We start from the raw sequence: 72,089 nt of genomic DNA on the forward strand, positions 1-72,089 counted from the left end.
ATCTCCAAAATGGCTGCCGACAGGACATACTTTCGGCTATTATGCTTGTTAAGGCTCCCATTACTTTGCAGCAACATCAGTATTTGTCACTGCTAGCATGTGTACTTGAACTTGTGTTCCCAATCACATGTTCGGAGAATCTTGTGTAAACGGTTCAAAAACCAAGAGAGGCGAAATGGAGCCAGCAGATTGGTGGAGTTTCAGTGGCCGCCATGTTTAAACCACTAGAAGTACTTGAGTTCCAGCTGAGACTGCTATAAAAACAACTTTTGTAAAGTGTACTAACCCATCAGATGCTCTCCATGTGCTGATAACATGTCACTAATAACCTTTCCATCACAGTGGGAATGTTGCTGCTTTGAAGAAAGACTAGCAAAATCTGCTAGTGCTTATAACTCTCCCCACTACAGGGCAGACACTATTAATGAGCAGTAAAGCTGCCTCTCTGTTGTGTTTTAATTAAAGTCATGCCAGGTCACACTGCACATCAGTGCATGACACTGTTGAACATCACAGTGGAGCCCGCCACTCTCTGCCTGTAGAGGGGGAGGAGAGATAGACAACGCGTGGTAAGTGTTAGGATGGGGAATCTCTTTGGTCCTTCGTCCTCCCAGATCCCCGTCCCAGAGGAGAGCGTGCACCCCTGCCACTCAGCGGAGAACCCCTGCCAGAAGATAGCCGAGTACATGGTCCTGGGTCTGGGCCTGGCTGTCGGACTCGTCGTCGGGATAAACATCAGTTCTCTGGTAAGGAACCCTCACCTCTTCTTGACTCTCTGTAGCTGGTGAGAGGTACCTGTGAGGCACACACTGTTGTTGGCGGAGTCCTCTCTTTCTAGGTGCTGTTGTTAAAAGGCATTGGAAGCCGGTGCAACGTGGACTTTTAGAGTTTTCTGAAGTACCTAAGAAATTGGTGTTCACCTTTTTAACAATCGTGAGGATGTTCCAAAGAATGGGTTCACTAAGCAAAAAACACCTGGCAGGTTGGGGTCTGTGGAAATTATTGTCCCCTCTCAGAAAATGCAAACCTTTTAGTCCAGATCCAAGAGGATCTTCGACTATTTCTGCAGCTCTCTGAGACAACAGTTACCCATACGCAATGGAATATGTTGGTGAGCAGTAGACCAGGGAAATGGCACTGGGTTAAAAGAGAAGAGAGAAGCCCTGGGCCCTGACTTCTGCTGAGGGATAGTCGATATCTAAAGATCCGATAAGGTCTGTTAACATCTTATTAACTTGATGCAGCATCTGATACCTCCCAGTGCAAACAATACTTTCAGAGTATGTACATAACTAGAATCAGATGCACCCCCAAACTTAAACAGGCACACGATCATGGACCCATACGCTCGCAGTCAGATGCTCACCCACCCACCATCTGATGGCCTCATGCCTGTCCGGTTCTCTTAAATCCACCAAAATGGAATGTGTTTAAAAGGCGCAGGTACTAGCTCTGTTTCTGACTCCCTGGGCTCTTGTGATACTCTGAAAACTGAAACTTAAATATTCTCCCTGAAACTAAGGTCACAAGGGTTTGGAATTGACTTACTTTTTCACCTGTTTTGTGAGAACTTCCTTTCTGGTTCAATAATATATTTACATTTATTTTCTTGAACTCCAATATAACAGTACACCAAATATTGACTTACCTAGCTTACAGCTCTACCTTAATACAATACATGCATCACATCGTTGAGCATCATTCCTGTTCCTCAGACCTCTAAAGAAGCTGTGCAAGTAAATGTGACTTTATTCTCCTTTAAGGGTAGCTCTGAAACAGTCCTTTCATAATAGAGCCTGTCACCAAAAATATGACTAGTGTCCTTAGAATAGTTCTCTGTATTTAGTTCAGACTCCTGTTGTTTCCAAAAGTGTGCACAAATAATCTCCAAGGATTTCATGAACTCTGGCAACAGGCTCCTGGCAGCAGCAATGTATTTCGATCACCTAGGAAGCACGCGGATGTTCTTGACCACGAGGAACTTATGTTTGATAACTTCAAAATGGCTGCTGCCACTTGCAAACCGTGCAAGAGTTCTGTGGCTTCATTGTAAATGTGTTTCATTATTGACACTAAGGCACCTCGTACAGTGGATCCCTTGAAGATGCAAGGACACCATCTAAGGGTGCCAACAAGAATTGCCCTGCAAAAACGGTTTTGCATTTAATTCTGCAATTTAATTAACTTCACCAAGGTTGTAAAGTTCACATAATTTGTGGGGGAAAACCCTCGCAGCTCCCCTCACCGAAAGCACCTGCATCCTCCGGAAGATATTTAAGCACCATCAGTAAACATTGACCATAAAACCATAGACAAGAGTGCTCTGCATGTGGGAAAAATGTCTTGTGCAAGACTTTCAATGCCTTTTAGTGAAACAAAGAAGAGGTTCAGTGCTTAATTTGTGCCCTTCAGGCAGCCTGCGCCACCTATTGCCTTTGCCAGCACAGTCAATGACAGTACCAACATAACTCCTACAAGTGTGACAATTTAGACTATTTCAGGCCACACAAAGCTATAATAATGGCCTGAGAGGCGGGTATAATTCAATGTTACTTCGAATTGACTTAATAAACAGGGTAGTTGTGCTCAACTAAAAATTAAACAGAAAGTGCCACCATGTGGTGAATTGTCACAAGAGCCAGTGCCAACAATTAAGTGCAGGTGCCAAACACAAGAAACCACTCTCTGTAGCAGAGACAACATATCAGCTTTCTTTAAAGGGTCATCCAATGAGGAGAAAAACAGTTCTCTTAACTCATTTGTTAGAGCTGGACTTTTAATAGCCCTAATTGTATTCAAATTGCACTTCATTGTGCAGAAGCAGTACCCAAGAGCGTTGTAAATAATTTTGAGGGGTTCTCCAACTGCATGAAGATTGCCTTCTCATCTCTTAGCGATGTGGCCTGCATCAATGAAGGCAATTCATTGACAGTGTTTCAGATGGCGTCCCTATTTTGGAGTGGTGTCTGTTTTGGGGAAAGTGTCTGTGTTTTCTGCAGTGTTGATGTTTCAGAAGGTTTCCATGTTTGGGGTGCTGTCTGTGTTTGGGGTGGTGTTTGTTTGGTGTGGTGCCTGTTCTTTGGGCTGATGTCTGTGTCTGAGGTGTTGTCGGTGTGTTTTGGGCAGTGCCCGTGTTTGGGTGATGTCTCTGGGATGGTGTCCGTGTTGGGCAGTGCCCGTGTGTGGGTAATATCTCTGTTTGGGTTGGTGTCCGTGTTTGGCCAGTGCCTGTGTTTGGGATGGTGTGAATGTGTTTTAGGCAGTGTAGGTGTTTGAGGTGGTGTGTGTCTTTGGGGCAAAGTTTGATGCATTGTCCGTGTTTGGGGCATTGTTTGTATTTGTGGAGGTCTCAGTGTATTTAGATATGTCCTGGTTTGTAGTGGTGTCTGTGTTTGGGACAGTGTCTGTATTTTGGGTGGTATTGGTGTGTTTTGGGTGGTGTTCTGCATTTTGGGCAGTGTATGTGTGATGTTAGTGTTACAGAGGGTGTCTGTGTTTGGAGCAGAATCAGTAATCTGGGAGGTGTCAGTGTTTGGGGTGGGGTCTATGTTTTGGGTGGTGTAGGAATGTTAGTGATGGCGTGTTTCTTTGAGGGCATTGTTGATGTGGTTGGGATGGTGTGTGTGTTTGGGTGGTGTTAGCGTGTTTTGGGCATTGTCTGGGTTTTGGGGTGTGTTTCTGTTCGGGGTGGTGTTTGTGTGTTTTGGGCACTTTCCATGTTTGGGTTTCTATCCTTGTTTGTGGCAGCGCCTTTGTTTAGGAAGGTGTTTCTGGCCAGTGTCTTTGTTTCAGGCAGTGTGGGTGTTTGAGCGGTGTTGGTGTGTTTTGGATGGAGTCCCCGGTGGTGTCTGTGTTTTAGGTGGTGTCTGTGTTTGAAATGGTATTGGGGTGTTTTTGGCAGTGTTGGTGTTTGGGGCGCGGTCAGTATTTTAGGCAGAGTGCATGTTAGGGCCGGAGTTTGTGTTTTTTTATCAGTGTTGTTTTTTTGGGCGGTGTTCAACCAATCAAGTAGTATTTGTGTAGCATGGCTAATCACCCCTGGGGATATCTAGGTGCTGTGGGGCAGGTATCAGTTGAAGAGACTGGTCTTGAATACCTTCTTGAAGGTTCAGCGAGGGTGAAGTGCGGAGGAGGAGGGGAGGGTGTTCCAGGCGTTGGCGGCAAGGTAGAAGAAGGAGCGTCCCCTGGAGCGGATACGTGGTGTCTGAGTGAGGGCAATGTGTGCGGAGCAGGAGGTTTCTGGTTGGCTGGTGGAAGATCAGGCGGTGGTCCGTGTAGTCAGGTCCTTGGTTGCGTAGGGCTTTGCAGGCGTGGGTGAGGAGCTTGAACTGGCATGCATTCTAGACGGGGAGCCAGTGGAGGTCTTCCAGGTGCTGGGTGATGTGTGTCCCCTTGGAGAGGTTGAGGATCAGTCTGGCTGCCGTGTTCTGGATTGTCTGGAGTATTTGTATGAGTTTGGGTGTGTTGCCGTAGTCGAGCCGGCTGGTGATGAGGGCCTGCGTCACAGTTTTCCTTATGCTGATGTGGAGTGTGCTTTGTGCTGTGTCCCTGTATGGAGCAGTGCTTTTGTGTTTGGGGTAGTTATCTCTAACTTCCACACAGCTCCTGCCAGCATCTACTGTATGTGTGTACAGGAGTGCCACTAGAACTATGCAATTCTGCTGCCGCTGCATTTTCTGCATTACTACTGAATTGCCGCATAATCCATCACCTGCTCCATTATCTGCAATTTTTAACTAACAACATTGTTTCTAGGTTAAAAGCATCAACATTTACAAAAAACAAATAGAGCAACAGTATGAATCCTTTGCAAATCTCGACTGGTCACATTTCGGTTTCCGAATTCTATATTTAAGTATTTCACCGATACTATTGGAGTGAAACCTTACCCCAGAGAGGGTTAACGTGTAAAAATCCCTAAATAATGAACTGTTTCTCGACGGCCTTTGGGCTCAGCTCCATCATTGTGTTCTGCTCCTTGCAGGAAGGGCGTGGGGGACCATCTTCTGGAGCAAACTTTACAATATCTTCCTTGTTGTATGTTCACAGTCCGCCAGGGGTTCCAAAGTGGCTGGCCATTGGTCCTCAGGGATGCGGTATCCAGGGAACATTGTGAGCTCATCTGTGGGGAATGTGACGTCACCCTGCATTACTTATGCCCTCTCTGCCCCTACGGATATGCGGTATCCAGGGAACATTGTGAGCTCATCCGTGGGCGCAGTGACGTCACCCTACATTGCTTATGCCCTCTCCGCCCCTCAGGGATGCGGTATCCAGGGAACATTGTGAGCTCATTGCCATCACTGTTAGAGAGTCCCTCGTGGGGCGGGGGTTTCTACAATCCACCACCAATCCGCCCCTCCTGCGGTTACTTTGTGCAGAAATCCGAAGGTGTCTGGAGAGATACGAGAAACAACCTCTGTGGTAGCGCCTCTGCCCCAGCTTCAGTGTGCTTTCAGTTGCTGCAAGAACGTTCATCACGTGTACATGCTGTAGGTGCAGGGCCAGGAGACCTGCTAGTGCTGCCCCTCAAGAGGGGGAGCCCCTCAGCTGACTTTGTAGTGTATTGTAGGACCCACACCCTGTGGCAGTGTTTTTCAACCTTTTGACTTGTGTGGACCCCCATTTTATCATTACTGAAACCTGGGGGCCCCCACCGAGTCATTACAGGAAGCCAGGGACCCCGGACTAAACATTGTCGATGATTTGAATGTGAAACAATTCTAAAAAAAAATACAGAAATAAGCATTCAATCAAACACATACACAAATGATAACACATTTGAGTTAATTTGTAAACAAATATAAACAAAAAAATAAAAATTGTAATTTTAATGGGACGGTTGGAGCTTTTCTAAATTCAGTTGAAGCCACACATCATCTATTCTGTTGGATGCACCTGCTCCCACGAATCAATCTGAGGATACTAGTATAATTTTTAGTCCCCAATTTCAAATTCTTTGACATTTACAGTACATTTTAAAATTTTCAATTGCACATGTAGCCACTTTTCTATATGCATGTTATTAATCTGCTAATAAGCAGTTGCTGACCCCCAGTGGTCCCCGGACCACAGGTTGGGGACCACTGCCATATGTGGATTCCCTAACGGTGATGGGCAGGAAGCATTTGCAGTGCTTAATTTGTAAAAGAATATGTTCTGGGGCCCAATGTTTTGCTCAGAAGTCCATGGCCAGCATGCCGAAAAACCACGGCTGTGTTGTCTTGATTCAACCTTATGCCTAGTTCTTCAATCACCGGGCAATTCCTGCCCCTTCACCTCATTCCAACAGGTTCCAGCTTTTTCCCTTTGTCACGGGTTCTCCATCTTTCTCTTCCTCTTCCTCCCCCTCCCCACCCCTTTGTGTGTTGCTCACTTGTTCTGGGTCAACATCTGATGAGGAAAAATAGTCTCTGGTGCACATAAATGAGTGGCAGTGGGCCTCACCACCAACCACCGGCTCAAATGAAGCACTGACTTGTTGCAGGCCCCACAGTTTTACAGCAGTGTCACTGTTTGCCCTTTGCAGTTGGATTCGCTCTAAGGTATCTTCCCTGTCCTGCAGATGGACGTGAATCTAGCAGTAAATGACTTTTGCTAAAAAACTGTGTCAAGTGTGCATCCTAGTGTTGGAATCTGTGCACATATTGTTTATTAATGCACACTGGGTTACCAAGTTGTGTCATTTAGTTAAAACTTCCTATCTGTGAGACTGCTCGGCAAATGATTGATGAGGCTCGAGCAGTTCTACATGTGCGTTTGTAGGTCATTTTAGTGAACAGAATTGGATGATTTAATTATATATATATATATATATATATATGTTCGATGGCATGTGTAGCTGCAGATACAAATGCTGTGCACAGTCTGCCATCTGGTGTTGGGCTCGGAGTGTTACAAGTTGTTTTTCTTCGAAGAAGTCTTTTTGAGTCACGAGACCGAGGGACTCCTCCCATTTCGACTCCATTGCGCATGGGCGTCGACTCCATCTTAGATTGTTTTTTTTCCGCCATCGGGTTCGGACGTGTTCCTTTTCGCTCCGTGTTTCGGATCGGAAAGTTAGTTAGAATCTCGGAAAAAATCCTCGGTATTGTTTGCGTTCGGTATTGGGTTAGTTAGAACAAATCGACACCGAATTTGGAAGAGCTCCGGTGGCCCTTCGGGGTTTTTTCGATCCCCCGTCGGGGCCTGGTCGGCCCGGCCACGTGCGACTTCAAGGCTGATGGAACGGACCCCATTCCGCTTCTGCCCAAAATGCCATAACAAGTATCCGTATACGGATCAGCATCTGGTCTGTAACTTGTGCTTGTCCCCCGAGCACAAGGAGGATACTTGTGAAGCCTGTCGAGCGTTTCGGTTGAGGAAGACGCTGAGAGACCGAAGAGCCAGGAGACTACAAATGGCGTCCACGCCGACAGGTCAAGAACGTTTCGAGGAGGAAGAAGAAGCTTTCTCCATCCACGAGTCGGATTCTGAAGAACTCAACGCCGAAGAAACACCCCAAACCGTGAGTAAGACGTCGAAAATCAAGACTCACGAGAAGTCCACAAAAGCCCAGGGGACGCCACCGCCAACAGGCCATGGCTTAACCCGAAAACTAGGTGACCGATCCAAGGCACCGAAAAAGGGCATGCTGGTGTCGAAGTCATCCGACTCCGTCGAGATACCGCCACACAGCAACCTCGGAGCCGAGACAGCGGCTCCGAGAAACTTCGGCACAGAAACGGCGGCACCGAAGAATTTCGGCACCGAGACACCACACCAAAAACAAAGAAGGTTTCTTCGGAGCCTAAAAAGACTTCCGAAAAGGTTTCGGTTCCGAAACATCCAGCCTCGGAGCCGAAAACTAGTTCCTATACAGAGGAACAAGGATTAACCTCCCAATTACATAGATTTGGAGAGGAGCTTCAAGCTGTAGAGCCTGACTACACGCAAAGAAGGCTTCATATTCATGAGGACACAGGGAAGATAACCACTCTTCCCCCAATCAAAATAAAAAGGAAACTTGCCTTTCAACAAAAGGACAAGCAACCACAGGCAAAAGTGGCAAGGAAAACAACCCCACCACCGTCTCCACCACCATCAATACATGCATCACCAGCAACAACTCCACCACTGATGCACTCACCAGCTCATACTACAATAAGTCAGGATGATCCCGATGCATGGGACCTTTACGATGCTCCAGTGTCTGACAACAGCCCAGACTCCTATCCTACAAAACCGTCACCACCTGAGGACAGTACATCCTACACACAGGTGGTCGCAAGGGCAGCCGAATTTCACAATGTCACCTTACATTCTGAACCAATTGAGGATGACTTTCTGTTTAACACCCTATCCTCCACCCATAGCCAGTACCGAAGCCTTCCCATGCTCCCAGGAATGCTCAGACATTCAAAACAAATATTTCAGGATCCAGTTAAAGGCAGAGCCATAACTCCAAGGGTGGAGAAAAAGTACAAGCCACCGCCAACAGATCCAATCTATTTTACAACACAACTAACACCAGACTCAGTAGTTGTCGGCGCAGCTCGTAAGAGAGCCAACTCTCATACCTCAGGAGACGCACCACCTCCAGACAAAGAGAGCCGCAAATTTGATGCTGCGGGAAAAAGGGTTGCAGCACAAGCAGCAAATCAATGGCGTATTGCCAATTCACAAGCACTTTTGGCAAGATACGACAGAGCTCATTGGGATGAAATGCAACATTTCATCGAACACTTACCCAAGGAGTTCCAAAAAAGAGCGCAACAGGTAGTAGAAGAGGGACAAAGTATCTCAAATAATCAGATACGGTCTTCCATGGATGCAGCAGATACAGCTGCAAGGACAATAAACACTGCAATCACGATACGAAGGCATGCATGGCTGCGCACTTCAGGGTTCAAGCCGGAAATCCAACAAGCTGTGCTCAATATGCCATTTAATGAACAGCAATTGTTTGGGCCGGAGGTAGACACTGCCATTGAGAAACACAAAAAAGACACCGATACAGCCAAAGCCATGGGCGCACTCTACTCCCCGCAGAGCAGAGGCACATTTCGAAAAACACCTTTTAGGGGAGGGTTTCGAGGTCAACCCACAGAAACCACAACCTCACAAACAAGGCCTACTTACCAGGGTCAATATCAGAGGGGAGGTTTTCGGGGGCAATATAGAGGGGGCCAATTCCCAAGAAATCGAGGAAAATTCCAAGGCCCCAAAACTCCTCAAAATAAACAGTGACTCACAAGTCACACAACCCCATCACATAACACCTGTGGGGGGAAGACTAAGCCAATTTTACAAACTTTGGGAGGAAATAACAACAGACACTTGGGTCTTAGCAATTATCCAGCATGGTTATTGCATAGAATTTCTCCAATTCCTTCCAAACGTCCCACCGAAAACACACAATATGTCAAAACAACATATAGATCTTCTAGGACTAGAAGTTCAAGCATTGCTACAAAAGGACGCAATAGAATTAGTACCAAATCTACAAAAAAACACAGGAGTTTACTCACTGTACTTTCTAATACCCAAAAAGGACAAAACTCTGAGACCAATACTAGATCTCAGAACACTAAATACCTACATCAAATCAGACCACTTTCACATGGTCACGTTACAAGACGTAATCCCACTGCTCAAACAGCAAGATTACATGACAACATTAGACCTAAAAGATGCGTATTTCCATATACCAATACATCCTTCACACAGGAAATACCTAAGGTTCGTATTCCAAGGAATACATTACCAATTCAAAGTGTTGCCATTCGGAATAACAACTGCGCCAAGAGTTTTTACAAAATGCCTGGCAGTAGTAGCTGCACATATCAGAAGGCAGCAAATACATGTGTTCCCGTACTTAGACGACTGGTTAATCAAAACCAACACGCTAAGACAGTGTTCACAGCACACAAAATATGTCATACAGACCCTTCACAGGCTAGGTTTCTCCATCAACTACGCGAAGTCACACCTTTTGCCGTGTCAGACACAGCAATACTTAGGAGCGACAATCAACACAGCAAAAGGGATTGCCACTCCAAGTCCACAAAGGGTTCAAACATTTCACAAGGTAATACAGACCATGTATCCAACACAAAAGATACAAGTCAAAATGGTAATGAAACTCCTAGGCATGATGTCTTCATTCATAGCCATTGTCCCAAACGCAAGATTGCACATGCGGCCCTTACAACAGTGCCTAGCATCACAATGGTCACAAGCACAGGGTCAACTTCTAGATCTGGTGTTGATAGACCGCCAAACATACATCTCGCTTCTATGGTGGAACAGTACAAATTTAAACTGAGGGCGGCCTTTCCAAGACCCAGTGCCACAATACGTCATAACGACGGATGCTTCCATGACAGGGTGGGGAGCACACCTCAATCAACACAGCATCCAAGGACAATGGGACATACATCAGAGGCAGTTTCACATAAATCACTTAGAACTGTTAGCAGTATTTCTAGCGCTGAAAGCATTTCAACCCATAATAACCCAAAAATACATTCTTGTCAAAACAGACAACATGACAACAATGTATTATCTAAACAAACAAGGAGGGACACACTCGACACAGTTGTGCCTCCTAACACAAAAAATATGGCATTGGGCGATTCACAACCGCATTCGCCTAATAGCACAATTTATTCCAGGGATTCAGAACCAGTTGCCAGACAATCTCTCTCGAGATCACCAACAAACCCACGAATGGGAAATTCACCCCCAAATACTAAACAATTACTTTCAAATTTGGGGAACACCTCAAATAGATCTATTTGCAACAAAGGAAAACTCAAAATGCCAAAACTTCCCTTCCAGGTACCCACAAGATCAATCCCAAGGCAATGCTCTATGGATGAACTGGTCAGGGATATTTGCGTACGCTTTTCCCCCTCTCCCTCTCCTTCCATATCTAGTAAACAGGTTGAGTCAAAACAAACTCAAACTCATACTAATAGCACCAACATGGGCAAGGCAACCTTGGTACACAACACTACTAGACCTTTCAGTAGTACCTCATGTCAAACTACCCAACAGACCAGATCTGTTAACACAACACAAACACCAGATCAGGCATCCAAATCCAGCATCGTTGAATCTAGCAATTTGGCTCCTGAAATCCTAGAATTCGGGCACTTAGACCTCACACAGGAATGTATGGAGGTCATAAAACAAGCTAGAAAACCTACCACTAGACACTGCTATGCAAATAAGTGGAAAGGATTTGTTTATTACTGCCATAATAATCAAATTCAACCTTTACACGCATCTGCAAAACAAATAGTAGGATACTTACTACATTTGCAAAAATCTAACCTAGCTTTCTCTTCCATTAAAATACATCTTACGGCAATTTCTGCTTACCTACAAATTATGCACTCAATTTCATTGTTTAGGATACCAGTCATAAAGGCGTTTATGGGAGGCCTAAAGAGAATTATACCACCAAGAACACCACCAGTTCCTTCATGGAACCTCAACATTGTCCTAACACGACTCATGGGTCCACCTTTTGAGCCCATGTACTCTTGTGAAATGCAATACTTAACGTGGAAAGTTGCATTTTTAATTGCCATCACATCTCTAAGAAGAGTGAGTGAAATTCAAGCATTTACCATTCAAGAACCATTTATTCAAATACACAAAAATAAAGTTGTTCTACGGACCAATCCTAAATTTTTACCAAAAGTAATCTCACCGTTCCACTTAAATCAAACGGTAGAATTACCAGTGTTCTTCCCACAGCCAGATTCTGTAGCCGAAAGAGCACTACATACATTAGACATCAAAAGAGCACTAATGTACTACATTGACAGAACAAAACTAATTCGAAAGACAAAACAACTATTTATCGCCTTTCAAAAACCTCATACAGGAAATCCAATTTCAAAACAAGGCATTGCTAGATGGATAGTTAAGTGCATTCAAACCTGCTATCTTAAAGCAAAGATAGAGCTGCCTATTACACCAAGGGCACACTCAACCAGAAAGAAAGGTGCTACTATGGCCTTTCTAGGAAATATTCCAATGAACGAAATATGTAAGGCAGCAACATGGTCTATGCCTCATACATTTACCAAGCACTACTGTGTAGATGTGCTAACTGCACAACAAGCAACAGTAGGTCAAGCTGTATTAAGAACATTATTTCAAACTACTTCAACTCCTACAGGCTGAACCACCGCTTTTGGGGAGATAACTGCTTACTAGTCTATGCACAGCATGTGTATCTGCAGCTACACATGCCACCGAACGGAAAATGTCACTTACCCAGTGTACATCTGTTCGTGGCATTAGTCGCTGCAGATTCACATGCGCCCACCCGCCTCCCCGGGAGCCTGTAGCCGTTTAGAAGTAGATCTTAAACATTTGTACATTTGTAAATATATTACTTGAAACTTTATTATGTACATACGCATTCACTCCATTGCATGGGCACTATTACTAGCATACACAACTCCTACCTCACCCTCTGCGGGGAAAACAATCTAAGATGGAGTCGACGCCCATGCGCAATGGAGTCGAAATGGGAGGAGTCCCTCGGTCTCGTGACTCGAAAAAAGACTTCTTCGAAGAAAAACTACTTGTAACACTCCGAGCCCAACACCAGATGGCGGGATGTGCACAGCATGTGAATCTGCAACGACTAATGCCACGAACAGATGTACACTGGGTAAGTGACATTTTCCATATATATATATATATATACCTAATTGAAACCTTATTGCTTACCTCCTTTGGGTCGAACCATTTAAGCAGAAACACGGTGGCATAGGCAGGGTGCCAGAAGCCCTAATTCAAGCAAAAGAACTGGACCTCAACATACTGTTTCATTCTAAACCACATCCATAATTGTGGTGCAGTGTGCCCCTCATCGCCCTTGGCCCTGGTGCCACTGCACCTGATGCATTCCTGATGGCCACGCCTCTGCACACACATAGGTAAAAAATGCTGAAACCTTAACTGACCCTTTTGAGAGAGGTTGGGTTCATCAGTGGTGTAGTGATACACACCCTGGGAATGATGGTTTCCTTCAAGGGAGGAATCAACAGCGTTTGTCTTGGCAATTCACCATCCCTTGTGCATCTTGGCGTTCTCAGTGTACTCTAACCTGCAAAGAATGGAGCAAAAAGACAATGCGCAGTGCAGTGTGCTTTTCTAGCATCTGCACATGATGCAGAGGGCTTGATTTAGATGTCTGCAGACAGGTTACTTCGTCACAACGGTGACGGATATCCCGTCCGTCAACATATATTATATTTCGGCGGACGGGATATCCGTCATCGTTGTGACAGAGAAACCCATCCGCCAAGATCTAAATCAGGCCCTTGGTTCTTGGCAGATGTAATACCCCGTCACAAACGTGCCGGATATCCCGTCCACTACTCCATCCAATGTATTACGGTTTCCATAGAATATAAGGGGACCGTAATAAGGCGGATGGGATATCCATCACGTTTGTGCTGGAGTATTCCCCTCCGCCAAGAACTAAATCGGGCCCAGAATCTCTGCTCTCTCACCTCTTCACTGATTGTCGTCTTATTGTCTCCAAGGCTAAAGGGCCAAATTTACAACTTGCTTTTTGTAATTGTACATAGTTACCAGTTGCTGACTGCTATGTGTGATACCTTTAAACAGTCCTGGCTTCTTAGGCTCTAGCATATTGCGTTCTGGAACTTGTGCATGTTTTAACATTTTAAGTACGACTGAGTACCCCAATAACTAATGGGTATGTAGCTAAGAAGCCAGGACTGGCTGACGGAATCATGCCTGACATAGGGTGAAATGAAAGCTGTGTTTTTAAACATGACCAAGTGAACTAACCCACAGGTTCCCAACCTTTTGACGTCTGTGGACCCCCACTTTATGATTACTGGAACCCGGGGACCCCCACTTCATCTTAATTTGGTCCAGGGACCCCCACTAAGTCATTAGTGAAAGCAGGGGACCCAATCTGTTAATATTCTTAAATTCTCTAAGCAGTCACTGACCCCGAGAGGAGACTTTGCGGACCCCCAGAGGTCCCCGGACCACAGGTTGGGAACCACTGATCTAACCAATTGTGAACATTCTTAGTGCTTGGTTCACATCTGAAACCCTTTTCACTTTTGTTATGGACGTGGATACTTCATTTGCATCACGCATGACCACAGGCACTGAAAATGCCATTTGTGTGCACTTTCACATAGTGCAAATGTTTTTACTAAGCTTCACTAAGAGTCAAGACAAGTATAGCAGGGACTGCAGCAGTCCAAGCTTCTCTAAGACAACACAAAGTGTATGTGCAGGCGGCTGCAGCAAGGGTGTAAGGTTCCATTACATGCAAGAGTAGCACCACAGCAGGGGCGTGGATTCCGCGGGGGTGTTTGGGGCGTTATACCCCCTAATAAATGTATTTTCTGGTAAATAGCGGGAACAGGTGCTTTCAGTCTGGTATGGTGAGGTGTCTGTCATATTTCATCAGGAAGTTTTACAAACACCTAGAGAAAAAAGAAACCCCCACCCTCTCCATCTCTCAGTTTTGAAAGTCTTCAAGAACGCTAGTTATTTAACAAAAATTGTGATTTTCTCACTTAGTACCACTACAAATCCACATTCCTTTCACTTTTCACTGTCCCTTAAGCCCTTCTCATGTGCCCTGCCTGTGGCATAGTGTATTTTAATATTATATTGTTGGAAAATTTAAAGCTCACATCTCCCTCTTACTGACTAATCTACACCCCGCATAACAAGGCACTGCATGATTTCCTCCCTCAAACAACGGTGCAAGATTCTATCACACACAAACCTGGGCTATCACAGGCAGTGCATGCTTTTTAGCCTCACACAACAGTGCGAGATTCCCTCACACACAAACCTGGCCTATCACAGGCCGTGCATGCTTTTTACCCTCACTCAACGGTGCGAGATTCCCTCACACACAAACCTGGCCTATCACAGGCAGTGGATGCTTTTTAGTCTCACACAACAGTGCGAGATTCCCTCACACACAAACCTGGCCTATCACACGCAGTGTATGCTTTTTACCTCACACACAAACCGGGCCTATCACAGGCAGTGCATGCTTTTTACCCTCACACAACAGTGCGAGATTCCCTCACACACAAACCTGGCCTATCACAAGCAGTGCATGCTTTTTACCCTCACACAACAGTGCAAGATTCCATTACACACAAACCTGGCATATCACAGGCCATGCCTGCTTTTCACCCTCACTCAACGGTGCAAGATTCCCTCACACACAAACCTGGCCTATCACAGGCAGTGCATGCTTTTTACCCAAATCACAACAGTGTGAGATTCCATCACACACAAACCTGGCCTATCACAAGCAGTGCAGGCTTTTTACCTTACACACAAACCAGGCCTATCACAGGCAGTGCATGCTTTTTACCCTCACTCAACGGTGCAAGATTACCTCACACACAAACCTGGCCTATCACAGGCAGTGCATGCTTTTTACCCTCACTCAACGGTGCAAGATTACCTCACACACAAACCTGGCATATCACAACCAGTGCATGCTTTTTACCCTCACACAACAGTGCAAAATTCCATTACACAAAAACCTGTCCTATCACAGACAGGGCATGCTTTTTACCCTCACACAACAGTGCAAGATTCCATCGCACACAAACTTGGCATATCACAGGCAGGCATGCTTTTTACCTTCACACAACAGTTGCTTATCATTCAGCAGCAGTGCAAGCTTCCCTGCGAGTCCTCCTGCGACTGCTCTGACACGGATCCCATGCCGTACGAGCAGTGGAGTAGCGAGGGTCGCAGGGGCCCTTCTGCAAGCAAGGACACTGGACCACCATCACCACTGGATGGGTAGTTACAAACTGTAATAATCAGGTTACAGCGGGCCTGTCGTGCCTCGAGGCCCTGGTGCAACTGCACCTGCTGCACCATTGAGAGCTTCTCTCCCTGCATTCCATGCTGCTGCTCGTTCTTGCTATCATGGACGTCATTTGGGGGTCGCCAGGGTCGAAGTTGCGACCCCTGGCCTCAGAGGTGGCAAAGTCAGCGCCTGGAGGCTGGAACGCAAGGGCAGCTGCTCCTTGTGGACCTGGGTTGCGGCTCCACTTTCCTTGTTGTCGGTCAACGTTTTATTACAATAATAGTGAATAATGTTTTATTATTCACTATTAGTGTGAGCGAGAATGGATTACAGTTAGCTGGAATATGACCCTCACTGTCTTTTAAGGTAGGTAAAAATGCTTTAAAATATATGTTGTGTGCGTGCTTGAGAGTGTTTTTAAGTGATAGTATGTGTGAATGCACGTGACTGTGTGTATGTGTAAACATGCATGCCTGTGTGAATGAAAGGTTAAATGGCATGTGATGTCACTTCCGCTACTCCTGGCTTTTTGTTAAATTGATGTCCGCGCTATCACGCACAATGCTGCCATCCTCTTCCGGAGCAGCTGTCATTTGTCGTGCACCGCCCCCACCCTGAGTCGGTGGGGGTATGAGCTACAGAGGTTGTGACAGTGGCACACCTTAAAGGGTGCAGCACCGGGGCCTTTCACGCCACAGTTTTAGGGTATGCATCGCACTCAGGGTAATACGTCAGGGCAGGGTTCTGCAAAGTCGGTCCTGGAGAGCTTGGTCCATGCCAGATTTTTTGCATATCCACATTTAGAAACAAGATGTTTCAGACATCTTCATTCATCTAAATGTGGATATGGTAAAAACCTGGCATGGACCCGGCTCTCCAGGACTGACTTTGCAGAACCCTGCGTCAGGGTAACGCACCAGCTAACAGTCCGGGCCTCCAGTCAGTGCGGTCCATGCAGGGAAAGACTCAGCAATCAACCAGGCTGGCAATGCCCCCAAACACCCTGTCCAAAGGCGTCCCGGGCCTGAAGATATGCTGTCTCCATCCACCTTGTAAGGCCAGGTGAACCATTATTCTCAGCCTGGGTGAAGGGACGTTTTTCGGTGCCAACCCTTCTATCAATAATGCCACATTTGTTCTAGGAGTGAAGCGCCCTCTGCTGGGAGTGCCACAGATATCAACCTAGTTGCTCCTCTCACAAAAACGCTCATCCCCCATGCTTGTTGCTCACACCACCCTCTCTCTAGCCCCTCTGTAGCACGCATCCTCCTTTGACCTCGCACACCACACCCTCCACATCCCCAGCCATGCCCCTTCTCGGTCTCACATTCCATCTTCTCTCACCCTTCTCTTGCACTGTCCTCTTCCATGCTCCACAATTCACTCTCTCCAGCCTCTTCCCTCCCAGCTGACCAGTTACACATTCCTCTCTTCCTCGTTTACTCTCACAAATTCTCCTCACATGACTTTTAATTGTTCCTTAATAACCGCTTCTCTCCCTGACACCCTCAGCTCTCCCACATAATCTTTCTGAGGTTCCTCACACTACATCCCCTCACAGACCCTCACCTCAGACACCCTCAGCTCTCGCATCCTCCTTTGCCTCCAGAATCCTCCCCTGACATGCTCTTTTCTTGCACGCCCTCTTACTCCTCCCTCACACATTCTTTTTTTCTCTCACCCAACCCTCCCTCACAATCCGTATCATTCTGACACCAGTTTCTCACATGACCTTTGGCACGCTGGGTCTCTCCCAAGCACAGACATAAACCCACATACCGCCTTACCAGTCATACCCTGGGCACCTGCAGAGAGATCATTCAAGTGGCAAACTTTAGTGAGTGCGAGCAGTTGCTCGCTATTCGTGTTCTGTTCCATTCAGAGCTTATTTTTAACGTAAAACGCATCCTTTTACTTATTTTGGATGGAAGGGGGCATTTTTGCATCAGCAAATAGCGCCAACTGCAGAATTTCTCTCCTCGCGTAATTATGCGCAATCTCGTGGAATTGTTAGGTAATTCCACGTGATTACTTTACACTGAATTATGCGAGTTACGCCCACCCCTAATTCTGTTTTATTTCTCTGCCTCCATTATTATCTATGGGAGGGCATTGTAGTACCAGTGATATGCCATATGGGGTGCTAGACTTACTCCAGGCCTGCGTTGGAGTATATTTACTACTGTTTTTGGCTGTTGTAACTTAAGAAGTGTAGTTTGTGAATAGCAATGGGCTTACTTCTCTGTGGCTGGGTGTCTGTCCTCCCTACGCCCCTCTTTAGGACACCCTTGGTGCTGTTCTCGAAACCACTCCCATTTAATAGTAAGAATTCATCTTTTTCTGGCTACTCTCTCTGTTACCGCCCACATTTACTACTAAGCAGTATGCTTACGCGTGTGCAGATCTCTCCACAGAAAAGATGGGCGAGGTGGAGAGTTACACTTGAGTGTTTGTGAATCGCATTTTGTAGTACGTAGTACCATTGTAGCAATACTTTATGTACTACAAAAAGCAGTTTGTGAATCTGACCCATCACCTTTTGGACACTCTCTTAGACCAAAGACCAAGGCCACCTTGAGGCCATTTCTTCCCTACTGCTTGTAGTCCTCTTGTGGTTGGGCCACGCAGCAGCTGCATTCAGTGGCCTCGATGCAGACCCAACCATGAGGGCCTTTGGGAAAAGAGCATATTCCTGCAAGGACATCCAAGGACAGAACATGAGCTGTTCTGGCTGTGGCACAGTCTGAGTATTTGGGTGTAAGGAAGTGAAGCTTGGCCCAATGGTGAATATATTCAGGTGATACTCGGATGTTGACGGCTGGGGAAATATTCTTTTCTGTAGACAAATTATTTTAAATGAAAATGCAGTGCAAACTTTTTCCCCAATATACTACAACTACTGCCACCTAGTGCACCCTGTAACCTGGACCCTTCTCTTTCCAGGTGTGGGGCAGTGTAACCAACTACCTGAAGACCTCCGGCGGAAGTGTTCCCTCACTGGGTAAGGTCACTTCCTTTTTACATCGCTGGATACGAATGTGGCGGTCCCTTCAATTTTCACTGCTTCATAAGTGTGTTGGAGAGCACGCAGGTACTCCCTCATGCGCTGGAGGTGCATAAAGGCTGTATTTACTCCCTCACGCGCTGGAGGTGCATAAAGCCTGTATTTACTCCCTTAAGCGCTGGAGGTGCATAAAGGCTGTATTTACTCCCTCAAGCGCTGGAGGTGCATAAAGGCTGTATTTACTCCCTCAAGCGCTGGAGGTGCATAAAGGCTGTATTTACTCCCTCAAGCACTGAAGGTGCACAAAGTCTGTATTTACTCCCTCAAGCATTGAAGGTGCACAAAGTCTGTATCTACTCCCTCAAATGTTGAAGGTGCACAAAGGCTGTATTTACTCCCTCAAGCGTTCAAATTGCACAAATGCTGTATTTAAAACTCCCTCAAGTGTTGAAGGTGCACAAAGGCTTGTATTTACTCCCTAAAGCTCTGAAGGTGCACAAAGTCTGTATTTACTCCCTCAAATGTTGAAGGTGCACAAAGTCTGTATTTACTCCCTCAAGCGCTGAAGGTGCACAAAGGCTGTTTGTACTCCCTCAAGCGCTGAAGGTACACAAAGGCTGTATTTACTCTCTCAAGCTCTGAAGGTGCACAAAGTCTGTATTTACTCCCTCAAGCGCTGAAGGTGCACAAAGGCTGTAGGTACTCCCACAAGCGCTGAAGGTACACAAAGGCTGTATTTACTCCCTCAATCTCTGAAGGTGCACAAAGTCTGTATTTACTCCCTCAAACGTTCAAGGTGCACAAAGGCTGTATTTACTCCCTCAAGCGCTGAAGGTGCACAAAGGCTGTATTTCCTCCCATGGTTGTTAGGGTAGTACACAGGACTAGAATGAACCCTTAAGTATTGGGACTGTATAAAAAGTAGATGTACCAATCAAATGTTATGGTAGTAAATTGACCACTCAGGCGCTGGGAGAGCACACATGGCCTTTAATTGTTGAGATAACGCGCAGACTTCCTTGCCAAATGCTCGGTGAGCACACATTAATTCTCAGAAGCCCCCCTTAGGCTCCCCTGGCAGCAGTGTTGATGTAAGTACTCATGACCAAGGTTTATGCTCACAGGGCCTTAGATGGCTCTCTCAGCGTTTGGGGACATGGGGTTCTTCACCTTAGTACTCCCTCAAATGACAGCAAGCCAGTAGTGTTTGGTGGGGAAACCTGCTCCTCTCCAGTGGTGTATGAAGAACATTTTGGAAAACAAAACTGGGGCCAAACGATACGATCTACAACCTAATTTTCCAAACATACGGCTCAAAATCCTTCAATTTTACAATTAGTGCTGATGGGGTAACACTTGAAATATGCCAACAGTTTAGGGCATGGGTACTCACAAACTTTTTCTCGGGGGCCAAAATTGCAGTATGGTTTGCGGCCGAGGGCCGCACTGAAGTGACAGCGCTAAACAATGCTGCATTTTGAATCCACACACAGCACCATCTGCACACAGCGCCATCTGCTCTCACCCCTACCCCAGTAACACACACAGCGCCATCTGCTCTCACCCCTACCCCAGTAACACACACAGCGCCATCTGCACACAGCGCCATCTGCACACAGCGCCATCTGCTCTCACCCCTACCCCAGTAACACACACAGCGCCATCTGCTCTCACCCCTACCCCAGTAACACACACAGCGCCGTCTGCACACAGCGCCATCTGCTCTCACACCTACACCAGTAACACACACAGCGCCATCTGCACACAGATAGGAATCTAGATTTTGACACCAATCTCCTGATTTCTTGTTGACAAGAAAAATAATCTAGATTACAATCCTGTTCTATCTATCTATCTATCTATCTATCTATCTATCTATCTATCTATATAGATATATATAGATAGAAAATATTTTTCTGGCTGGAGTAAGGCACTGAAGCTGCTGTTGGTATCTGTAGGGTTGGTACCCTCCTCAGTTTGAGACCTGACTCATCTGCTGTTGTCTGAGAAATGGAGTAACCCCCAGCAACCCTGAGGTCTTTGTTTTGTAAAGCATTGTCAACATGATGCACAAATAGTACTTTGTTGTCAAACAGCATGTAGAGCAGGCATCTCCAACGAGTAGCTTATAAGCTACTGGTAGCTCTCCTGTGTCCAGCCCAACCCACTAAATTAAATGCTGTTGCTTGGATGAATTACCACATGTATTCCAAAATTGAAAAGTGCATATTCAAGATGACAATGTGTGTTTTTTTAGAGCTCATAAGATGATGTTTTGAGGAAAAATTGGCAAATTTCCAAAATATATCTATATTCCAAGTTGCTAAAACCGTTCTTGCATTACTACTGGCAACCCTGCTTGATGCACTGAGATAATTGCTGCTGACACTCTTCTATAGGGTGGCACTAATGTAATGTTGCCCAGACAACAGTAATAATATCAGTGGCTCAGCATTATTTTTTATTGAACATTAGTAGCTATTATTACAGAAAAGGTTGGAGACCCCTGATGTAGAGGCTTTGGACCTCTTGTCAGAAAAGGTGCTTCATAGCCAATTCTTCTTGTGGTCACCCAACAGCCGATGGAAGATATTGTGAATGTTAATGTAGAGGTACAGAAGGAGCATCCTGTAAGACAGCCGCTCGTGCCAGCACTGTCCTGTCATACCTGATGTTTGACTTCCATTACGTTACAGTTTAATGGACATGTAGAAGCTGGTCTTAAAAGCTAGGGCTTCTGCAGGTGATTTCAATATGAACACATTGCAGAGTCTGAGCCAAATAGCTGGGAGGCTTTAGACCAATACTTCAAAAACAGCAGAAAGATTCTTGTCTAGAAATTGTCCTTTTAGTCAAAGACTTTTTGAAGCCTAAAATGATGCACACTGTTTTAAAAGAAGGTGAAGACAAATCACAGTCAGTAAAAAGTCAGGATTGTATAGAATTGATTACACTCTGGCTAGGCGGTGGCCAGACATAGCAGCATCTTGCCCTGTCATTGGCAGAATGATCATTCACCGCCACATCGTCAGAGCTGGGTGAATCTCGCCCAGGTTATATCCTTACCCAATATCAGAATAGATTACAATCCTAGTTGCAAACTCACATGGGTAGTCTATAAATCTATGAATGCCAAGAAAGGGAAGGTATGAGATACTTGGAAGAGGCCCATTACTGATTAGTAACCACTTGTGTGAGAATCAGAATTGTTATTGGTTGAGACAAATACTGTTCATCAACCTTTTCACTCTTTCCATATATCTTTCTTTCAAAAGAATGCTTCGGCGGGCTCGTAGAGTCCAATATTTAAGCTAGTCGACAAGGTATGCTTCGCTGAGATGGTATAAATTTCCAGACCACACCTACTTTACCGCAGTATGAGATAAATCGTCATTCGTCTGCGCTTCCTGTTTCGTTGGGTCCAATGAGAGCAGTGTTTACAGCGTTCACCGGCATTATTTAATAATACTAAGGTCGGATTGCCGTGCTTGGTTGCACCAGGGTTGTTTACTGCAGGTGTGTTGCCCAGTTTGATGTTGCATAAGCACAGGAAACATGATTTACCCTTCTAATCCTTCCCTCTCTTCCTAGATAAAGGAGTCAGCCACAAGGAGGACAAGAAACAATCCCCAAAACCTGTCGACGGTGAAGAAAGAGGCTCCAAGCGCTCAGACCCTCCTGCCAAACGAAGGCCCGTACCCGAGAACCTCGTCTTGCAGGGAAGAATCAGTAGGAGGCAAACAAGAGTACATCAAGACAATGACACAAGCTGCACCCCAGCTCATGGGGCCAAACCTTCAGTGCATGTCCGGGGCACGGATGACGAGAAGGCCAGCAGGTGCCATCTTGTGGGGGGACGTGAAGAACGCCGCAACCTCCGGCGCCGGAACTTCCAGGACAAAGTTGGCCGACACCACTCAGGCTTTTTTTACAAAGAGAGTCACAGAAGAGCTGGGTGTAAATTGCACAACCAGGTGGCAGAAATAAATGTGCTATCACTGCAAGGTTGGCAGGGATCACTGCAGCAGGCGTATGATGCAAGGAACATTCATGGTGATACCACCAGAGAAATTAAGTCAATTTTACAACCCTCGATGGAACAGCCAAATGCAAGTGCTTCTAAAGCCCCAACGCCTCTGGTAAACCATTCAGATCCAAAGGCCCAAAGGGACCCACGAGACCCCAGATATCCAGGAGCCTCGACCAAGCCTAAACCGTCCATTGTCCAATCAACTCTGACACCCAAGATGGGAGATTTGAACCGAATGACCCAGAAAGATTGTGCAGATCAAACAACTCCTACAGACCTGCCAGGCCCAACATCTTCCAACTATCTGAACCCAAGACCTCAGAGGAACCCCTCACACCCAACCAATTGTGTAGAACCAATACCTGTAATGTGCCAGCCAGACACCCGACTTCAGGCAGTCTGGTCAAATGTTAAACCTTTCAAGAACCTTTCAGACCCTCAAGGGCAGGAAGGGTTGTCACATTCCAGACCCCAGATGATCCTGCCAGACCAGAGCCACAGCATGGGAAGTTCAGAGCTCCAACCCCAGAATGAGTGGTTAGGCCCTAGGCTGCAGCAGGACTGCACGGACACAAGGACCACAATATATGAATCCGGCACCAGAGCCCCTGGGATGGTCTGCAGACCTCAAACAGATCAACTGCTTTCCCCGCCTCTAACCTTAGGGCGGCCCTACAGCCTCAACCAGAGACCCCCTCTCACTCCATACACCACAGATGTCAGTGCACCGGCACAGAAACCCCGGGCACAGTCCAACTCAGCCTACAACATAGGCGAGGTCTCCCTCCATGCGGGGCGGAGAGTGATGCCTCTCCATCTAACCCCAGATCTGGGTTCCTCCCCCGATCTACATCTGCAGTCCCAAACCATTAAATCAGCAGAGCATCGAGCCAGGCACCACTCTGAGATGACGCCAGCACGTGCATCCTTCATCCCCGGAAACAGAACCATCCATTATGACCATTTAAGAGGTGACAGATACCTTCAGGAATGTCCACTTCCTGAGCACCCAGAAGGACATATTCCAACCGGTCACTTGTCAAATGAGTTGAAATGTTCTCCTTCTCATGAGCCTGAAGCAGATATCCACCCGGTGAACAAGCAGGAGATACTCACCTATGGCCACAATTCTGTCTTTAACATCCCTGATCCCAAGAATGCACCCATGCTGCAGCATTCAAGCATCACGCTCATCAGCTCACATACAGGAACAGGACGTGTGGTGTATGACGCACGTGCTACAAGGATCCAGTCCAAAGAGCAGGTCAAGAAACATACCAGACACAACCTGGAGAAGGAGCTAGTGCACCCCACAACTCAGCAGAGGTTTCTTCTCTACGACAACAATGGGGCCTCCAGGGAAAGGAATCACCTGCCTTTGGGACCCAGACTACCACCGTCCATCATCACCAGACCTCACTACACCCAGGTGCCCAAGGACAGCCTGCTTTAGGCGTCCGTTCTGAAGACCCACCAGATGGCCAACCTGTTGTCAACTTCTAGAGTATTGTGGTATACATACATATGTTAGACTCAAGGAAATACCCGTAGGTCCCCTTAATTTGAACACACACATAAAATAAAGGCTACCAAAATTCTCATAATATCTGGCTCTGTTTTAATGTCCTGAGCATTCAGGGTCCAAATGACAAGGTGTTTGTGCACCAAGTGTAGTTTAGGTGCTGAAGTGGCAGAATCTAAAAAAAGGGCAAATCCCAGGCCTGCTTCATATATTAAGACTGATGAGTGTCTATGTCACTACCAGAGACGAGGATTATAAAAAATATTTTCTCCCATGTATTAACTTAGTATCTAGAATATTAATGCTGAAAAGCTTACTTGTGACATGCTTCCCATCAAATTAGAGAAAAAAACACAACTGCTCAGACACCAGCATCTCAAAGGGAGTGGGGACTGATTTGCTGATGTGAAAATTATACATTTGAGACAGCTTCCCATTGGGAATTGTCAGCCAGCCTCGAGAGGTGCAGGCAGCACCTCCTTCCTGTGATGTGTTCCCAAACAGGAACTCCGTGGCCTGATTTAGAGTCTGGCAGAAGTGCATTATATCCTATAGCACTTGTAATATGACAGACAGGATATCCGCCAAGTTTGTGAGGGAGTTACCATCCACCAAACTTTAAATCATGCTCATAATTCCATTAAAAGCGGCGCCTGTCCCTTTAACAAGCACAAGTTGCTTTTACAAAAAGGTTTCTGAATTGGGAAAGCAAATGCAACAACGGTAAACAGAAGGAAGGTAGGCGAGGAGGAAGTAAAAACAGCGACAGAGGGAGGGAGTGCCAGGGGACAAATTATTAGTCCTTGCTCCAGAGTACAGCCAAACATAAATAGAGGAAGAAAAGCCTCTGATGAACAGGAAGCAAGCAAATGGGCGTGGTAATTAAGCCAACCAATGGTGAGCAATGGGCGGGCTCTTAGTCACTGTAAGTGAACTGTCTCAGGAGAAACCTAAAAATATGTTTGATTCACCTCACAAACCTGTGATTTTCAGGGTGTTTCAAGCATCCTACCCTTGAATAAAATATCAAGGGGGCGGGATAAACTGTACAAAAAGAGCGTGAGGTGAAGTACTGAAAGACTAACTTGTAAGAACAAGAAATGTAATGGTGACAATACCTCCTCGGACGCTGCCCTCTTCTCTGGTGGTGGCCACCTGTATCCCTGCATGCTGTGGCTTAACCCGCAAGCTGTTGTGAAATGCTCACAGGTCACGGACCCAAGAAAATGAAGGCAGCTGTGGAAGAATGTGGATGTGAGATACCCTGGCCAGGGGTATTGTCAGTGCACTTGGGGCACAATGGGCCAGATGTATCAAAGGGTTTTACCCATTCTGTGTCTGTGGGAAAATGCTTTGGTACATATGGCCCAATGTTCCTTGTAGGCAGACATCAAGTGACAGATATTTAGCATGGAGCACTTTACTAAAACATCCCTTGGCAAAGCCACTAGGTCTCGCTGTTTGGACCTATTGGCTTTGCCAATGCTGTCTGAGAGAGCAGGGGTCAGGAGGGAGGCACACAAGTTACAGAGCATTACAGAGCCCAGAGTTGTTTTCAAGGTGGGGGAAGAAACAATTGAGATTAAAAGCACCATGGAGGAGGGAGTTTACAGTGGAAAGCCCACAAGCCAGACAACAATGTGAAGAGTATGGGTATTTTTTCTAGGGGGAGAAGCACGTGAGGGAGAGAGCATTATAGGGGAGGGGAGAGTTTGCAGGGGAGAAGCATGTGAGGGAGAAGGCAGCAAGGAGAGCATGAGAAGGAAGAAAACAAGAGACAAAGCAATACAAAGCAGAGGGTGCTTTTCTGGACGGGTAACATAAGGAATAGAGCAACGTGGAGCACAGGGGAGAGGGAGCTTGCAGGGAGAAGTGCATGAGGGAAGGAGAAATATGCAGATTGGGGCAGAGGAAACAGACCATGGGGATGATTTGAAGTTGGGAAAAGCAGGAAAAGCACACAAGGGAAAGAATAACATGGAGTGGGAGTGGGCGAGGAACACAAAGCAGAGAGCAACAGGGGCCAGGATGATCTTTGGGGAAGAAGCACACAATGGGGAGAACAACACAGAATACTGCTGAAGGGGGAATGGACACAGAGAAGATAGCAACACAGAGTGTGGGGGAGTATTGCAAAGGAAAAGCACAAATGGGAGAGAGCTGTAAAACACATGCACTCTTGTGGAGTGCTTACCATGAAAGAGTTCCCTAAAAGTGGGATGATACAGTTCAGGCAAGCCAAAAGTAGGGACTAACACAAGATGGACAAGGAAAGACAATGAATAATGAGAAAGTAAATAGTAGTGTAAATACAACCAACCAATCGGAAGCAACAAATGGGTTGTAAGCCCACTGAAAATTCTTGGCAAGCAAACAATGGTTCTTTCACAACTGGACAGCTTGTGACTGGTAGACAAGACCTAAACACGTTACTGTGACAGTCTCCCAACTCTGCCAGTACACGCGTGTACCCAAGCACGGAGGCATGCACATCTGACAACACAGACCCTGAATCTCTAGGTGCCTCTTACCACCTGGCTCCCTCGTGTTCTTATTTTCTACTAGGCCTTTAGACCCCTCTCAGACACTGTCCCACACCTATGCAATGCCTGCACACAGTTTCAAGATCAGCAAAGACACATTTGCCCAGGTAAAAGTAGGTTACAGTTTGAGGCGCAGGCGTGGCCACACAACACCCACACCCCTTCCTAGTACAATAGCTCTGACAAGTTCTTTGCCTCCTGTCAGCAAGTAAAGAGGTGCTGAATCACCAGCATCTGGCCTCTCCCAGTCCCTTTGCTCCCAGGCACACTTAAGGATTTGTGGGCCCTGGGCCAAACATATTTTAGGGGCCCCTGTAGAGAACAGATATGAATTCATGCATTATCGCCAGCCCTTTCATGCACTCTTTGGCCAAGTCACTGACAGTGACAGGCAGACTGGTCCAAATTTTAAATGTGTTTACATCTAGTATTCAGGGACAGTGACGTGTGTTTTCAATATTGTAACACATCAGCAGCTCACTAATATTATTGCAAATAACGTCTGTGACCCCCCCTCCCAGTTCTCACATATGAGGTCCTGTTTTGATGGGAATTTGTTTTCACGGATGTTGCATGAAACACAGACAGCATTTCTCTGCAAAATGTGTGTAATAGACTCACACACAAAATAATGTAAAGGAAAATGGTATTTAAAACAATATGTGTTTAAAAATCATTCAAGGTCATCAGGGCAGGACTGTGTGGAGAACAGAGCTGGTCTATCAGGGACTCCCAGAAAAACTGGGGCCCGGGGCCAGAGCCCACTTTGCCTGTGCCTTCAAACCCCTCTGCTTGCTTCCTCAGTACTCCCCTTTCTTTGGGTGTATCTCAGTCGCAGGTTTGTTGGGTGGCTCTCTCTTGTGTCGTAGTTTGCATACTTTGTACTGAAAGTTCATTTTTTCTCTCTTCCACCACTGAATACTTTTTTGAACAATACTGCACCACTGGTATGCCATATTATTTTATTTTAATTTATATTTTTATGCATCATATTTGCAGCTCACTCAGATGCTGGAAATTGTGTTGTCCTGTTGGTGACTCTCTGCTTGATCTCTATAAAGTCGAAACATTGATGATATTCCGTGGGCTTAATATATCACACTTTTGAACTTGTTTACAATGATGCATTCTGTGCCTTCCCCTCCAAAATATTGTGCAGTTTGTATAAGTTTATTATTTTCTGGGGTAAAACATTTTGTTTAAAATTGCTGTACACACTGCCATGTTTTATGTTGTTTTCTCATAAACTGAGCCCTGCTTCACCCACATTACTTATTTGGTATATTATATGTACAATTAGGGTGAACAGGGGTCCAGGGTTTGCTGGGATACTCTTGGATTTTCACCAGCTGTCCCTGGAGATTTCAGCAAATTTGACCCATGTCCTAATTTTCAGTGAGGGTTGACTGAAAACAGAGGAGAGCAGGTTTATTATGTGTCCCAAAGCAGGACTAGCTAGCAGGGTATCTGAAAGCAATTTCAATTTCCAGATGTAATTTGGGGTTTGTGCCATTAATTTTATTCATACAGAACTACAAATACCAGCATGCATAGCTGTGCCCGTCAGCATTAGTAAAACCGTCACTCAAGCCCTAACCACCAGCCGGCTCGACTATGGCAAGGCACTGTATGCAAGAACCAACACCGAACTCATGAGAAGACCCCAGACAATACAGAACTCAGTGGCCAGACTCAGTCTGCCCAAACAGACCCACATCACCCCACACTTCAAGAACCTCACTGGGTCCCCGTCCAGAAAAGATGCTGATGTAAGATGTTTACAGATGCCTACAAAGCCCTTGACGACCAAGGACCCAGCATACATGAGCCACCGCCTGAACCAACCATCAGAGACCTACGCTCCACCTCCCCGCCCAGACACCGTGCATCCGCTGAAGCCACTGAAGTCTGGGAACGACCTCCACCTCCGAACATCACAATCACTGGCCGACTTCAAGAAGAGACCTCAAGACCTGGCTTTTCGACTGAGCCCAGCAACCTAGCGCCTGGATACCCTCATGGCTGAACAGCGGCACTGAACAAATACTGTTTTATTGACTGATTCTCATGAACTACAGTTAAAAGTAAACACCATCGCCCAAAGAACTATGGCCCATATTTATACTTTTTTAGCGCCGCATTTGCGCCGCTTTTTGACGCAAAAACAGCGCAAACTTAAAAAATACAATTATATTTTGCAAGTTTGCGCTGTTTTTGCGTCAAAAAGCGGCGCAAATGCGGCGCTAAAAAAGTATAAATATAGGCCTATAACTCCCAGTATACACGCTCACGAAGACTACAACTCCAAGCTTTTGAAGAGTAACAACTTCCAATTGATTGCTTGTGAAACTGCAACTCCCAGCATGCACAGCTTTCTGCCTCAGCTAAATATGGCCACACACAGTCCCAAGAAGGCAAGCATCTACCTGGGAGTGCAGACCCGGCCCGGGTGGGTGCAGAAGGCAGCACGCTACCCCCTACTGTGAAAGGCGCTAAGAAGCACGCACAGTAACCAGTCACGTGTGGCACTGCCCTGTATGCACTTCTGTGTTAACCACGCCCCGGGTCGTGCCTACCAGCACCCTGTGATAATAAAGGGCTCTGTGTGTGCTACTGAGAACTGGCCGTGCACCCCCTATCTGAGCCCACGCTCCTGGGGGGCAGAGGGCGGGGGACCTGCAGGAGACTAATCCCTGCTTAGGGAAAGGGGCAGGACAGCAGGCACTGCCCCTCCCGCCCTCAGGTCCGCAAATAAACCAGAGGAGGAGTTTGCTGGCAGGAGAGACAGTCACCTGCTTGTACTGTGCCTCCCTCTCAGCCTAGCGCCTCCTCCACAGAAGACTCTTTCATAGCACTATGGAACGCCTTTCTCCGTCTAGCGCCTCCTCCACTTAGCCCACAGGAGACCCTGTAGCCCACCCCTCTCCTCCACACCTCTGGAGGCTCTCCCTGCCCTCCTCTCCTCACCCCCAGGGGACTCCCCAGCCCTCCCCCTGACCTGGGCCAGCCCTGGAAGCACACACCTGCCAGGCTGCGCCTTTCCGGGCCGCCAGGATCCATTTCCTGCTGTTGGAAACTTTTTTTTTTTTAATCCCCACCGGCTTCATATCTAAAAATCAGAACACGGTTTTTAAAAATTAAAAATACCCTGAAACTCGCCGGAGAGATTCTCCAGGACTGCAGCCTCCCGGGACGCTGGGTCATGTTTCTTCCGGGGTCCAAAGTCTGCGGTTAGATGGTTCCTGCCCCCGGACGGGGTCTGCAGCTGGCCCTCTGTGGAGTGGGGGTGCATCGCCCCCCGGAAGGTCTCCCCTGACCTCACCGCTGAACCTGCTGCCCCACAGCATGCGGGCGCCCCAGGTAGGTTTCTGCCACCTCTAGGAGCTACTCGACCGACATTTGTTCAGTTTTTGTGATGGGGGGGGGGGGGAATAGACAGGAATTGTCATGAGCAGGACTGAGTGTGGAAACCTCTGCACTTGTTTTACGAGGTGACTGCTGTTCCTTTCACGAATGTTTATGGATAGTTAAATCGGTTTAAAGTATCTTTGGAGCGATTCCTTCCTGTGTTTTCAGTTTGTATTTCGGAAGGGAAAACACTGACTGTTACTTATTTTCCAAACATTTTTCTGTCCCTTGTCTAAAAATGTCAGGTATGTTGGCAAAATACTTGCCAGCGGGTGAACATACCCGCTGCACAGTGGACACACATTTGTCAACGTTTCCTCTGTGCCGGGGGGTTGTCAGAGAAGCAGTGAGTGCAGATGTCTAAAGTTTTCTTACGAGTCCATCCCCGGCACTGCCTCGTGTCTACATGCTCCCCCCCCCCCCCCCATGCCTCTCTCTTCTACCTCCTGCAGTTCTCGTCCCTGTGCTGTGACTGCCAAGGCTGCCTGTCTCCATTCCATCCCATGCCTCTTTCTCCCTGTACCTCCACAGCTGGCCTCTTTATCTCATCAATACCAAGGCTGCCTAGTCTCGATTTCATCTCATGCCTCTTTCTTCCTGTACCTACATAGCCGGCCTCTTTATCTCATGAATACCGAGGCTGCCTAGTCTCGATTCCATCCCATGCCTCTTCCTCTACCTCCACAGCCCGCCTCTTTATCACATGAATACCAAGGCTGCCTAGTCTCGATTTCATCTCATGCCTCTTTCTTCCTGTACCTACACAGTCCATGTATTTCTCATGAATGCCAAGGCTGCCTAGTCTCGATTCCATCCCATACCTCTTTCTTCCTGTACTTACACAGCCTGCCTCTTTATCTCATGAATACCAAGACTTGCCTACTATTGATTCATCCCATGCCTCTCTCTTCGACCCCCCCCCCCCCTACACTTCTTGTCTATTTATATCATGAATTCCTAGTCTCGATTCCATCTCATGGTTTTTCTCCTACCCCCCATACTTCCTGTCCCTTTATCCATTGATTACCTAGGGTGCCTAGTCTCGATTCCAGCTCATGCTTCTTCGTCTACCTCCCACGCTTCCTGTCCCTTTATCCCTTGACTATCAAGGCTGCCTAGTCTCAATTTCATCTCATGCCTTTCTTCCTCTACCTACTCAACTCGTCTATTTATCTCATGAATTCCAAGTCTGCCTAGTCTCGATTCCATCTCATGCCTCTTTCTCCCAACGTCCTTGCACTTCTTGTCACTGTATCTCATGAATACCAACGGTGCCTTGTCTCGCTTCCATCTCATGCCTTTTCTTCTACCCCCACACTTCCTGTCCCTTTATCCCTTGAATACCAAGGGTGCCTAGCCTCGATTCCATCTATTTTTTTCTTCTACCTAACTTCTTGTTTCTGTATCCCATGACCAACTCGTCTGCCTAGTCTTGATTTCAATCATGTCTTTCTTTCACCCCCTACACTTTCTCTCTCTTTATCTCACTTGTGCAGCTTATTTTTCATCTCTGCTTTTCTAGTTCATGACTGTCTCCCATCATTCCTGTTCTCTCCCTGCTGCCTTTCTTTGGATGCTACCTCAAAGCCCTGCTACTCCATAGAGGAGGGGTGAACTGCTAAGGCGTCTTCCGTACTAGGGTAGGGGTCACACCTTTACACTTGTCATTCTGTAGAGTGGCCATCAGAAATAGAGGTGCACAGAAAAGACCTTATACGGTGGGGGTGGACACCAGGAAGAGGTGGAGCCTTCACATGAACGCGCGTCATAGACGTCTGACAGATGGAGCCTGAAAGTGTGAGTGACCCACCTTCCTGAAGCATTTTAAAGTGAAGGTCCATTTTTTTCCTGGAATACTTTGAAGAGTTCTGAAGGTGACCCTGCTCAGGCCTGAGGAGCTCACCTAGTCCTATTTCTTCCCTTTTTAGGGTCGAACTTGCAAGTGCTCTGACGCGCTGTCATCTATCTGTGGGCTTTTAACCACGCCCACTGCACGACCATCACTATCACTCGTTCGTGGGCTCGCCTTTCAAAAATCCTTTATCATAATTCGTAAATGCTTTACGTTTGTCCCTCCTTGGGGTGGTTTTGTTACCGCCTTGGCCATCGACCCTGTTACATGGATAATTGCACGTTTGCCGATACGTTTGACTGCGAGTGAACTTATCTTTTTTTCTTTTGTGTCTCTCCTTCATGCTCAAGGCGGCCATGGCGCTTTGAATTGACTTGCTTATGTGGAAAGAAAAGTAAAGTTAGGAATTTACAACACTAATAGCTCCGACTCGAGCAAACATGAGACCCTTTGCATTGCAAATGCTAGTTATTTGTTCTGCTTTTACAGTGTCGAAAGTCAAGCGACAAGTACCAGAACAGGTCTGAATGAAGTGCTCGCCCTGTGTGTAGAACCGGTTTCTCTGCTCTTCGGTTTTGGCATTGCAGAACAGAAAGGATTGTTACCAGGTGACGCCATGACACCAGAGACGCCATGACACCAGAGACGCCATGTTTTCAGTACTCTGCTTCCTGTAAAACTGTTTGTAATCTTGAACTTTAGTTCAAGTGGTTCCTCTTCAGTGCAGCAGGGATAGACCTTGCAGGAGGTGTTAGGAGGGTAACCGAAAGGCCAGTTGGTGCTCCCCAGTGACCTGGAGCTAACAAGGCGATGCAGCTGTTTTCCTTGGATCACAGTGTGGGCTGCAGAGGTCTGTGTGCTGGGAGTTCTGGGCTCATTGCTCCACAGTTGGACAGTTTAATTCATTATTAAGCATGTTGGCGCTATATACAACCGTATCATTTCAATGTCCTGATGGCCATAGATTAAGTTTACCAGTTGACTCCCACATCATCAAAGATGCCACATTCCAGCCCATTTCCGAATCTCAAGCCATTGAAATCTAGTCATTTATCCTAATTACTAACTGATGTGAACCAGGTCTACCTGTCCCAGAAGGCAATGTGTCAGATGGATGCCCACACCAGAATGTGGGGCCTAGGAGGGTATGGCGACCATGTTCCAGGAACCAATGGGTATCACTCACTATATATTTTTTTTGGGCGGAATTGTATGCCTTTCCACCCCCATGAGAATGATGCTGCAATTGTGTGATTATTGCTTCTTCACCTTATACACTAAGCATATGCCATGTCCATTTATTACTCGCTAATGGTTGATCTTATTGAGATATTATACTATAACATGTACCCATGTATTACTAAAATGCCAATAAACATAGGTTCACTATCAACAGCAGGTCCTGTTGTCCCTGGTGAAAGTGAGTCGTGAGGTATCTCTTCTGTCCCTCTGTGTGAGGCAGTTCTGCAGGGCTAGAAGGAAGTTTGACAACCCTTGTGGCAAGTATTGCTGTCCCGAGAGCCACAGCACGAGGTGCTACTGCGGGCTCACTGAATTGCGAAGGACGTCTTTCTTAGGCTTTGACTTTGAAGGGTAAGCGAAGGGTAGCAGTTAACACTTACTCCAGGAGGGTAGATTGGGAAGGATGCTTTAATCAGTCAACAAGTACAATAAAAAAAAAGTCCAGACAGTGGTATTAATTTAAGAAAAGATAAGGCTTTATTTATGTACAATTTCGATGTCTTCCCTGTGCATCTTGGGTTTTTCTAGGCCTAGAGTGCCCAGTTCAACACACCCAGTTTGTGGAACTTTATTAAAAATTTGCAGTCTTTGGATGGGGAGGAGCTTCACCTTTCCGGCTCGGATCAGGGAGGAGCCACTGAACTGTCACAGGTTCTCGCAGGTCCATCTCGGGCTTGTGTCGGCACGTGGTCTAGGTTGGCTGAGTTGGTGCAGCAGAAGTGTTCATTCAGAGGCTCGTGATGCCTTGACATTCGCATTAGAAGGACAATAGTCACCCATGTTAAAAGGGTACCACTTTGTCGATTTCCACTGTCCATGACGCGCCCCGAATAGCTATTGACATCAACAGGGTTAATTGCCTGATCTTGCTGAACCTTTCCACAACATTTGACCTTGCAACCACACAATACCTTAGGTCAGTTTTAGAGAGTGGGCTATTTCAGTCCAGCATCGGGTCTCCAATTCCGAACAATGATGTTAGGTTGTTTCCTCTCAGAGCCAAAAACCCAACCTGCTGCAAATCCTTCCACAAACATCGCAGGAACCAGTACCACACAAAAGCTAGTTGAATCCTTCAGGCAACACTTGGCTCACCCTTACACATATCCAAGGCACTCTTCTCTTCAAACACTAAAGCACACAACAAATGATCACACATGAAGACAAATTTTTTGAGGTCGTCCACTTTTCTCCCTGGCGGTCTCATCTCGAGGATCCCACTCATCAATTCAAGGGAGCTCCTCGCCTTACTGGCCTTTCAATGGCTGCTGTCCATCTGATCTAGAAGCCTTCCTCTCCCTGCAAAACTGTCATGGACATTGCTGACCTCATCAGCACTACATCAATCAACCATTTCAATGAACTCTTTCTGAGTGAATTTAACGTCTCAAGAGACTCACCCAAGACTATGAAAGAGGCGCTTTTTGACAGAGGTAACATCTGATCAATAAACCGCTGAGGCAATCCACACCAAAGACATCATTTTCAGTCTGGTCTTCACCTTGCAGTCTCTTGAATGACCTTCAGTGGTCAGACTACAATGCCATTGTCTTCATTGTCCACTTAGATGTCCACACACCATGGTCAGTGAAAGTTCCCTGAACAACAGAGCACAAACGAAGACTTCACTTTTGACATTCAAGCAAGACTACATCTCTCTTGTGGTTGTGACTTCGCAGCAGACATTAACGCTCTCTTGGACTTGCTACTATCATTCTGACGCTCTGTTTCAGTACTCACACCCCAAGATCTGCCCTCTAGTAAACCAAATCCCCCCCCCCCACCCTCACCCCCACCCCACGCCGTGGTTCGCAGAGAATTAATCAAAGCAAAGAATGTGTCCAGAAGTGAGAAGCGAGGTGGACTTTTTAATTTTGTAGGTTCTTTTATAATTAGAAGACCTATGTATAACTACACTCTCCACTTTAACCGTTGTGGGTTTTTTCCAGTGAACTTCTAAGGTTATTTTAATGCAAGTTAAAATCTTAGTACTTTACTTACGTACATATGTGTGTGTGTATATATACGCACATATATGTGTGTGTGTGTATATGTTTTTATATTTCTGTTTCTTTTGTATATTTTTGTTCGTTTGCTTAGGAGCCATTGCTGCTTTTGTTACAGTGTTAGCCTAGAACCCTGCACTAGGACAGGTTCTCTGTAATTGAAACAGTTGTTAGTTGTTCACGGATCCTTCTCTCTTGTTCTTCCCTCCTGCAGGAGCGTTTCCAGTAAATTTCCGTGCCACCATGCGGGCATTTTGGGGAGGGCCTCACATTGCAGAAGTGCCTGAACGTGAGGTGCCACCTCAGGCCTCTGGCATGGCTTCCTCTGGGACAGCAGCAAATTCCAAGCCTGCACCGGCTCGGCCCCTGACAGACCTAGATTTCCGCTCAGCTGCACGCATCGAAGACCTCAACAAGTTGGTCCAAGAGTTTGGCAAGCATGAGATGCGCGACTATGATGATCAGCGGGCGCTGGAGGTGCACAGTGCCAAGGACTTTATCTTCTCCATGCTGGGTAAGCCACATTCAGTCTGCTGAGCTGTACCTACTCAATTCTTGGTATCTGATTGGGTTTATTATGCGGTTATATGCATGGGCCTCTTCCTGGCTGGGTATATGTGTGAGCCTCTTCCTGGCTGGTTATATGCGTCTTCCTGGCTAGTTATATGCGTGATCCTCTTCCTGGCTAGTTATATGCGTGATCCTCTTCCTGGCTAGTTATATGCGTGATCCTCTTCCTGGCTAGTTATATGCGTGAGCCTCTTCCTGGCTAGTTATATGCGTGAGCCTCTTCTTGGCTAGTTATATGCGTGAGCCTCTTCTTGGCTAGTTATATGCGTGAGCCTCTTCTTGGCTAGTTATATGCGTGAGCCTCTTCTTGGCTGGTTGTATGCGTGAGCCTCTTCTTGGCTGGTTGTATGCGTGAGCCTCTTCTTGGCTGGTTGTATGCGTGAGCCTCTTCCTGGCTGGTTGTGTGCGTGAGCCTCTTCCTGGCTGGTTGTACGCGTGAGCCTCTTCCTGGCTGGTTGTACGCGTGAGCCTCTTCTTGGCTTTTCTTTCCTCTCATTCATACCCCCCTAGCCCTTTAACTTGCCTTCCCATCACCCTTACAGGGCAGAAATACAATGTATAGGAGATCTGTTTAGAATCTAATGATGGAGAGAGTGGGGAATTTATTGTGGGCAGGGGGATCAGAGGCTGCTTAGCCTAGAAAGGGTAACTGAAGTACCTCTGTCAGAGGCGTGATCACTGAGGGTGCGGCTGATAAATGAGGGCCAGAATCTTTTCCTAACCAGAACCTTATTTTACGGAGAATATAGCTGAAATGTGTAGGAAACCATACTCATGAAACAAGCCATTTCCATCACCCTAGTTCCACAGCTGTATGCTAAGACTGCCCATAGTCCTGTTACACTTTAGACCTCATACACTTAAAAAGAATATACATGGACCATCTAGGATGACAGCAGACTGTTTAGGCCTCTAATTTCAATCTACTTGCATGGATAATTTGAAGAGCGGAAAACTAGACATCTGTAACATGACCAGTAATGCACTCCTGGGTGGATATCTTATTTTTTAAGTCTTGCATGCAAACAGCTTCTAGCTGTTTCTCGCCCGCTGCATCGGCTTTTTCCACCATCCCGTTGCTACTTCCCCTCCCGCTGCTGATGTTTCTTCCTCTCCCAGCCCCACCCGTTGACTGTGTTGCGTCTTATCCAGCCATCTCCGCCCTTGTCTATGTCGCTTCTTCCCTCCCGTTGTCTGCGACACCCCCACCTGTGTCATAGTTTTTTTTTGTTATGGGGCGGGAACGAGCGACATCAACAGAACGGTGGATGGGAACAGCAAGCGGGCTTTAAAAAAAAAAAAAAGTGCTATGATGCGGTCATCTGTGGCCCTCTCAGACCATTTTTTTATTTTTTTTCGGTCCCTATGGCGGGAGCGCCATGTTATAAGCAGGCTGCTGACAAGGCTCCCACAAGTACGTTCGGCCCTTAACGTGGCACTGAATTTCATGTTCTGTATCTCCTCCCTCGGCAGGGGTTCATGTGACGGCCGCCTTGTCCTAAATGCACTGATCCTCTTTCACTGCTGCTTCCGTGTCTGCATCTGCTCCGCACCAGTAAATGGATAGTTCACCGTTTGTAAAAATGCTGTTACAACCTTCTCAAGTCTGTGGAAAAGTTTGCAGCTTTGTGAAACTTACAAATATTTTTTTCTTTGCTTTGTCTCCTCCCTGAGCTCTCAAGTCACCCTTCTTTCTCTCTTTATCTCTGCCCACCCCTGAGTCCCAAGGTCACGCTCACCTTCCTTTATCCCTCAAGTTTTCCCCCTCCCTTACTGCCTTCCACCCCCCACTCCACAACACACTATCCTTTAGATCTCCCTTGGGACAGTAAAGACATGTTCTTTACTTAGGGGGCTTTGAGTCCGCCCATTGCTTCCCACTGGTTGACTCCATTGTCATCATACATTCTGTGCTTCTCTTCGATCTGCATGTGTCGACTCCATTTCCTTTTCATGTATTTGTCCCTACCCTGGAGCATGACCGAAGTACTAATTCCCTTTCACGCTGTTGCTTGCTCCCCCTCCGCCTCATCTCTCTTTGTTGCTTGCCCCCCACCTCCCGTCCTACCAGAATAAACTAACAAAGAATACAGCTTTCACCTATGTGAGCCTTATTGGCTTTGCCAATGCTTGTTGTTGACTTCAAACCAAGACCGTGTCTTGCAGCGGCCCTGGGATGCTAGAAGTGGGAGGTGGTGTTTTTTTCCAGTGAGCACAGGCATAGCTCCTCACGGCACCAAGTCACGAAGAGGGCACAGCTGTGGGCGGTCTCTGCATCACTGGTTCAATCTAATTCCACCAGTGTTTTCTCCACCCATGGGTGGTTCCATAAGCAGCACAGAGTCCTGTTTGTTCCCCTGGTGTGAAGGCTCACCCCCAAACCATGAAATGAAGGGACAGTGCCAGAAAATGCCAAACATGGGGTCCTGATCTCTGTCCCACAGATGTCTGGTCCCATTTGGAGCAGTTGCCAGTCCCCGCTGCCAAATCCAAAATGGAAGGGGGGACAATGGGGGCCGGATTGTGGGGGGGGGGGCAGTATGTGAGCCCCCACCCACCAGCGGCCACCTCTCACAAACAGTCCAGGGGTGGTACTCCCTGATTTTCGCACGGCCTTGTGGGCGAACTTCTGGCAGAATGTCTCCCCTGCACACGGTACCGTGGAAGGAATCCCCAGGAGTACCACCTGGACTGGCTTTAGGGCGGTGTGACCGGTGCAGTCGCACCTGGCGCTCTGGTGGGGGCACTGTGTTTAAAAATAACTTGGTTTAAAGGCAAGCAAACTTCCTTGTGCGTCCAGCAGTTTCCGGCAACAATAAAAATGCCAGCATAACTGGTGATTAATATTCATGTTGGGGAGAGATCAGAGTTTTGTCCAGTGTCAGTTTTGACTCATAAAGTAGCGTAGAGGGTTAATGTGCATGCTGCAAAGAACGTGTACCATGCAGATCACAGAACTGAGTGTGAGTGAACTATGAGTAGCGCTATAAAAAAATATTTGTCAGAGAGAGGCTGTTGTGAGGTGCTCTTTTGTGAAGGTGGGGGGGGGGGAGGGGGAGTTGCAACAAAAAGACTGTCTCACCGGACGCCACCCGCACTAATGCCTGCCCTCAGTAACAGGTACTTTCAGTCCCCCTGGACCCCGGTTCAGGAAGGTCCCTCTGCACTGGCAATGCGGATGTTGAACGAGGTAGGAGACGGGCAGTAGGCCTGGGCAGTAGCAAAGGACTAGTCTAACTCGTTCTGATCCTCAGGTGGGTCCCTCCTTCCTGGTGGGAGGTGGGCGCCCCGGGGCTGCCCCCCCTTGGATCTGTTTTCTGTCTTTGGTCCCTCAGTTACATCCATTCTGCTCTTTCAAGGTCAGGATTCAGGCGCGTGCTGACAACATCCAAATTTATATTAAAATTACACTGTGGGCTCCTGACACTTATCGACCCGCAGACGTGGCTGAGGAATGCTCAGAGCAGGGTGACCTCTGGCCGGCTGCAAGTCAACAGCTTCAGAGCGAACCTCGTTTTCTGCAACCTAAGGGGGTGTTCTACCCTGGCGACCAGTTGGCGACCATCCCTTAGGGCCTGGCGACCCCGCCTGCCACCTTCTGTGCCTCGGCGACGTTTGCAAACAACGTCAAACACAGTTGGTGACTTGACAACTTTAGAAAACACTGCAGGACACAGAACAGGTAGATGTTTATTCTGTAAGTAAAGCACGCGCGCCATCATGGCCTGTGCCTAGAAGCTGCCGGGGATAAGCGCTTTACAAATGTAAGTACCGAGTTTTTAACGGATTTCCCCGGGGTTTATTTATAACACATAAGTAGCTCCTCTCCAGTGGTGCCTTTTTTTTTTATTTTTTATTTTAGATATCGGCCTTTGTACTGTAGCGTTTGTAATATAGGTAAACATGTTCATGTAGGATTAATGAAAGATTCATCATCTCTTTGACAGTACAGAAAATAGTTTTCTTCCTGAAGAAGTTCCTTCGAATCAGGAAAGCCTGATTTGTGGGGAGGGAGGGTGTTTGTAATATATGACTGAGAGGCCGCGTGTTAGCTCCCACTATATAGTTAGGGTCGCTTGGCGACAATGCTTAATTTGAGCCGGTGCTCAGCTCTGGCCAATAAGTGTCAACACCAGCACTTTTGACAGTTGCTACACGGTGACCTGTTTGTTTTAATTTAGAGACTCATAGAACAATAGTTGTTTATTAATTCAGTTTACAAGAAAAACAACAAATGCCTGCTGCCAAAGCCATTTTTTATAGCTTTGAGGCCCTCGAACAATCTCGAGCTGTCACACCGGTGGCAGTGTGATGTGTAGTAGTTGTTTAGGTATTGTCTCTGGCAGCGGTAATAAGTGATGCAAGCTGCCGTGACCTCTTGACGAGGGCCTGACACTTTGTCGCGGTGGTCTACCCAACACCTAAACAAACAGATTAAAATACAGCTTTTTTATGAAGGTAAAGAGAAGTCTTGAAAGGGTAGAGAATTCCATAGTGGGGGTGTAAGGAAATGGCTCCCTGTTGCAGTTACCCCCACTTTTTGCCTGATACTGACTTGACTGAGAAGTGTGCTGGGACCCTGCTAACCAGGCCCCAGCACCAGTGTTCTTTCACCTAAAATGTACCATTGTCTCCACAATTGGCACAACCCTGGCACCCAGGTAAGTCCCTTGTAACTGGTACCCCTGGTACCAAGGGCCCTGATGCCAGGGAAGGTCTCTAAGGGCTGCAGCATGTCTTATGCCACCCTAGGGACCCCTCACTCAGCACAGACACACTGCTTGCCAGCTTGTGTGTGCTGGTGGGGAGAAAATGACTAAGTCGACATGGCACTCCCCTCAGGGTGCCATGCCAGCCTCACACTGCCTGTGGCATAGGTAAGCCACCCCTCTAGCAGGCCTTACAGCCCTAAGGCAGGGTGCACTATACCACAAGTGAGGGCATAGGTGCATGAGCACTATGCCCCTACAGTGTCTAAGCAAAACGTTAGACATTGTAAGTGCAGGGTAGCCATAAGAGTATATGGTCTGGGAGTCTGTCAAAAACGAACTCCACAGCTCCATAATGGCTACACTGAATACTGGAAAGTTTGGTATCAAACTTCTCAGAATAATAAACCTACACTGATGCCAGTGTTGGATTTATTAAAAAATGCACACAGAGGGCATCTTAGAGATGCCCCCTGTATTTTACCCAATTGTTCAGTGCAGGACTGACTGGTCTGTGCCAGCCTGCTACTGAGAGACGAGTTTCTGACCCCATGTGGTGAGGGCCTTTGTGCTCTCTGAGGACAGAAACAAAAGCCTGCCCTGGGTGGAGGTGCTTCACACCTCCCCCTGCAGGAACTGTAACAACTAGCAGTGAGCTTCAAAGGCTCAGGCTTTGTGTTACAATGCCCCAGGGCACTCCAGCTAGTGGAGATGCCCGCCCCCTGGACACAGCCCCCACTTTTGGCGGCAAGTCCAGGGGAGATAATGAGAAAAACAAGGAGGAGTCACTGGCCAGTCAGGACAGCCCCTAAGGTGTCCTGAGCTGAGGTGACTCTGACTTTTAGAAATCCTCCATCTTGGTTTTGGTGGATTCCCCCAATAGGAATAGGGATGTGCCCCCCTCCCCTCAGGGAGGAGGCACAAGGAGGGTGTAGCCACCCTCAAGGACAGTAGCCATTGGCTACTGCCCTCCCAGACCTAAACACACCCCTAAATTCAGTATTTAGGGGCCCCCCAGAACCTAGGAAACTAGATTCCTGCAACCTAAGACGAAGAAGGACTGCTGAGCTGAAAAACCTGCAGAGAAGACGGAGACACCAACTGCTTTGGCCCCAGCTCTACCGGCCTGTCTCCCCACTTCAAAAGAACTGCTCCAGCGACGCGTTCCACAGGGTCCAGCGACCTCTGAAGCCTCAGAGGACTACCCTGCATCTAAAAGGACCAAGAACTCCCGAGGACAGCGGCTCTGCTCCAAGGAAGAAGCATCTTTGCAACAGAGAAGCAACTTTGAAAGAACCCACATTTCCCGCCGGAAGCGTGAGACTTTACACTCTGCACCCGACGCCCCCGGCTCGACTTGTGGAGAACCAACGCTACAGGGAGGACTCCCCGGCGACTGCGAGCCCGTGAGTAGCCAGAGTTGACCTCCCTGAGCCCCCACAGCGACGCCTGCAGAGGGAATCCAGAGGCTCCCCCTGACCGCGACTGCCTGCTTCTAAGAACCCGACGCCTGGTAAGGACTCTGCACCCGCAGCCCCCAGGACCTGAAGGATCCAACCTCCAGTGCAGGAGCGACCCCCAGGTGGCCCTCTCCCTTGCCCAGGTGGTGGCTACCCTGAGGAGCCCCCCCCCTTGCCTGCCTGCATCGCTGAAGAGACCCCTGGGTCTCCCATTGAACTACATTGCGAACCCGACGCCTGTTTGCACACTGCACCCGGCCGCCCCCATGCCGCTGAGGGTGTACTTTTTGTGCTGACTTGTGTCCCCCCCCAGTGCCCTACAAAACCCCCCTGGTCTGCCCTCTGAAGACACGGGTACTTACCTGCTGGCAGACTGGAACCGGGGCACCCCCTTCTCCACTGAAGCCTATGCGTTTTGGGTACCACTTGGACCTCTTCACCTGACCGGCCCTGAGCTGCTGGGGTGGTAACTTTGGGGTTGCTCTGAACCCCCAACAGTGGGCTACCTTGGACCCAACTTTGAACCCTGTAGTTGGTTTACTTACCTGCAAAACTAACAAACACTTACCTCCCCAGGAACTGTTGAAAATTGCACTGTGTCCAGTTTTAAAATAGCTTATTGCCATTTGTGTGAAAACTGTATATGCTATTTTGCTAATTCAAAGTTCTTGTGGTTCTTAAAATAAACTAAGAAAATATATTTTTCTATATAAAAACCTATTGGCCTGAAATTGTCTTTGAGTGTGTGCTCCCCATTTATTGCCTGTGTGTGTACAACAAATGCTTAACACTACCCTCTGATAAGCCTACTGCTCGACCACACTACCACAAAATAGAGCATTAGAATTATCTCTTTTTGCCACTATCTTACCTCTAAGGGGAACCCTTGGACTCTGTGCATGCTATTTCTTACTTGAAATAGTACATACAGAGGCAACTTCCTACAGGGGGTTCCTGCACAGTTAAGTATTGGAAAAAAAAAGATGTGCTTTGTGGTCACCAGTATTGGCTTTGACAATGCCGGATGCCTTTAAAATATGCCAGTATTGGAAAAACCAGTAGGGGTGACCGTCCACCTTAAAACTATATAAAACTTTTTCTGTACTCTCAAGATGGCTGCCACATTGTGTTACGCAACATAACGATCCAGCATAATAAGGCAACGCAATCTTCACCTTTTTAAAGTACAGAAATAAATTGCCTCAGTGCCTTGAGACCCTACGGGTGATTAGCTGCGCTTTAGAAATCACTGATTGATTGATTTGATTGAAATTGCAGGATGCAACTTGACGACCGAGCCCGATGGTGACCTTGAAAATACAGGAAACAATGTTTTCATACTTAAAAGATGGCCACCACGGTGCGTGAAGCAATTGATGACTTGATGTGGTGGCCATGGTGAAAACACAGAAGTCAATATTTTCTATAGTTTTGTGATGGCAAGTCACTGCTGTTGGCTTTGCCAGCACAATGTAAAAGCACCTGGCACTGTCAAAATCCATTAGTGGCGGCCACCAGGAAGCGAGAAAGGAGTGGCAAGAAAAAGAGAACACCGGAGAGGGGGGGGGTTACAATGAGGCTCAGCACATCATCCAGGGCATCCCCAAGCCTGCCACCCGTGCTTGTTGCACTGCAAAGTAGTACTGGAAAGTACAGTGTGAAAAGAGAGATGCGATGGGGGAGGTTCGTGGACCAGGGAAAGATGGGAAGTGGGCACTCAGCGGAGGAAGGAGCAAGAAATACACTCCCAGGGATTGCAAACTAACAAAGTTGTTAAAAAAAAAAAAAAAGTTTCATGATTTCAGCAGTGGAAGGACGCATCCTATTCAATCAAAAGCAAGGGTAAAGAAGAAATAGTCAAGGGGCGGGACAAACACAAGAAGGGGGAGAAAAGTCATCCAGTGATTTGCTGGGACTCAAATAGACAAAGAAAGTCATCCAATTATGAGAAAGGGGCTGACCAAAGACACACACAGTGTTATATACAATGCTGCCTGCAACAGACAGGTGAAACCTACACTTGTGACCAGGTTGTATTAGAGACTGGAACCTTAATCTGCTCTTTCCTTCCCGACTCCCAGTTTTAAGATGGTGTGTACATTTGTGCAAAGAGGGTGAGGGCCAGATGATGTAAACACTTGAACACATGCTTAGGAATATTTTAGTTCTTTATTTACCATTTATTTCCAATACTGACAATGTGCAATCATACTAACAGGTGCAAAATGCCCATGTTTAAGAAATAGACCCACATGCAGCCTAACAGTAACAAGCATTTGCAATGCAATGGGTCTCGCGTTTGCTCGAGTGAGAGCTATTAGCGTTGTAAATTCCTAACTGGACTTTTCTTGCTACATACATTCAAAATGAAAAGTAAAACAGTTGACATAAGCGAGCCGATTCAAAGCACCACAGCTGCTGTCGCTTGAGCGCGGATTAGACACACAAAAGGAAAAATGAAAAGTAAAACAGTTTACATAAATGAGCAAACTCAAAGCACCACGGCCGAAATAAACGTGAGCGCAAAGGAACCTCAAAAGACCCCAAGGAAGGACAAAGGTAAAGCATTCACCAATGATGATAAAGGATTTTTGAAAGGCAAGCCCACGAACGAATGAAAGTGACAGGCGTGAGGTGGGCGTGTTAAAAGCCCACATAGATAACAGGATGTCGGATGCTCAACCTAAAAATGACTACAGAGCTGATCCTGGTAGTTCAGCAAAGAGCTTTAAACTTAATACAGGCCTGAGCTCTGGGTCAATGAAGGGAACCATGGGACTCTGAGGTGTAACCCCACCTTTATAGACTACAGATAGTGCAAACAGCTGCATCTAGGCCACTTTGTTGCACGTGTAGCATATTTTCTAATAGGCCTGATTAGATAGAGCCCAGGCAGGAGTGAACTGCAACTCTGACAACTAATGCCTGTTTCTTCAAGGATGGAAGAATATGTTGGTAGTGTTTCCTGTGGCACGCTAACCTGAGTAACTTGAGTGATCACACCAGCAACACGTTAACAATTTATCAATCAGCCTCATACTGGTGACAACAACTATACAAGTCAAAAATTAAACATGATTTAATATTTGTTTAATGGAGAAGAGGGCTAGAAAATACTGAAACCAGTTTTCTTATTCAAATCCTCATTGACTATTTGTGTGAAAGGAACATCTGCACCCCCAAATCGACTTTATTTGCAGAACGTACATGTAATATTGTATAAAAAACAGAAATAAATGAGAAGTAGCTGTGAGATCAGTGTTAAGGGTCAGAAAGGTTTTGGCTTCATACATCTTTAAAGGCAAGCTGTCCTCGGGATACAGAACCTGATTTCTGAAATGGGCTAGGCTGTGTCTGTGCTGTCTCCTGAAATATAGGCAATTTATATCCAGGGACATTGAAATTGTGATTGTAAAGCCTCAGCGTTTTTCACAAAATTATGGATTTGCTGCATTTGCCACATACTCCATCATCTGCTGCAAAATCTGCAGATTTTAACAAAATAAAATTGTAGCTGAAATGGTTCCAAAGTTACTAAAAACACAGTGATTCGTGTTATCACGCAGTGGAAGGCACTTTGCAAAGCTCGGCTTGTCACCTCCGCCCAGACAGTGCTAACAAGTGTATAAATGTCAAAATAATTTGCAAAATGTGCATTGCACTGCATAATTTGCTTTTATATGCTGCATAATTTACTCATCCCTGCCGCATAATTTGACCCTTCCCTGTCGCCTAATTCAAGTGGCCTTGATTATATCCACAAACATAAAGTACGTATTTACAAGAAACATTTTGAGTTGAACATTTTTGTCAAATGCGGCCTGTTGCACAAATCTGCTCCCATTGCAAAGCTTTAATCAGCGGCATCTCTAATTCTGAACTCCTATTTAAAAATGCTTAATCCAGCAAGTATTCCAATTTTTTTTGCGTTCCAGTGCTAGTTGTTGAGACGTGCATGGCTAAAGAGGAGATCGGAATAATGTGAAGCCTGTTGGTTGAACACCCTTTGGCCCCAGAAGTAACCACTAGAAAGCGAGATTTGATAGAAATTTCTACCATGAGATGTTTCTGGTGTACATGGATAAAAGGTAGTTTGTCGGTTTAGAGTTGCCTTCGTTGTCTGCATGAGTCATGTACAAGGCAAGTGTGATTTGAAAAGTGTCTCTAGTGTGTCACTGTTGAAGCATGTCTCCGTCCGGAAGAAGGCTTGGGAAACCAAAATTAACGTTCATGGCGACCACTGCCGTTTCACAAAGTTCTTTTTAAAATGCGACATGCTGATTAATTTGGATGGCACTTCTGTGTCATGAAGCATGAGTGAGTATGAATGAGGGATGTTTGGTATTTTAACCTTTTGTCCATGCTGCATGGCTGTGCTGCAGGCAATCTTTGACTCATAATTTAGTTTTTGTGTCACTACTGGGGCTTTTGGTAAACAAGTTATTGTTACGCCATCCCTTGAGTTGATGTTTGTGTGCTATAGGTAAGATCAAGGGGTTGATCTAGATCTGGCGTTGATGAGTTAAGGCGACTTTTAAACAAGTTGGTCAGTTTCCTGTTGGGTACCTGTAAGAAATCCTCCATAGGATTTCTAGATCACGTGACTATCCACAAGTCTCCACAGTTTTCTGAGTCACCTTTAACCCAAACCAAACACACCCTGTTTATGTGCATCCGGCTTGGGCCACTGGTGACACAGAAAACCGAGGTCGGTCACGGGCCCACATATGGTGTGTCTCTGTGTTTGCCAGCCCAACCATCCTTGTTTAAATCACCTGTTGTGATGCACCTTATTGAAGGCTTCATACGCGTTCCCTTCCAGACTGTTTGTGGTGTCAAAGTGGGACCAGAACTTGGACTTGACGTTTCGCATGTGGATGTTCTTCAAACCAATGCATGTCTCTTCTTCTAACTTAAGACTGTATTCCTCTTTGCAATCACTTCACCTCGTTGTGTGAGTAAACTCCACTTGATGTCTGTGTAACATTCCTACACAACCTTGTTTCTGGAAAACCTGGTACTGAGGACTCCTGCAGTCTCCGTGACTCAAGTTGTGACTCCCATCGACACTGGGCTATCCATCATCCGGTCAGTGTACTATGGTCCGCAACCCTCGAAAGAGGAGACAAACTCCATTGGCTGGACCACAGAAGGCCTTTAAGCTTCTATAACGTTTGTACCAAGGACATTTGGGAGGACCTCAAGGTGTGTGGTCCTTTGGATTAAGATCTGCTACACACTGCTCAAGAAGTGGCCTCTGTAAAGTCTGAGAGCCCGTTCTTCCAGGGTAGGGCTGCTACCACGGCATTGGCACACACATAACTTGCTATGAGGAGGCTGCGATGTGGACGTAAGTGCGCATGTTCATGAAGCACCACTTCCTTGACAACTAGATCTGACGAGAAGGACATTTTGCCCGTTTGATCCTGCAAGACTTTTTGGTCCGAGTCCGCTGCACAGGTCCTCCACCTTGAGAAGGTACGGCTTTGGTATTTGTTCTAATTTGAGGAATCTGTCGTTAGAAGTATCCACTAGAAGGACAAGTTATTTATCTTTGGTAACATTCTTTCAAGTGGATGCTCTATCCAACCAGATTCCTCACTGCCCTCCCACCTTCCCGTCCTGTGGAGTCCCCTCTTTTTAAAATCTTTAAAGGTCCCAAGTTGGGAAGCTGCACACTGGTACCAACAGGTGTTTTCACGCTGCATCTGAGGGCTTGGAAACAATCAAGCAAGAGAAGTGCATGGGTGGAGCTTTTAAGTTGCTCTACTTTTTCACTTCTGGGGTGGTTTGTGAGGCCAGATATGTGCAGTGCCACCTAATGATTTGATGTGGGCTGACTCAAAGCCCACTCCAGGTATACATTAAAGTATTCAATGTGATAGTCTATTGACAGCAGACAACTATAGCGGTGTGAAGGCGAGACCTACAGATCATGCAGGTAGGGAACACTGGTGGATATTTATTCAATTTTTTTTCAGATACTTCTTCTCATGTCCCTTTTCCCCTCTCCTCTTTCTTCCCCTAATCAAAGCTCATCATCTGTTGAATTATATGGGCTTTCCATTCCTCTTTCCACACTTATCTCGTTCTCCCTTCTTTGTCCTTTTGCTAAATTCTATTTAATTCTGTTCCTCTTGCTACAGACTTTTATGACCTGGTCTTTCAGTCTCCTGTCTTGTGTCACTTTCTCTGTTCTTCTTAACTCCTTCCTCTCCTCCCATCATCATGACTCCAGCTCTTCTCTTTCTCTCCTCAGGCCTGGTGCAGAAGCTCGACCACAGACTCCCAGTTGCCAACGAATACCTGCTTCTTTCTGGCGGCATCCGTGAGGGTGTGCTCGACATGGATCCCGACCAGCTAGGGGACTATGCCCGAGGTACCGAATATGACCTAGACTTCACCCTGCTGGTGCCTGCTCTGAAGTTGCACGATCGCAACCAACCGGTCACCCTGGATATGCGACAGTCTTCGCCCTGCCATACCTGGCTCAGCTTACATCTCTTTGATGCTGCCGTCATCGAGCGTTGGAGGGAACTCTGCTGCGAGGAGGAGATGGACCCACGGGGCAGTGGTGCCCTCTACTTCTCGCCCACCAAGGTAGCTGACTGGTTCTTCCGCTCAGTGGCCTCTGTCCTCGAGGACATCCGCCAGAACCCCCAGCGTGGAATGCCAAGGGCAGTGCGAGCAGAGCAAAATGGCCAGTTGACCACCGTAATCCTCACCGCTGGCTCTAGCCGCATTCTCTATGACCTGGTACCCGTAGTGTCCTTCAAGGGGTGGCCAGCAGTGGCCCAGGGCTGGTTGTCAGAGAACCACTTCTGGGATGGGAAGATCACAGAGGAGGAGGTGATTGGTGGCTTTTACTTAGTACCATCTTGTTCACGTGGTGGGCTTGCGACACACGAGTGGCGCCTGGCGTTCTCGCGAAGTGAGGTGCAGCTGAAGAAGTGTATCCCAACTTCATTGCTGCAAGCCTTTCAGGCCTGCAAGGCCATCATTGTCAAACTGCTCTCCAGGCCCCGGGCCATCAGCCCCTACCATCTAAGGACCATCATGCTCTGGGCCTGTGACCGCCTCCCCACCAGCTACCTGCTGGAACCACAGAACACGGCCCACTTCCTGCTGGGCCTCGTGGATGACCTGAACTACTGTCTGCTCAACAAGTGCTGCCCCAACTTCTTCCTCCCACAGTGCAATATGTTTGAGCACCTCTCGGACGAGACCGCCATGTTGCTGGCCCGCAAGTTGTCCTCCGTGCGGGCCGAGCCAGCCGAGCACCTCAGCACCGCCATCGAGCACGCCAAGGCTGCAAGCAAGCTGCACGGTGCCGGTGTCCTGCCGGCAGACCTAGCCGCTGAAGGCGCAGCACCCATCATGGCAGAGGAAAACGGGCTGGCCAGAAAGATCAAGCAATTGGTGACGGAAAACCAGGGGAAGTCCATTTCAGTGTACCTCAACCCTGATGACGTCACCAGGCCCCACTTCCGTATCAACGACAAGTTCTTCTGAGCCGCCAGTGGATTGGTTAACTTTAGAAAAGGAGGCAAGGTTACTTCCTTTGTTGCAATACCGTTTGTTGAATGTACGGAAATTTATAATGTGATCTTATTGCCAAAAGAAATTTAAAATGTAAACTTTAATGGGTTCGTGTGAACCAAATGCTTTATTTAATAAAAATGTAATCCGTTTTACTTTCCAATTTTCGTAGCTTTAATCAGGTTCTAAATGCTACGTAGGAGCTGAACCTATGTGCAGGGCCCAGTTCCTTGAGGATTTCTTGAAAAGATTCAGTGTGAGTGATTGAAGTTTCCTCCTGACAGCTCTACAGGTTCGTAGAATGGATAACTACCACTACGTTTAACTCTGGCCTTCTGACTCTGGTGCTGGTTAAATAGGATTGACAACTAAATATTACATACCAGTATCATATACTCGAGCCTTTCTGTGTCACCCTTAACATCTCTACTATGTAAACTAGTCTATGACTTCACATGGTTCCTAATATTTTGCCAGGTGCTGCTGACATGCTGTGGAGTAACTAGTCTTGTATGACTGATTTTATTGCACATATCCGACATTTCCACACAAGTGCGAACACTAGAGGCATACGTAGGCACCTGTAGGCCTAGCTCAGCTATAGGTAACTTTGCTAGCAATCACCGCCTAGTGAACTCGAGTACTAGATTCGTTCATTGTGACCAACCAGCACCTCTCCTAGCGCCTAGCTGTTATTTTGGGCTTTAACTAAGAATAAACAACCTATGCGGCCCTTCCTGAACCACTGGCATCAATAGATAGATCCGGGTAACCAACAGGGTCTCCTAACACTTACATCTGACGTCACTACGGTTAACTAGTGCTGATTTTTTAACACTACAGCTCGATAAAGCTGACTTTTCCATAACACGATCTACTGAAAATAATGAGGTATCGTCTGAAGTTCTCTGGCGCCACCTAGTGCTGACAAGTAGAACTGCAGTCCACCTGTTGCTGAGTTGACTTACCACGCATACCCAAGCTGGCGCCGGGCTGTGCGCGCCTATACCCACCCTGGAGCCTGGCTAGCATTCCTGGCAGGCGAGGTGAGCCAAGCAGCTGTGCCAACAGGCCATCTGCACAAGGGTTGCTGCAAATGCAGTGCTCTCTGACGACGCAGTGTCAAAGGTCAGGTGTTCCTTCTCATTTGTCATTTTGTGTTCTTATTCTTGGAGGGTTTCTTTTCCCACTAAAAATGCAAGACTACAAGCCTCAGAATGTAAAACTAAATAAACCAGGGTTTAGTGCTGCCCTCGGTTCTACCAAGTTTCCCAGGTCAGTGCGTGATGTGCTGCTCCTGTCCAGGTTTTTTAAAAAAAAATCTGGGAATTGCAGGCGTGTTTATTTCATTAAAAAACAGGAACACAAGTCCAAGAATTCTGAGGAAAAAATCTGGACTGTAGCAGAACATCACGCATGGATCTGGGAAACTTTGCAGCTACTTTCACTAAAACTTGCTATGGAAGTCCCTAAAAAATTGGGACGGTTAGTTCGCCTATCTGTAGTGCTTTGACACACCTGTCGTGAATACACGATATTCACGCTTAGTGTTACGTTGAAATGTCCATTTAATGATTGCAACTGTATCACAAGAAAATCTGGGCAGAGAGGGCAACCGATTCGATTTACCCCACTACCCCCCACCCCCTCTTACGAGCCCTCCCTCGGGGTCTATGCAATAAACATGTTTATACCGGGGGAACACTTTGTACACGGGAGATCTATTTTTGGTATGTTAATGTATTTGCATATTCTGATATTATTAAAGATACTTTTAGAATCCTTTTCTGTACTGTCTCTCTCTTAAATTGCAAGTGTTTCAGGATGAAAGCAGATCATGTGAGTGCAAACACTTCTAGCCTGAGTCGGAAAAGTTGCATTTCAGATGCCCACCCATTCAGTCACTGGTCTCTTTGCTGGACAAGCCACGAAGGGGGAGAGACCTTTCAGGCTTCCTAAGTGTCTCTGTTGAGGAGGGAGAGCTTGGTAGGCCAAGAAAAAAAGACTTCATGGACTCCCTTGCAATCCTGTAGTCTGTCTACTATGTTTGTCAAGGGAACTCGAAGCTCCCAGCATCTTCGTTCAATGCTGGTAACTTTTTGGTCGCAGTCCCAGATATTTGATGTATAAATCTTGAAGCTCTGCACGAGGTAGTGTGGCTGGAACAAAAACAAAATAACAGGATGGAATGCTAGTGGATGATACAACAAAGTCCAACCTGAGCCACTGAGTTTTAAGGAAAAGGCGAACTCAGCAGAATGGTAGAATGCGCTGTACAATGCTTGTAACGCAATGTGTATCACTCCACCCTTTAAACGCGACAGGTAGAAAGTACACAAGGCAGAAAGATCCACGCATAGGGGATCCAGTCAGCTGTGCAAGAGGCAGGTGGACTAAAGAGCAGAGGCACCAGGCAGCTAGACCCAAGCTTTGCCAGTGCTTGTTTTTTCAGTCTAACAAACAGAAAGGTCTCCCTATCACTGAGGTACTTATCTCTATGGTTCTGGACTGTGATTCTAGTACCTTTTTAGAGTTTCTCTAGAAGAATGGACTTCTCTCTCCTTAGCGTAGTCCATGACCAGTCAGGGAACCATCAGCCTCTCATGGCTCTGAAACCCTTGCTTGAGCCCTCAAGCACAACTTGATAATTCCTAGTTCCTGTGACTTATGCTGAAACGTAGTGACCCTCTGAGCACCGCATCGTCACAGGTTTGTAGTCTGCAGAGTCTAGAACCTAACAGCGGACGAGTTTCGGTTAGTATCGCACAAGTTTCACAGGCCCTTCTGCATGAAAAGAAGTCTACATTTCCTACAAGCTGCCATGGACTTCAAACTTTTTTCATCGTACAGTGTTGTCTCGGTGTTTAGTAAACTCAGCACTTGGGTACTTTTCTTGCTATTCTTACCAAGTACATGCCTGCCTCTTTCAAAGCAAATTGCAGCCACCTTGATGCGAACTGGTTCGCTTTTCTCACCCATGATGTGCAACATGTAGGCTAGACTAACACCAGAACTGCGGACACACTAACTGTAGTAATTACTGATCATGCATCGATAAGGGATTTTGGCGAGTTCAGATTCAGAGAACCTTCGCTATTGATTCTTGTCTGCGTCACATCTGGTTCTGCGGGGCAGAGCTTCACCTATGGACCTCCACCTTGGTGCTAGAATTCCAGAAGGTGCTCAACACCTGGCTGTTTGACTGAACCCACTTATGCAACACAATTCTTAGTGCCAGGATACCCTCACAGGTGATTAGCAGCACTTTATGAATATTGATTGATGTGTCGAGGGACAGCTCAAAGCTTTACTCCTTTAGGTGGGATAGGTCACTCAACAAGCATTGTCTGAAGTCAGTGGTGCAACTGCTACTGGCACTTCCTGCAAGTTCAGGTTAAGCACTGACCTCTCACCCTCCACCAAAGTCTCTCTAGTTTAGATACTGCTCAATGTGAGCTGAATGCACGTGAGCTCGTATCAGTGCCCTGAAGAAGGCAGTGTTTTGGCAATCTTTGCACTTTAATAGTACCGTCCCATCAGGTCCTGTACTAAAAACCTTTGGCTTTCAGGTAAGCCGGCCAGGACATTGTCCACCTAGGGAGTCGTGCCAGTCAGGGATGTTGAACTTGTGTCATGTGTCTTAGACACAGAGGCTCACATCATTTGTCCTGTGAGCAGCCACCATCATTGAAGCAAGGGTGTTGCAAGAGGCATAGATGCAGACACATCTTCACGGTGTCTTTCTGCTTCTCGGTCTACTGGGCTGAAGCAGGTAAGATCTTTCTCCGGATAGTCTACTGAGATTGATACAGTCTTTGACCCCAGGGACCTACCCTGTGTTCCACTCACAAGTGGACAAGATGCAGGTTGTCTGTGGCATCTAATAAAGAAGTCTCTCTGCCACTGATTTCAAGTGAGACTCACCGCAGCAGAGCTGAACTTCCTTTGCTAACCTCTTTGTGTCGCGGTGGCTTCCATAGTCACCTGTGCAGGTAGGGTTGAGCTGCTTAGGGTGACTTCTTGCATTGTGCCATTGAGTATGGGCACAGAGATGGTAGACTGAGTTCTGTTACTGGGTACCGGAAGTCTCTTCCCCAGGATGACATTGTATCTGTGTACAAAACTTATGTTCAGGCAGTCCTCTTGTACGTACTCTCACCAATGTAGCTTCCATCACCATCTTGAGCTGGACTGATGACTGCGTAAGGGAAAGACTTGGTGGCCCAGAAGAAACGTTTACAGATTTCACAGTTCTTCTGCCCCTTTCAGGACTCATCCTAAGTTGACAAGCATGCCAAACGAAGATGCATGGGATCTGATGAGCAATGTGGGTAGTAAGTGGTTGAAACCAGTGTTCTCGCTTCGTGTTCGAATCCACATTTTGCTGCACCCCATGTGCTGGTAGTGTTTGTCTTTAGTGCGCAGTAGCACCTATGCCTCCAAGGCATTGCGTGGCAATTAGTGCTGGTCAGGCTTCTCCAACGAGTGGCTCGTGAGCTACTGGTAGGTCTCCAACTTCTTGCAAGTAGCTCTCCTGTGTGCAGCCCAGCCCTCTAAGTTAGAAGCTTTTGCGTTGTTGTACGATTATATGTATTCCTAAATTCAAAAGCATGTGTACAAGATGCAAACGTGTGCATTTTAAGAACTCATAAACGGAGGTTTTTCTATAATGGTTGAATTCCGTTGGTTAAGAATAAACATCTTATTTCAGCCCTAATATACTCTATGGGGTAAATATGCACTTTACAAATACACGTTATATGTCAAACTGATACTTGAGAGAGAAATTATGTGGCACTGGGGAGACTTACTATTTTGGTGCACTGCACATAGAGCTGTTACGTGTTAGCCATGTTAGAGGCATTCCAAACTGATAAAGCCTTTTTCAGATTGCATGTGTGATCATTGCTCATTTACTAGCATGAGGTGATCTTGTTTGATGTGGGCACTATTCCAACACTAATAATATCAGTAGCTAGGGAGAATTTCTTTATTTTTTTTTTTATTTTTTTTTTACTTTTTACAATTTTAGACACTCCTATTATGGAAAAGGTTTGAGACCTCTGCTGTTGGTAATTTTGGTTGTGCAATTTCTTGGATATAGTGTCCTGCAACCCACTGTTCAGCATGGCTGCAGATCCACTTTTGTAGCAGAACTCTAGTTATTTCATCTGCTAGTGATGCTCCTGAACGCTAGATTTCTGCTCTGTGTGTATTGAGTTCTAGTCTTGTGAGATTTCCCTCTGCCTTTAGGTAGTTTATGTTGCATGGAGCTTGCTGCTAGACTTCACAGCTTCTTTAAGTTCAGCAGTTCCTATTGCGTTTGTCAGAACTGAGGTGACACTGCCTAGACTTTGGTCCTGATGTGTGCTTTCCTTGTTGGATCACTCCGATTCCAGGTTTGATCTCTTCTAAGTATGGTCAGGGTAACGTTACTTGTCTTTCCTTCACCAAAGGAAGCACCTGCTTCAGGCAGGCGATGTCCGCTTTGGGTGTGGACCTGCCCACCCTGCTGTCATTGATCAAAATGTATGAACATCTCTCCATTCATGTCCGGTAAGAGAGCTTCATGTCCAGATTATGTGATCCTGAAGAAGGTCACAGGAATGTGGAGACCCTCCGCAGTGGTGTATCTCTTTTTTAAAGTGCTATGGTGTCCTCTCTGCTCACTTTCTTCTCCTTGCAGTGTGCGTATATGCTCTTCACATCAGAGCAGCGTTATCCAGACATCAAACTTCCTGTATATTGGCTAGGTCATTCAAAAGACAGGCGACTTGTTGCACCAAACTCCAGTTTGGGACTTTACATAGGCGATCGATGGCGGAGTTACCTGTAGGTAGTCCTTACTACATCCAGTCCAACTTCCTTATATCATGTCCCTTACAAAATGTTCAATGAGAAACAAGACCTTCAGAGGAGGAAATGTCTAAGAGGGGCTCTCTACCACTTCAAAAGGGTGTGGATGGTTACAATTGTAACCTACCTGTAAATCCCTAATAGGTGGTAAGGCATGTAGGTTTAGAGGTCGAGTAGATTTAATGCAATTAAGTGTGCTCTACTGAGTTGCCTGCTGTCATTTTAAAATCTAGCCTTGCCTTACAGGCTGCTTTTAAAATTAAACTATGTCCAAATTTGACTTTGGAATTATACTTGCAAAGTCTTAGCTGCCTTATTTGTTGCATATGTATCCCCCAATGTGTGCCCTAGGTGCCCCAAGGGTAGGGTGCATTGTAACAATACCCAGGGGCATTGTAAAATATGTTTTATCTGTCCTGGTGGTGGAAAAACTGCCAATGTCATTTGTTTTGCAATTGTAGCACTGCTATCTCCATAGACTAACATGAGAAGGCTTCATTAAACTTTGATAGAGTCTCATTTTTGACAGGAGTGAGTTAGAACAGTCATTCAAAGTGTCATAATAGTAGTTACAATAAATCCAACAACTTTCCAATGTTAGATTTATCATAACAATTGCAGGAAAGTCGTTTTAGAACTGCTTTCCTAAAGTTACCTAAAATCAGCTCTGTAGCAGCCTCTCCTGATTAGTCAGCCTTTGACAGGGTGAGCCATGCTTCTCTGATGAGGTGTGAAGTGGCCTGGGCTGAGACAAAGGAGACATCTGGTGGGAGGAGACATGCTGTCTGCAGATGCCAGGATAGCAAGGGATCCGGGTACCCAAATTGGTCTTCTAAGCGAGAAGGACAGAGAGTGCAGGACCCAGAACCTCTTCCACTTCCTGCACCCACTGCCAGTTGGGAGCCTTTGTAATTGAATTAGGTGAGGGGCGGGAAGGGGAGTGTAGGGAAAGTTAGCCACACCTGTAGGTGGGCTTAGCCAGATCTGAACCTCCAAGAGATGTTTTATCCAGTTTTGATTTTTGTGAAACAGTGCATTTTGCAACAAAAATATGCCACACTTCTAAGGAAGTTGTCATCACAGAGAGTGGTACCCTGTACCCCATTGATCAGAGGTGCACCCATGCTTGCCATCCCAGAAACCTGGATAAAGCTGGGCAGCTCTCCCGTAAACTCGGATCCCTGCCTGGAAATTTCAAGAGGACGACTGCCCTGCTGAACCCCTAGTCTGCAAGAGGACTGCACTCATAAGTCTGCAACTGCTGCATACTTCGGACTTCCCAGAAAAGGACTCTGCCTGGCTTCAAAAGAAAGGATTAAGGAGTGGACTCTTGGAAAGCAACAGGTACAAAAGAACAGAGCTTCAATAAGTTGCCTGCATCAGCACCACCAAGACTTGCCCAAATGACCAGCCTCATCTGGACTTTGAAGTGTTTGACCAGGTGCATTGTGGGAATAGTAGACCCAAGCCTCCAAGAGCTAAATCGGAGGTTCTGGACCCGTAGCTTGAGATGTGGACCCTCAAAAGACCTAAAAGAAACATCTGGAGAAGAAGGCCTGTCCAACTGGACCCCTGGACTGCACAAGAGAGGACTGCACTCATAAGGACAGCACGGGATGCCCCTGCAAGGCCTCACAACAAAAGGAATTTGCCTGCTTTAAAGAATAAGGAGTGAACTTCATGATCAGGAAAAAGGTAGCAAAGTGCTGGAAGAGTTGCACGTAACAACAACATGGACAACTCCAGCTGACAAGCTTAACCTGGAATTTACTCGGATTGACTAGATGCATTGTGGGAGTTGTAGTCCCAGACCCTAAGAGATAATCCAGAGCTTCTGAACCCTTGGCTGTTGCTGTGAACCACTTTCCTGCATCAAGGAACACTTCTAGAAGTGATGTCAACTTTGGGTATGGACATGCCCATCCTGCTGTCATTGATCAGGATGTCCGGGCATCTCTCCATTCATGTCCGGTAGGAGATCTTCATGTCCAGATTATTTTATCCTGAAGAGGGTCTCAAGAATGTGGAAACCCTGCTCAGTGGTGTATCTCTTGTTTAAAGTGGTATGGTTGCCTTGCTGCTCACTTTCTTCTCCTTGCTGAGCGGGTCTCTTCACATTAGAGCAGTTTTCTTAATCAGACATAAAACTCCATGGATATTATCCCGGTCATTCAAAAGACAGACAACTTTGTTCTGGTCCAGTGTGACCCTTTTTAACTCTTTGAGTGCTATTTGCTTCTACGTGCTAGTCTTACCTTAAATCTTTTTAAAAAATCATATATCCAGTTCCCTACATTGGATTTTGGTGGTTTTGGTGTCAATGTAATCATAAAAATATTTCCTATTTTTATAAAGTGGCCTTGGATTTTTATTGTCTGTTGTGTGCTACCTATTTACGGTATTGACTTTTTCTTAAATGCTTTTCAAAACCTGTTTCCTACGTTAACCTTATTTGCGATTGCAGTGTTATTACTTAATGTGGGTACCTACCTTCAGCTACTAATAAACCACTTTCCAACAATTCTCAGTCTTACATATCCTACCTGGAAGCAAAACCCAAAACTGGGCACCACCAGAAATAGCTTTGCCGCCACTCAGGATGACCATATTTGCTTTCCGGATTCACGTCTCCTGAATTTTATTTTTTTAAAATATTAATGCAATATTTTACCTGTTCCTGCAATTTGCAGATATTGATCACTAGGCTTCCCGTAATGGTTGTAACTGATTTACAAGTCATAGGTTCCTTGCAAAAATCTGAACTCCATTATATAACTTGAAAAATTTCAACCTTAAATTATCATTGCCCCAGCAATATTTTGACATATATTTAATACCTCTATGCAGCCAAGCTCACTTCCGATATATTTTAGCATGGAGTAATTCCAGTCTCAGTGATTTTAGGGTCACACATTTTTATTGTGGGGTAAAGTGTAGACTGAACATTTTGTAGTGAGATATTTATTTATGGTAGAGATTTTGGTGGTCTTTGTTTTGAGATCGTTTTTTACAAATAATGTTTTTGCACAGGATATTTTTACTCTATATATCGTTGCTACATGCTTACGCTAGAGTTGTCACCATAGTGTGTAACTGTCAAAAGACAATGGTATCACTTCTGGATGCCGGTTACCCGCTGTGCTCTGTGGCAGGCACATTGACCCTTTAAGCTATTCCATGGTGATTTAAAAGTTATGACCAGGAGGATATACGTGGTGAGGCTCTTCAGCCAGCAGTTAGAAGTGGGCGAGCCAACAAAGTTTGAGGGATTGCCAACCAAGCCAGGGGTCTGGCTTGGCTCTTAGAGCTATGCACGAGCTGAGCTCAAAAACTCTTTGCTAATCATTCAAAAAACATTGCATAAAATATGATAAAGTCTCTTTAGAAGTCAAAAAAGTGTACTTCTATAACACGCGGAAGCCATGTCATTATTACTTCACATTATAGCACTACGCTGAGAAGTTCTTATTAAAAGTTATATTTTTTAAATATGAACTAAGAACCATTCCTGCCCCAGTCCCTCCACTGGTGACAGTGCCATTAGAGAACCAACAGGCAAGACAGTTCATGTAAACCCTGTAGGTGACCCAGGTAAAATATACAACTATAATATAGTTTATTAAATAGTTTTTCGTGCAGCTGGTATTTTGAACTCAAGTACTTGAATGTGCTTTCATTCGCAAATATAAAGAAAAAGGCATTTTGGTAAAATAATATATGTGCCTAAGGTCACACAATGTATGCGAGAAGCTGCACTTTATCCAGGTTTTCTGGTTTCAGTTTATACACATAAGCCACTAAATGGGTATGCTATTTATTTTTCCATTTTATGTTAATGCTTTGTACCTATGTGCATTTTATTTCAGTTTTATGTAGGTCAAATCCGACCTATAGGTATTGGAGCACTTTACAGGAGCTCCAGTTACATTACACAAGGTCACATGCATTTTTTTATTTATTTTTTCCAGGCACCGGGACATTAAGGGCCTGATTAACAACTTGGAGGACGAGTTACTCCCTCACAACAGTTACATATATCCCGTCTGCCGAAATTTAAATCCCATTGGATAAAATGGGATTTAGATTTTGTTCGCCAAGATATTTGTCAACGTTGTGACAGAGTAACCTGTCGGCCGAGTTCTAATTCAGACCGTAAATGGTTTGCCCAGAATCGCATGAAGTTGAGCCTATGCCTGCGACTAACCTGGTTTTTCAGTTTCAGAGTCAGTGCCCTGGCTTATGCCACATCCTGGGAAGAGCGAGGGTGGCAGGCAGAAACCCCTTGAAAGCTCGGCTCGTTGTGGGCTTGAGCTTCCCAGAGGACCGCGAGCTGAGCCGGACCCAGGCTTCAGGCTCGAACCTGACTCCAGGTTTCAGCGGCTCACCCACCTCTACAAGAACATTATCTTCCTGAGCTGTTTTACCAGCAGCATAACATGAAACCTGCTGGTTATCAACTAAAACCTCAGTGCGCTCCTTAACCCCGGAAGCTGTCCAAGCGCAGCAGATATGGCCGGGAGGGACAGATTTGTGATAATGTCGGTGTAGGTTGAAAATTATGGATTATTGTTCATGTTTACTCAGCCCTTCAGGATCGATAAGTGCAAACGAAACCAATATGTAACTTCCACTAATTAATAAAAATATAATTACAGGCGCATAGTAGGCCTGAGTACACACGAATGCGCGCGCGCACTTGTAGAAGTTTTTCTTTTTATTAGCATCTTTTGTTAGCAAAAGGACTTTGTATAGCTTGGCGGATATCTTTTTCTCAAGAGCAGTCCAGTCAATAACAAAGTAAACTACACTTGATGTTGTACAGTATCATGGCCACTAGAGCGCGCGCTTGCCCCAGATAAGTGCTGTAGACTCGGCGTTGCTGTCCTGCTGGAGTCCAGTAGAAGCGACTTTGGGAGTTGCTGTCCAGAGTCCGGCCTGGCGCACTCCACATCTTGGCTGGACACCCCTTGCATCGAGGGATTGTGCAACACGGCTTCTCCTTTGATTGTGACTGAGCCCCCGGGGGTAGATTCAGGGGGGATATGGGGTTAACACATTCAAAATTAATGCATTATTTGCTTGGTAGTTGGTGCTGGGGGACTTGAGTTGGGTCTGATATCTCTGTGTTGATTTTTCTCGATTTGAGCCAATTATAGAAGGCAAATCAGTTACATTTGATGTAAACAGGAGACAGACAGAGATACCCAACTGGTGGCTGAATTTCAAAATCTGAAACCAGAAATCGATACTGGCTTCACTGCTTGTTTAAAATGTGTGATCCTAGGCACATATTTTATTTCACAGAGCTTTTTTTTTCTTTATTATCACGTATGAGCTAACTTTGAAATACTTGAGTGCAGGACGTGCTATACAACCACGTATTATATTTGATATAATAGATTCCAAGGCTGCTCAATAATCAGAATCTAAGCCCTATCGAGGATTTGCAGGGGTACTAACTTGCCTCTTAAGTTTACTAATGACATTGCCGTTGGGGGTGAGCCATGAATGTATCTAAAAATAATTGTCTGTCTCTGCAATGATATAATCTGATGTACTAAGTTGAAACTTCGCATGCTAAACAAATAAACTTTTTTGAATTTTTGAAGAGATTCCATCATACTTTTACGTTATGTTTGTTGCATGATAAACATGCCTAACATTGTCATGGCTCAGCTTGCCGTATTCATTTGCCCGGTTGCGACTTGGGTTTAGTACATGGGGCCGATTGTCACTTGATCCACTGATTTGTAAAAGGCAAGGACTACAAACATGGAGCCCGGCCACATGCACTGACTTAACTACTCTACCATCAGGGCTTTTTGTAGCAGAGCTAAAGAAGAGAGTGTGCAGTGAAAATACGTTTAAAATAAGTGATCCCAGAGCTTTGACTCCATGATGTGCTAAGACTGACCCTCACCTAGAAAGTTGCGTTTTTGTCTTCACTCAGATAATTTTTCAAAAATACTGGCAAATGTTGTAGTTTCATCACAATATTTAAAAAATTTAAATTATCTAAAAAACAAAAAAAAGCTATAGGTGATACAGGCAGTTCAGGAAATGTAATTTCTGGTGCCCTATAAGTTATCATAGCATCAGCCTAGAATTCTACATTTTATTTACTGTGTGTTGCAATCTGATGCCTTCACAGAGATTCTCCAGCCTGCGTTGTAACTGCGAATTCCCTTTGAAGGGACAGGATTAAAACAGAAAAAATATGCAGCTTTCCTAAACTCAGGCAGTACAGCACAAACTGACATATGTTACTGGCTCATTGAGCTCTGCTTAAGTAAGGACACCTTCCAGGTTTGGGAAGTACACAGATGAAACCGGTTTTAGGGACCATGGTCTCAGTCTGCAGTAGTACGTTACTCTTGGATATCAGCTTCAAAAATACGTGAGGAGACACTAATAGTGTCCCAAAATAGCCTGTGTGTTTATGAAAATACCAAATTCTTTGCAATCAGACAATATTTATTTTGGGAAAATAAGCTTTTCTTTCCCATGTATCACTACCGTATGTCATGGCTGGTCCTAGTGAGGTTACCATCAATATGCCTAGGCAAGCGTTGTACTGAGGGTAGGCACCTCCATCCCAAGCATGGTTCCTAAATGCCAAGAATTACCACCAGTATGCAAGGACAGCCTTTTTAGGTCCGCGTGCAAGCGCTCTGGCCTTTTGTAATCGATTTGTAGGCTTTTACTCACTGCACGCCGATTACTATCACTCGTTCATGGGCTTGCCTTTCAAAAATCCTTTGTTATCATTGGTAAATTCTTTACGTTTGTCCCTCCTTGGGGGAGTTTTGTTACTGCCTTGGCTGCCGACCCTGTTACATGGATAATTGCACGATTGCCGATACGTTTGACTGCAAGCAAACATTCTTTTTGTTTTGGGTCTCTCCTTCGCGCTTATGCTTGAGGCGGCCGTGGTGCTTGAATCGGCTCGCTTATGTCAACTGTTTTACTTTTCATTTTCAATTTATGTGGCAAGAAAAGTCCAGTTAAGAATTTACTATTCAAATAGCTCTAACTCGAGCAAACGTGAGGCCCATTGCATTGCAAATGTTTGTTTTCCAATGTGAGCACCTTAATGCCTGGGATGATCCTAAAGTGCTAGGAATTACCACAAATATGGAGGGGACAGCTATTACGCAGTACGTCTGCCCTGCCGAAAAGGTACTGCAGCTGGTAATGTACTCAGAAGTAATGCACTCAGGTCAGACCCGCTGTCCTGTGGAGACCTCACCAGAAGCATGGCAACCTGGCGGACAAGGGTTGGTAGAGCTCAGTTAACACGCACACATCAGAAGGGCTGAATTCTGCAATCTCTGTGCTTTCTCCAAATACCTTACTGAAGATCAGGGGGGTCCAGCTGAGCCTTGCAGAATATCAGACCTTGACAGCCCCTCCCCCTCCCCCCCTTTCCACTTCCAGGAACAGGTTTAAACAAACCTTGCCTGTCACTGCAGCCGGGGAACAGGCTGCACGTCTATGACCCACTTTTCATAGGGAGCCCGGGCAGATCCCACCTCTACCTTGTTTCATTTCTGTGACAAAAAAAACTGTGTTAGAAAAATAAATTGCAACTTTCTTTTATGCCTTGGGTGCACCTGGGATGCTGCTTCTGTGTGCATCAGCCTTGCAACCCAATTTACACATGCGGGGCCACATGTACACAGCCTTTTGTGTTCGAAAACAGGCATTGCGAACACAAAAAGGATTTTTTTTTACATGTACAAAGCCCTATTTAGATTTGGTTCCCTATTTCTGAATTGCAAACTGGGTTTGCAATTCTGTATTCGGAATGGGCGTGTTCAAGGGCTTCCCTTTTAAATTGCGAGTCACAGGGCCATGTAAGAATGTTTTGCAACTGAAATATGTTAGCAAAACATTCTCAGTTACCACCAACTTCAAGTAGGTGGTAACCCGTTTACAAATGGGAAGGGGCCTCCAAGGGACCCCTTACTTTTTGTGAATGGTTGTAAAAACATTTTTTTAAGGGCAGGCAGAGCTCTTAAAAAATGAAAAGAAAACTTTTCATTTTTCTTTTTGAAGCACTTTAAGGAAAACGGGCTGCGTTAAAAAAATATACATATATATTTTATTGAAAATCAATCACAGTCATGGTTGTCTGCTGACCTCAGCAGGCCACCATCTGTGATTTTAGCGATTCTCACTGGGTCAAAAACCAAGACCTACCTCATTAATATTCCTTGAAGTAGGTCTAATTGTGACTCATTGTGAATTACACATTTGTATATTGGTGTTTGCGATCGCGAATAGCAAGTCACAAAAATTAGCTATTTGGTAATCACAAACGATTTGCTTTGTATATGTGGCCCTAAGACACATAGGACACCCACACAAACATGGCCCCTATCTGCCAGACTTTTTTTCCTTTTGTTTCTTTTATTCTGCTCCGGTTCCTAAGTGGGTCCTGCTGTTTCACCCGGCTCGCTCCCTTAAATACTCCATTCACTGCTTTGTATCTCCCAATCAAATTACCTGTGACTTAGCAGTCCTTGCATTACACCTAAGTGTGACTGCCGGCTCAGTGACCAGGGCCTGATTTGTCCCATGCTGTCCCTCCATACTGTGAGCTCTGAGAAGCAGCGCTCTGTTAGAGCGCTCCGCTGGTCAGAGATCTGACAACCACCGCTCCATTAGAGTGATCCGCTGATCAGAGATCTGACCAGCAGCGCTCCTTTAGAAAGGTCCTCTGGTCAGAGATCTGAGCAGCAGTGCTCTGTTAGAGAGATCTGCTGGTCAGAGATCTTTGAAGGAGCACTGTTAGAGAGATCTGCTGGTCCGATATCTGATAAGCAGCACTCTGTAAGAGAGATCTGCTGGTCAGAGATCTGAGAAGCAGCGCTCCGTTAGAGAGATCCGCTGATCAAAGTTCTGAGAAGTAGCCCTTTGTTCAAAAGATCCGCTGGCCAGAGCAGCGCTCCATTAGAGATCCACTGGTTAGAGCTCTGAGAAGCAGTGCTTGGTTAGAGAGATCTGCTGGTGATCTGATCTGATCTGAGGTGATATAGTCCTAGGCCTGGGCGGAACTCCCAGAGTTTCACTCCACGTAATTCCTCTGAGTCACATAAAAACTCTGCGAGACTCTGCGGAGTTCCGCAAGCGGGTGGAATTGGGGAATGTTGGCTGCTTGCCCTGATTTTTAGATCCAGGAGCTTGTTCCACACTGTAAAATCAGTGCAAACAGCACCACACAATGCACCAGAGGGTGCTGCTTCTTTCTGCCCCTCAAGTAGATTTTCTATCGACAGTAAATCAGGTGGGTGGACCTTCAGTTTGGCAGCGAGGATTCTGTGTCGCCATTGCAATGGAGTACCCTCTCTGACAAACTCTAAATAAGCCCCTTTGTTGCCTGAACAGTAGTTATGTTTACTTTATTGTCATTCATTAACATAAGTCAGCTTTACTTCAGGCCTGTGTGTGTAGGTTGTAGATGTGAGAGTTGGGCCTGGAAGGGCTTTGTCCTTGCTGAGTATGACAATGTGTTTTGTTTGATTTTCATGGACGTTAGAGCTTGTTTGACAATAGAGCCCAACTTGACTTGTGGCGTGTATGCGTGTTTAGTATGCGTGACTGCTGGATTTTCCTGGACAATGGCTTCGCCCACATAGATTTTGTTGATTTCTTTCATTAGATGCTCACAAATATTGGCATATTTTCGATTTTAAAGGCCAGCATGGTGTGTGTGGGTATGTGTTAGGTGTGACACTTGTGGCCGCCGGGGAAATTATTTTACCCACGTTGACGTGTGTGTGTTGTGTTTGGTGTCCACAAACAGGGTTGTACATCTAAGTTCACAAACCCACATAAGCTTTGGTTTTATGAGTGTGTGATAAGACAGACAGGTGGCTCTGTTGTTCAGAGCAATGGCCACTCTGAGTTTATTGATGTATTTACATTCTTGCAAACATTTCACTATTTGTGACTTCTGCTTCCAACAAAAGTTGTGGCCTTTATTTGTGTTGGGAGGAGAGTGACATTTAGACCAGTCAACGGGTGGGCTTTGCCGATACCATATTTGTAGATTTGTTTGGTTAGATAGTCATGAACATTGCATTATATCTGATTTTACCACCCACATTTAGTTGTAACCTGTGTGTGAGGGGGATAACAGTTGCGCCGGCCATGCCCACCACAAGTTTAAGAGTGAGTTTGATGATTATATGGTCATAACCTATATTTCCTTGGATAAGCTCATTGTTGCCCAAGGCTTCACATAGTATGTCTGCTGTACCTTATTTCATTTCTGTGCATGTACTATTATAGTATGCCATGTCTAAGTGAGTTTGATGGTGTATTTCTAACTGATTTGATATATATTTATTATTTTTGACATTTACAGAAGAGGAGAGTTCATGTGTTTCTCTTCTCACTACATATCACAGGTCCAGGGGCTCAATTTCCCCAAAATAAGATTAAGAAATATTTTACAAAGCTTGTGTGAGAGTATCTCTGGGAGAGAGAGAAGTTTCAGACATTCCAGAAAGAGCATCTATAACAAACAGTCTGTGCCAAGGCAAAACTTTCTCACTTGCTACCTGGCTGAGAGCATCGCAAAAAAGAGATAGCGGCCTGATTTAGAGTTTTGGCAGACGGGTTACACCGCCACATATCCCGTCCACCGTAATACAATTTCCATAGGATATAATGGAATCGTAATATGGAGGATGGGATACCCGTCATGTTTGTGGCCGGTTAACCCCATTCATCAAACTCTAAATCAGGCACATAGTTTGCTCTTGCCCACGGGCACGGCAAAGGACTGGAAATTTCTGAATGATGAGCAGGTATGCGTTTGTGTCGATTGCAAAGGGAGATTTATTTGTGGTTTTGAATATCCAACAATTAAAGTTACAACTGCAAGCATTATATGCTTCTCTCTTTATTTTTAACCCCAATCTGCAACATCTGCCAACTCACCCTTACTGCGCCTTTCCCACATTGGGAGGAACAGGCTGGTTAGACATTGAATTCCACATAAAAAATATTGTTGCAAACAAAGGAAAATCTGGATTCTAGCTCAAAAATTGCTTTATCCAATGTTCAAGATTCTTTCGGTAGTGTTTATCTGATGGTCTTTGGACAGCTGGGGGTTTCAGTAGTGTTCTTGTGCCCTGTTTCCGAAAGCACAACATATAATTCAATATTGTTTGGCATCACAAAGCCTTGAATTAGCTGAAAATCGATATCGAATTCAATTTTGTTTCTGAAGAGGGTCAAAAAATATGTCTTGCCCGGCCCTCAAACCCCTAAAGCTGGCCCAGTGGCAAGGCTCAAACGTGGTCAACATATCTACCTGCCCCCATCTCCCTTCAGTTGGACATCACACGTAGATGTCCCTGGCCCTTCTCTGTGCTCAGGCATTCTGCCAGGCATGCCCCGGTTTCCTGTCTCACAGATGGCTTCATCTCATGCTCCCCTTCCTAAGCAGCAGAGGTAGGAGTTATGTTTCTGCTGGGATGTCTTTGACAACTGTGGCCCTCTTGCTTGGCATGAAGAGGCCTTCAACAATAGGGCATGTGTGGCCATATTGATACATTTGCAGTGGTTTTCTAACTGAAAAAAACTTCCTGCTTTTGGCTCTGACCTGCTTCTCTACAATAAAAAGTAAGGTTTGCTCCAACCCAGAGTTTACAATTAATAATGTTACAGATGCTGCTGTGTATCTTAGGAGCTAACTTAGCAAATTCTGCTGGGACAGCATCCTCGGTGCTGCAATATTGGTTATGAGAACGGTCCAGTGTTTCAGGGCCATATATCATTATTGGTTTAATAACACAGTGACATTCTTTTACCAAGAGACTTCCTGGGGGGAAGGGGGTGCTGGACGGGGTTGTAAAAGCCCCAGGCCATTACTCTTCTGATGAACGCCTCGGCTGACATGCTTTTCTAAGACAGTAAATAATGACTGTGAAATACCCTCCTAAAAGAGGTTTACAGCCTTCTGGGGCCCAGGAGGTCGATTAAGAGCCCAGCCTCCCTCCCTTGTCTGCCCCCCTCCCTGTTTGTTCAGTTTCCCAGTGGTGCCCCCTTCCTGCACCTGCCAAGCGAGAGTGTCCTGTCCCACGAGCAGATGGAGGGAGCAGGCAGTGCTGGAAACATCACCCACTGCGTGTGCACCTGTGCTAGGGGACGCTGAACCGAGCAGAGCGCCGCTGCTAGGGGACGCTGAACCGAGCAGAGCACGACCGCTAGGGGACGCTGAACTGAGCAGAGCGCTGCCGCTGGGGGATGCTGATCCCAGCAGAGCACTGCTGTTGGGGGACGCTGAACTGAGCAGAGCGCCGCTGCTAGGGGATGCTGAACCCAGCAGAGCACTACCGCTAGGGGACACTGAACCGAGCAGAGCACTACCGCTAGGGGACACTGAACCGAGCAGAGGCCGCCGCTAGGGGACGCTGAACTGAGCAGAGGCCGCCGCTAGGGGACGCTGAACTGAGCAGAGGCTGCCACTAGGGGACACTGAACTGAGCAGAGCACCTCTGCTAGGGGACGCTGAACTGAGCAGAGCACATCTGCGTGTGCACCTGTGCTAGGGGGTGAGGGGTGCTGAACCGAGCACAACACCTCCGCTAGGGCACGATGAACCGAACCGAGCACCGCACCTCCATTCGTGCACCTGCCTTAGGAGACACTGAACAGAGCTCTGCATCTCTGTGCACCTGAGCTGGAGGACACTGAAAAGAGCACCCCTCCTTGCTTATGAAGACCATACACCTCCTGTGTGCAACTCTACGCTGATCATGTTGGTGTATCTAAAACAATCCGATTGGTCTCTGCATTTTAGCATCTATGAGTCATTGTGGTTAAGGGACTGAACTTCACAGGAAGATCCTAAACAGATTGGACGGTACAATTAGGTTCTGATTGATTTCACTAAGCATCTGTTGAGTACACAATTAAATCATCGCAGGACATTGCAAACCAGAAATATGATCATAAGTGCGACAAGTATTACAATAGTGCCATCATCCTTGGACAAAAGGACCCCTCCCCACTGCTAGGGGCAGGTTTCATTATAGGAGCCTCTGCACATTTAAGGCACGGATGGGCCTGAATGGGCTCAGCCACGTTGGGAGCTATTATAGATGTTGCACTAAATAGCCATTGGCATAGGCTGAATATTGTTAAAATTAACTGGTAAGTCACCCAAATAATTTTATTGAGGGTGCCACTGATGAGATTAAAAACCAAACAAGAGAGGATGCTCTGCAGTGTCTCTTTTGGTTTGCAAGACCCTGTGAATATGTATCAGCTGGTGACTGGGAGGATGTATTAGTGAACCAATAAGAATCCTCTTTCTCTCGCCCACCATTGTGATTAGTTTAAGTATGCTGGGCCCAGTGCTTAATTTGCTTAAAAAATAATAATAATAAGTTCTGTGGTCCGTGTCAGGAGGCCACTGAAGCTTGCACCACACATTGCCCTTGCCAGCGCTGCCAATAACAGTACTAACACAAACTACCAACCATCACACACCTACAAGTGTGACGTTTCTGAATATCCCAGGCCACCAAACTATAAGAATGACTTGGGCAACAGATAATAGCCATTTTTAATATATACTGAATTAATGATTAACTGTTATTGTGGTCATCTCTAAAATAGCCAGACATCGCCACCTTTTGGAAGACTGTTGCAAGTGCCGGTGTTGACAATTAAGTACAGGTGCCAAGCGCCGGAAAGCACCGGCTCCAATTTAGCACTGGCAGGCCCAGACCAATTCCATGTGCCTTTCATTCTGCCCTTAAAGCCGACTGAAGGGGAAGAGTGTTCAATAAGTTGCCTTTGCCATCAGCGCCACTCCACTATGGAGATGCCTGGTGCCATGTATCTGCAGCTTTGCAGACAGTAAGCACATTTGTGCCCAAAAAACATTAAAGTAGCATTATAGGAAGTAGGAAGGTAGGTGGGGCACATCACCTAGAGCTATTTGTTGTGATTGCTTTGCACACTGGTTGTGGGATGCTGTGGGGTGGGCCAGCCAGTTGAGTCCATGGAGTGCTTACAGTCCCACAAGTTATGCTGTAGATGACAATAAACACTGGCATCCTTGCATTAGTGGCTGTTAAGCATCTCTGCCTGATCTGATCTGCTCTGACTGAGAGCCCAAAGAGATGAGGCTTAATGTGTTCACACTTATTCTGTTCTCTCTGATGTCCCCTTGTCACTCAAGGCTTCTGCGTGTAGGAAAATGCCACTGTTGGCATGGTTACCCCCTAACTTTTTGCCTTTTGTTGATGCTAGTTATGATTGGAAGTGTGCTGGGACCCTGCTAACCAAGCCCCAGCACCAGTGTTCTTTCCCTAAACAGTACCTTTGTCTCCACAATTGGCACACCCTGGCATCCAGGTAAGTCCCTTGTAACAGGTACCCCTGGTACCAGGGGCCCTGATGCCAGGGAAAGTCTCTAAGGGCTGCAGCATGTATTATGCCATCCTGGGGATCCCGCACTCAGCACATGCACACTGGCTGGCAGCTTGTGTGTGCTTGTGGGGAGAAAATGACTAAGTCGACATGGCACTCCCCTCAGGGTGCCTTGCCAACCTCACACTGCCTGTGACATAGGTAAGTCACCCCTTTAGCAGGCCTTACAGCCCCAAGGCAGGGTGCACTATACCACAGGTGAGGGCATAGCTGAATGAGCACCATGCCCCTACAGTGTCTAAGCAAAACCTTAGACATTGTAAGTGCATGGTAGCCATAAAGAGTATATGGTCTGGGAGTTTGTCAAACACGAACTCCACAGTTCCATAATGGCTACACTGAATACTGGGAAGCTTGGTATCAAACTTCTCAGCTCAATAAATGCACACTGATGCCAGTGTGGGATTTATTGAGAAATGCGCACAGAGGGCATCTTAGAGATGCCCCCTGTATACTAGCCCAACTACTAGTGCTAGGATGACCAGTTTCTGCCAGCCTGCCACATCCATATGGGTTTCTGGCCACATGGGGTGAGTGCCTCTGTGCACTCTGTGACCAGGAACAAAGCCTGTACTGGGTGGAGGTGCTTCACACCTCCCCCTGCAGGAACTGTAACACCTGGCGGTGAGCCTCAAAGGCTCAAGCCTGGTGTTACAGCACCCAAGGGCACTACAGCTAGTGGAGATGCCCGCCCCCCGGTCACACCCCCCACTTTTTGGCAGCTGGTCCGGAAGAGATAATGAGAAAAACATGGAGGAGTCACCTTCCAGCCAGGACAGGCCCTAAGATCTCCTGACCTGAGGTCTAAGAAAATCCTCCATCTTCCTTTGGAGGATTTCCCCCAATAGGATTAGGGATGTCCCCCCCCCCTCCCCACAGGGAGGAGGCACAAGGAGGGTGTAGCCACCCTCAGGGACAGTAGCCATTGGCTACTGCCCTCCAGCCCTGAACACACCCCTAAATTGAGTATTTAGGGGTGACCCTGAACCCAGGAAAACAGATTCCTGATGACCTGAAACAAGAAGAAGGACTGCTGACCTGAAACCCCTGCAGAGATGACGGAGACAACAACTGACTTGGCTCCAGCCCTACCGGCCTGTCTCCAGACTCAAAGAACTTGCAACAGCAACGCATCCAGTGGGACCAGTGACCTCTGCTGACTCCGAGGACTGCCCTGCAACCCAAAGGAAACAGAAACTCCCAAGGACAGCGGCTCTGTCCAAAGAACAAAGAAAACAACTTTAAGGGGACTCCAGCCTCACTCCGGAAGCTTGAGTCCCCAACACTCTTCACCTGATGCCCCCAGCTCGTGTCTTGAGAAACCAACACTGCAGCGAGGACCCTCGGGTGACTCCCACGACGTGGACACCCTGAGACGACCTCCCTGCACCCCCACAGCAAAGCCTGCAGAGAGGATCCAGAGGCTCCCCCTAACCGCGACTGCCCAGTAACAAAGAACCCGACGCCTGGAAGAAGCACTGCACCCGCAGCCCCCAGGCCCAAGAGAAACTAAGTACCAGTGCAGGAGTGACCAGCAGGCAGCCCTCCTCGTTGCCCAGACTGTGGCTGGCACAAGAATCCCTCCTGTACCATGCCTGCATCGCTAGATAGACCCCCGGGTCTCTCCATTGATTCCTATCTAAAACCCGACACCTACTTTGCGCACCGCACCCAGCCGCCCCTGTGCCGCTGAGGGTGTATTTTGTGCGCCTGTTTGCGACGCTCCCCCCCCCCCCCCTCCCTCCCAGTGCTCTACAAAACCCACCTGGTCTGCTCCCCGAGGACACAGGTACTTACCTGCTAGCAGACTGGAACCACGGCACCCCTAATCTCCATAGGTACCATTGTTATTTGGGCCCTACTTTGACCTCTGCACCTGACCAGTCCTGTGTTGCTGGTGCTGGGGGTGTTTGGGGTTGACTTGAACCACCCAATGGTGGGCTGCCTTTGCCGCGGAGACTGAACTTGTAAGTGCTTTACTTACCTGCTAAACTAACTTGTATTTACCTCCCCAGGAACTGTTGATGTTTGCACTGTGTCCACT

The 72,089-nt window shown here is 46.4% G+C and overlaps 1 protein-coding gene across 3 annotated transcripts; it reads left to right on the plus strand.

Annotated features, from left to right (window-relative positions):
- The first annotated feature begins 18,790 nt into the window (after positions 1 to 18,790).
- On the plus strand, positions 18,791 to 51,514 carry TMEM102 (transmembrane protein 102). Of its 3 annotated transcripts, XM_069215586.1 has the most exons (4): positions 18,791 to 18,848; positions 22,443 to 24,310; positions 35,669 to 35,968; positions 48,453 to 51,514. In XM_069215586.1, the coding sequence occupies exons 3-4, from the start codon at positions 35,698 to 35,700 to the stop codon at positions 49,703 to 49,705; spliced, it is 1,524 nt and encodes a 507-aa protein (XP_069071687.1). In that variant the 5' UTR covers positions 18,791 to 18,848; positions 22,443 to 24,310; positions 35,669 to 35,697; the 3' UTR covers positions 49,706 to 51,514. The 3 variants fall into 3 exon arrangements, with proteins under 3 accessions (XP_069071687.1, XP_069071688.1, XP_069071686.1); XM_069215587.1 differs by lacking the exon at positions 22,443 to 24,310 and having other exon boundaries at positions 18,799 to 18,848; XM_069215585.1 differs by lacking the exons at positions 18,791 to 18,848; positions 22,443 to 24,310 and adding an exon at positions 29,564 to 30,306.
- The last annotated feature ends 20,575 nt before the right edge of the window (positions 51,515 to 72,089 follow it).

The sequence above is a fragment of the Pleurodeles waltl genome, chromosome 12 (genome assembly GCF_031143425.1).
Source record: "Pleurodeles waltl isolate 20211129_DDA chromosome 12, aPleWal1.hap1.20221129, whole genome shotgun sequence".
Classification (NCBI taxonomy): Eukaryota; Metazoa; Chordata; class Amphibia; order Caudata; family Salamandridae; genus Pleurodeles; species Pleurodeles waltl.

What these genes read in the sequence shown, in the direction of transcription:
- TMEM102 (XM_069215586.1), top strand. Translation starts at nt 35,698, where the DNA reads ATGCGGGCATTTTGGGGAGGGCCTCACATTGCAGAAGTGCCTGAACGT. An exon ending in CTTTATCTTCTCCATGCTGG is followed by an intron (nt 35,969 to 48,452) that starts GTAAGCCACATT and finishes TTCTCTCCTCAG; the next exon opens with GCCTGGTGCAGAAGCTCGAC.